General features: G+C 45.6%; 2 protein-coding genes across 2 annotated transcripts in view; both read right to left on the bottom strand.

Annotated features, from left to right (window-relative positions):
- LOC135557946 (signal-induced proliferation-associated 1-like protein 1) overlaps positions 1 to 5,268 on the bottom strand; it is a 195,742-nt gene extending 190,474 nt beyond the window's left edge. The window contains exon 1 of the mRNA XM_064991677.1: positions 3,086 to 5,268. The gene's annotated coding sequence lies outside the window, so the exon portion shown is untranslated. The remainder of the gene's footprint in view (positions 1 to 3,085) is intronic.
- Positions 5,269 to 36,469: 31,201 nt separating this feature from the next.
- Positions 36,470 to 69,675, bottom strand: rab15 (RAB15, member RAS oncogene family). Its single transcript, XM_064991676.1, has 6 exons — positions 69,324 to 69,675; positions 48,963 to 49,023; positions 48,596 to 48,656; positions 45,019 to 45,096; positions 44,008 to 44,163; positions 36,470 to 38,152 (listed from the first exon to the last, which is right to left on the bottom strand). Exons 1-6 carry the CDS (start codon positions 69,445 to 69,447, stop codon positions 37,994 to 37,996), a joined length of 639 nt encoding a protein of 212 aa, XP_064847748.1. The 5' UTR covers positions 69,448 to 69,675; the 3' UTR covers positions 36,470 to 37,993.
- Positions 69,676 to 72,089: the final 2,414 nt, after the last annotated feature.

The raw sequence follows: 72,089 nt of genomic DNA, 5'->3' as shown, positions 1-72,089 counted from the left end.
ATTCGGAAAGTATTCAGACCCCTTGACTTTTTCCATTTTGTTACATTACTGCCTTATTCTAAAATGTATTAAATAAAATGTGTTTTCCTCATCAATCTACACAATACCCTATAATAGTAACAACATGTAGAAAAAAAAATCAAAATGTTTGCATATTTATTAAAATTAAGAAACAGAAAGACCTTATTTACATAAGTATTCAGACCCGTTGCTATGAGACTCGAAATTGAGCTCAGGTGCATCCGGTTTCCATTGATCATCCTCAAGACGTTTCTACAACTTGATTGGAGTCCACCTGGAAAAGCACACACACTGTCTATATAAGGTCCTACAGTTGACAGTTCATGTCAGAGCAAAAAATGTCAGAGCAAAAACCAAGCCATGAGGTCGAAGGAATTGTCCATAGAGCTCCGAGGCAGGATTGTATCGTGGCACAGATCTGGGGAAGGGTACAAAAAAAATTATCCAGCATTGAAGGTCCCCAAAAACACAGTGGCCTCCATCATACTTAAATGGGAGAAGTTTGGAACCACCAAGACTCTTCCTTGAGCTGGCCGCCCGGCCAAACTGAGCAATTGAGGGAGAAGGGCCATGGTCAGGAAGGCGACCAAAAACCCAATGGTCACCCAGAGTTCCTCTGTGGAGATGGGAGAACCTTCAAGAAGAACAACCATCTCTGCAGCACTCCACCAATCAGGCCTTTATGGTAGAGTGGCTAGACGGAAGCCACTCATCAGTACAAGGCACGACAACCTGTTGGAGTTTGAGAATGAGAAAACAAGATTTCTGGTCTGATGAAGCCAAGATTGTGAATTCCTTGGCCTGAATGAGAAGTGTCACATCAGGAGGAAACCAGGCACCATCCCTACAGTGAAGCATGGTGGTGGTGGCAGCATCATGCTGTGGGGATGTTTTTTAGCAGCGGGGACTGGGAGACTAGTCAGGATGGAGGGAAAGATGAACGGAGCAAAGTACAGAGAGATCATTGATGAAAACCTTCAGACTGGGGGAAAAGGGTCACCCTCCAACAGGGCAATGACCCTAAGCACACAACTAAGACAGCGCAGGAGTGGTTTCAGGACAAGTCTCTGAATGTCCTTGAGTAGCCCTGCCAGAGCCCGGAATTGAATCCGATCTAACATCTCTGGAGAGACCTGAAAATAGCTGTGCAGTGACGCTCCCCCTAAAACCTGACAGAGCTTGAGAGGATCTGTTGAGAAGAATGGGGGAAACTCCCCAAATACAGAAGATGTTTCATTTGTCTTCCTGATTTGTATACTCTTATTATTGCTTGTTGAGCTCCAGACATCAATTACCTTATAAAACCCATTCTCTGAAGGTGGTAATTCCTCAGGAACGATAGTGAGGAGAGACGCATTGTTCCACACACACGTTATTTCAATGAGTTAAATAGTCTTCCTTTCTTTTGCAGGCCATCTGTGGAGCAGCGGTCTAAGGCACTGCATCTCAATGCTGGAGATGTCACTACAGACCCTGGTTCAACCGGCCGTGATCGGGAGTCACATAGGGCGCCTCGCCATTGGCCCAGTGTCGTCCGGGTTAAGGGAGGGTTTGGCCGGGGTAAGGGTGGGTTTGGCCGGGTTAAGGGAGGGTTTAGCCGGGGGTAGGCTGTCATTGTAAAATAAGAATTTGTTCATAACTGACTTGCCTAGTTAAAAAGGTTAAATATTATTATTTAAGGTCTGGAAAAAATGTATTTGAACTCACATTTCACAATCTGAGATAATAGTAGGCAACGTTTAAAGCTTTAAATCTGTTACTTTTTTATGGTTTTAGTTCCATTTCTAAGCATTACTGAACAAAGAGCTGTTTGGGAGCCAAATGATCCAGCTCACAGAAAAGACTAGAAATGCCGATCACTAGCAGTTGATGTGATAACCGTCTTGTGGGATGATAGAAATACCTTCCCCCTAAAACCTTGTCAATTAAATGTCAACTGCAAAGTAGACTTACCTGGCAGAAGTATATCATGAGGAAGTATATCATTTGTATCCATTATTTGTTAATTGCCATTAAATGAGCAGCAGAATTACAGAACCATGCAAGACCAGTACATTAGATGGCACACTAGATGTGTAATTAAAGGGCCAGATGCTCAATTAAAGTGGAATTACGCTCAAATCTAAATTTGTTAGTTTTCTTCCAGACCTAAAAATGTTGTCTTCTGATGTGATGCAATCATTGACAGACTCAGAACATCCTATTTTCTCTATTAATAATTGTAATTTTGAGTGGAAAAAACAATATATATATATATATATAAAAATATTTTTATTTTATGTTTGGGGGGAGGGGATCACAGATTGTATTTACCATTAGCAGGTATATTGACATTAGTGCACTACTTTCTCTTGTACACTAAGGACCTGGGGAAGAGCTGCAGAGGGGAGGAGTAGAGACGTGCCCTCTTTGAAAGCTTGAAAAGATAATGTGAAGCTCGCGAAATGTTTAACTGTCGTGCTAGAAAAGGTTGGAGACCCCTGAGCTAAACAATATCAAATTGCCCCCACATGCCATGGTTCCCAAACCAAGGGGACAACTGGTTCAATATAGCCAGCAGTAGCGTGTGCTCATCTTGTTGTGAAGAGAAGGAGAGGGAGCGAGAGATGTCAAGGGTAACCCGTTGTCAAGAAAATCAGATTATTCTACCCGATTCAAAATGTGCAACGTTGTGCTTCAAGAGCGAGGTGAAAATGGTAGCCGCATCAGTATGTCTTCGATAGAGATTGTGGCATTGATGAAGCAACGGAACGCATATAAAAAAAACATTTACTAACATTACTCCCGCTCGTACACCTTGCACCATCACCTTTCATCGTATCTAAACTCACCACTTCCAATTTTCAGCCTCTCATCACAAGCTAACCTGTATTGTATCTACCTTTTAACTGGTTTTATCTACCTTTACAAAGTCATTTGATGTACATTTAGCTTAGTTAGTTGAATAGCCCAAACAGCACGTTTACATCCGTCAGTTTTCTGAATATCTCCTGTTCGCCACAGCACAGTGCATCGTGGCATGCTATATACTCTTATATGAATCAAAGCGTAGCAGAAAACTCACCTTTCTTCTCCCCACCTCCGCGGTTGTAAGACACAGATTCCAGGGAAAACTGCTATCACAATGTTTGGCCACGAAAAATATTTTAAAAAGTGCGAGTCGACTTTTTAGATTTACATCACGAAAGCGTCAACAAAATAGTATTATTATCTTTTCTTATGCGATGTTCCCGCTTACTCCAAGTGTCTGCTTCCTTTTGCGATTGTTCAACTTCGAAGTTCATACAAAAAGTTGCAGGAAAAGAGGTCCTCGTCGCAGCAGCTGCTGGAGGGATGAGGTCACTGCAACTCTTCAATCAAACACAGTACAAAGCTCTCGCGATGAGCAGGAAGGAAACGAACGCTGATTGGCAAAGGATGGGGACCCGTCCCGTTGCTCTGGCAACAACAGCAGCCAGCTACATTGGCCATGTATGCTGGAGAGCCATGAATACCTCCAAATGCATTTTAGTTTTTCGGTAGTTTTAGCGTTTCTTTTCAGTTCAAATCAAAGGAAAGTTATTGGAAACATTATGGTGCCAGAATTACAAACGGATGATATGCCATCAACAACAACAACATCACCCCGTTGCTTTCACTTTGCACTGATGGTGCTTTGACATCTCAGCTGTTCACTGGTAGGTCTAATTTAGCTAATGGTACCGAAATTACTTGTAATAGGTCAATATTGCTTTCTGTTTTACTACTTTAATCGAGGGCCTAGGGGTTTACGTTCGTGAATTGGACCTCCACTTAAGATGGCGTTCAAACTGTATCCGGGAATTCCACCAAGGGAAATTGGCTGAGAGGGTAAAAAAATAACGTGTTTGGACTGCAGACAGAAAGGTGTCTTTGAAAACAATGGCAAGTAGACGGACCAAACATGTGCAAAGTGGACTTTGTCTCTCTGATCATCACTCCCTTGTTTGGGAAAGGGATATTTGGCTGTTACGATGTAAAAAGTAATTCAAGGGATGAGGGTTTATACCTGGGGAGGGTTTATATCCACCCCAGGTATAAATGGAACAGTATCAAACAAATGGAAACCACATGTTTCACCAACTACTTCTCCGATAGATTTCAGTGTGTCAAATCGGAGGGCCTGTTGTCCGGACCTCTGGCAGTCTCTATGGGGGTGCCACAGGGTTCAATTCTTGGGCCGACTCTCTTCTCTGTATACATCAATAATGTCGCTCTTGCTGCTGGTGAGTCTCTGATCTACCTCTACGCAGACGACACCGTTCTGTATACTTCTGGCCCTTCTTTATGTAACAGTATAACTTTAGTCCGTCCCCCTCGCTTGAACCAGGGACCCTCTGCACACATCAACAACAGTCACCCACGAAGCATCATTACTCATCGCTCCACAAAAGCCGCGGCCCTTGCAGAGCAAGGGGAACTACTACTTTAAGGTCTCAGAGCAAGTGACGTCACCGATTGAAATGCTATTCGCGCGCACCACCGCTAACTAGCTAGCCATTTCACATCCAGCCCCTTTTGACCTCCTCCTTTTCCGCAGCAACCAGTGATTCGGGTCAAGAGCATCAATGTAACAGTATAGCTTTAGTCCGTCCCCTCGCCCATACCTGGGCGTGAACCAGGGACCCTCTGCACACATCAACAACTGACACCCACGAAGCATCGTTACCCATCGCTCCACAAAAGCCATGGCCCTTGCAGAGCAAGGGGAACTACTACTTCAAGGTCTCAGAGCAAGTGACATAACTGATTGAAAAGCTATTAGCGCGTACCACCGCTAACTAGCTAGCCATTTCACATCCGTTACATTTAGACACTGTGTTAACTACCCTTTTGACGAGCTTCAATGCCATACAACTCTCCTTCCGTGGCCTCAAACTGCTCTTAATAAATACAAGTAAAACTAAATGCATGCTCTTCAACCGATCGCTGCCCGCACCTGCCCGCCCGTCCAGCATCACTACTCTGGACGGTTCTGACTTAGAATATGTAGACAACTACAAATACCTAGGTGTCTGGTTAGACTGTAAACTCTCCTTCCAGACTCACATTAAGCATCTAGAATCCATAATGAAATATAGAATTGGCTTCCTATTTTGCAACAAAGCATCCTTCACTCATGCTGCCAAACATACCCTCATCAAACTGAACATGCAACCGATCCTCGACTTCGGAGATGTCATTTACAAAATAGCCTCCAAAACTCTCCTCTTCGAATTGGATGCAGTCTATCACAGTGCCATCCGTTTTGCCACCAAAGCCCCATATACTACCCACCACTGCGACCTGTACGCTCTCGTTGGCTGACACTCGCTTCATACTCGTCGCCAAACTCACTGGCTCCAGGTCATCTACAAGACCCTGCTAGGTAAAGCCCCGCCTTATCTCAGTTCGCTGGTCACCATAGCAGCACCCACTCGAAGCACGCGCTCCAGCAAGTATATCTCACTGGTCACCCCCAAAGCCAATTCCACCTTTGGCCGCCTTTCCTTCCAGTTCTCTGCTGCCAATGACTGGAATGAACTAAAAAAATCACTGAAACTGGAAACACTTATCTCCCTCACTAGCTTTAAGCATCAGCTTTCTGAGCAGCTCACAGATCACTGCACCTGTACATCTGTAAATAGCCCAAACAATTACCTCATCCCCTACTGTATTTATTTATTTATCTTGCTCCTTTGCACCCCAAGTATTTCTACTTTGCACATTCATCTACTGCACATCTACCATTCCAGTGTTTAATTGCTATATTGTATTTACTTTGCCACCATGGCCTATTTATTGCCTTTACCTCCCTTATCGCACCTCATTTGCACACATTGTATATAGACTTGTTTTTCTACTATATTATTGACTGTATGTTTGTTTACTCCATGTGTAACTCTGTGTTGTTGTATGTGTCGAACTGCTTTGCTTTATCTTGGCCAGGTCGCGGTTGTAAATGAGAACTTGTTCTCAACTGGCCTACCTGGTTAAATAAAGGTGAGATAAATAAAAAATGTTTGTCTCCTTATCATTAATTCCATTCCATTCCATTCATTAAAATAAACCCACCTTCCTATAGCTTCTCCCACCAGCCTCATCTGCAGTCAACATAGATTAGAATATAGCACTGGCTTCCAGTGACAACAGTGTTTTGATAAGACATAGGCTAGACCTACAAAACAAGATTACTGTGATGGACTTGTTTTGTAAATGCGATAGCGTATGCCTTGAATCAATGGCTTGTTTCTACCAGTGTTTCCGCCAAAGTCACTGTACTGTAGTGCTGGGTTTTCTTCTTTCTACCAATGATATATATACATCCTGGATTGCTGATGCTATTTAATAATGGCCAATGAGAGGTTTTGAAGCCACCGTTTAGACATTAGAGCGTCTTTGACAGCATGGGCAGTGCTATTGAGGCTATGTCCTTATAAAAGTAGTCAATGTTTTTCTTCATTGGCTGATTGCTCCCAACTGAATCCCCACCCAGTTGACTACTTTAAAATGGTGGAAGCCCTCAATCGCAAAGTCCATGCTAAAACAGATTATATCCATGATTAGTCCTCTATCTGTCTCTATGAAAACAGACACAACTAAGATAGTATTTTTAAATTTACGAAATACCACGTGCGTCCACTTATATCAGTACATTCATAACAACCTAATTGTTCAAAAATGTATATTCGATTAAAAAAGCCTCACGTAGCAAATTAGCAATTCAATCCAAATTCAACACTCTCTCTTTGACCTCCAAAGAGACTGAATGTGGCAAAAACAAATGTAGACAATAATAAATGCATTTCTAGAGGGCCCCACAGTGGACATGTCATAATGCCCATAAAACCAAGTGGTTAAATAGGGAAATGGTTCCAGTCATTTTTCCACCATTCATTTTTCCTATAGGGGATTTTCAAAACATTTAAAATAAGGGCTGTGTTTTGTGTAGTTTTGCCGTGGCATGAGGTTTTGATGACCGTGTAAATCTGTCTCGAACAAGGTGACTCATCAATATATTTGGTTCTATATTTACTCACCGATTCGAAAATGCTAATTAGCATCAAAGTATACATCACGCAAAACTACAAATCCCTGCAAGCTCCTGCATGTCATACAGGCATATATATTGATATAAGTCACCTTGTTAGAGAGAGATTTACACTGTTATCAAAACATCTCGCCAAGGTAAACCTACACAAAACACAGCCCTTATTTTACATGTTTCTAAAAAAATCCCCTTTAGGAAAAATGAATGAATAGTAGAAAAACAATTGGAACCATTTCTCTGTTTAACCGCTAAGTTGTAGGGGTATTTTGACTCATACTGTGGTACCACCAGTGTACAATGGTGTTTTGGGCGTGCCAAGATAGAGGTGCTGTGGCTTCAAAATAGTGCCCCTTGTCAGTCATCAAGTGTATATATAAATCATTAGTTTATACACTGTACACAATTCAGATGTGACACAAGCAAGGCAACATGCAAGGCAAGGTCAGGGCTAGGCTACACAAAGGGCTAGTTTGTGTAAAAATGGCTTTTGGGGGGCTACAGTATATCTACGATAGATGATGTCACAGCCAAGTCAGATCTCTCTCTCTCTCTCTCTCTCTCTCTCTCTCTCTCTCTCTCTCACTAGTTTATCATTGCTGTCTCCATATATGAAGCAGATAGTGTGTGGGCTGTTCTATCTCTTCTTCACTGAGCTGTAGAACAGTCGGTCATTATTCCAAAGTGTCACCCAGGATTAGAAAATAATCAAATAAAAACAAAGGGAGACAGATTATGTTAATTAAAACCACACTATTTCAGTATTATTACTATGGACACTGAAAACGCCTACTTCAATCTGTCACGGGTTGATAATCTGTGTGTGTGTTGAGTGGTGTGCTGCTATTGTCCTCTAAGGAAAACAAAGCTAACTTCATGGGATTAGTGTGAAGAATAATTGTTTTAATTTAACCACATGCTGCTGGATATTTCCATGGATTAGGGATTAAAGTATAAAACGGCCGTCTCATAGATCTGCTAAAGAGTGGGTTTGTTTAGGTCAGAGGCGTAAATGTTGCATTTTCTCTCTTTTGAATGGTAATCTAGAGGTAAGAGGGGTCATGGGGCTCAGCAGGGCCGATACTTCAGGTCTTGTAAAATGAACTCATCTTTCTGTGGGATGAAGGGATTTTGAAGCGTAAAATGGTGACCACACCGCCAGTGTTTACATTTCAATGTACCATTACCCCATAATGACATCACAATACCCCATAATGACATCACAATACCCCATAATGACATCACAATAACCCATAATGACATCACAATACAAAAATTATGTTACAGCCTTATTCTAAAATGTATCAATCTACACACAATACCCATAATGACAAAGCAAAACTTTTTTTTTTTTTATGTTTGCAAATGTATTAAAAAATATATTTAAAAAAAATGGAAATATCACATTTAGATAAGTATTCAGACCCTTTACTCAGTACTTTGTTGAAGCAGCTTTGGCAGTGATTACAGCCTCTAGTCTTCTTGGGTATGACGCTACGAGCCTGGCACATGTACAGTGCATTCGTAAAGTATTCAGACCCCTTGACTTTTTCCACATTTTGTTACATTACAGCCTTATTCTAACTAACATTGGTGATTGAAAACAATTTAGTTAATAAATCAACACATTACCCCATAATGACAAAGAAAAAAAAATATTTTGACATTTTTGGAAATAAAAAAATGATTTCACATTTACATAGACATCAGACCCTTTACTATGAGTGACCTCTCATTGACAAATTCCTGTTCCGTGGTCTCCTGGATATAGTGAATGGGAAGAAAGGGTCCCATTCACTAGGTTCCTCTCGACCCGGGTCCCTACACTTATAGAAGTTAACATGAAAAAAAAGACAAAAAGTTGTTTTCACATACACGAGGCCTTTGTCTCTCTCACCACAGGGCGTAATGCAATCAAAAGGACTTAAAATAGACGTCATTTGATGCACTTGGTTTTGTTAAGTGTTAAACATAGTATTTCATGTACGTACGTGCCTATTAGTGGATGTCTGCTCATTGGAGAAAGTTGTTGGGGAATCTATCGATGGAATGTTGTTAGGGAATGTATCAATGGAATGTTGTTAGGGAATGTATCGATGGAATGTTGTTAGGGAATGTATCGATGGAATGTTGTTAGGGAATGTATCGATGGAATGTTGTTAGGGAATGTATCGATGGAATGTTGTTAGGGAATGTATCGATGGAATGTTGTTAGAGAATGTATCGATGGAATGTTGTTAGGGAATGTATTGATGGAATGTTGATTAGTGGCTCTTCCAAGGAGACATGTGGGAAACAAACTAATAAACACTGGAAAATAACTTATTCTTTGTATGTATTTTGTATTCATTGAAGTAACAATGGGAAAGTGTAGAGTGGGTAGTAGCATGTAGAGGTACTGTATAAGTAGTCCAGAGTCAGGACAAGTATAGTGTTTTAGTCATATGGTATTACAACATTATAGCAAACCAGCTTCTGGATGGACATCAGAACAGCGATTGCTGATCTCATTTTGAATGAAAATGTGAATTTCAACATGTCCCTAATCCCCAGGACTCGAAAGAGGAAGCAGCGGTAAAGAGAGGCAGGCGAGGCGCTATCCTGATGAGACGACGTCGGCGAGCAAATAGACCACCATCATTGTCCTCTGTTCTATTAGCCAATGTGCAGTCACTGGAGAATAAACTGGAGAAGCTCTGTTCAAGACTATCCTATCAATGGGAACTGAAACACTGTGATATCCTATGTTTTTCAGAGTAGTGGCTGAACGAGGACATGGATAATATACCCTGTGTGGACAAACGTTAGTGACACCTTCTTAATATTGAGTTGCACTCAGAACAGCCTCAGTTCGTTGGGGACTCTATAAGGTCTCTAAAGCGTTCCACAGGGATACTGGTCCATGTTGATTCCAATATTTCCCACAGTTGGGTCAAATTGGCTGGATGTCCTTTGTGTGGCGGATCATTCTTGATCCACACGAGAAACTGTTGAGTGTGAAAAACCCGGCAGCATTGCAGTTCTTGACACACTCAAACCGGTGCGCCTGGCATCGACAACAAAACCCCGTTCAAAGGCACTTAAATATTTTGTCTTGTCCATTCACCCTCTGAATGGCACACATACACAACCCCTGTCTCAATTGTCTCAAGGCTTTAAAATCCTCCTTTAACCTGTCTCCTCCCCTTCATCTACATGGATTGAAATGGATTTAACAGGTGACATCAATAAGTATTCATATGCTCTATATTAGGCGGTGTCAGAGGAACGGCCCAAAAATTGTCAAAGACTCCAGTCACCCAAGTTATAGACTGTTTTCTCGGCTTCTGCACGGCAAGCGGTACCAGAGCGCCAAGTCTAGGACCAAAAGGTTCCTTAATTAACAGACCCCAAGCCATTAGACTGCTAAACAATGAATCAAATGTCTCCAGGACTATTTAAATTGACCCCCCCCCCCCCCCCTTTAGTTTTACACTGCTGCAACTCGCTGTCTTGTCTATGCATAGTCCATTTAAAATTGATCACTGATGTGAGTAAGACCTTTGAGCAGGTTAACATTTGCAAGGCTGCGGGGCCAGATGGAAAACCAGGATGTGTAGTCAGAGCATGCGCTGACCAGCTGGCAAGTGTCTTCACTGACATTCTTAACCCCTCCCTGACCCGATTTTGATGATTTGTTTCAAGCAGACCACCAGAGTCCCCGTGCCCAAAAACTCCCAAGATAACCTGCCTAAATGAATATGGCCCCATAGCACTCTCATTAAAAGCCATGGAATTATTTGAAAGGCTGTTCATGGCTCTCATCAACACCATCATCCCAGACACCCTAGACCCACTCCAGTTCACATACCGCCCCAACAGATCCACAGATGATGCAATCTCAATTGCACTCCACACTGCCCTTTCCCACCTGGACAAAAGGAATACCTATGTAAGAATTCTGTTTATAGACTACAGCTCAGTGTTCAACACCATAGTCCTCTCTGAGCTCATCACCAAGCTCAAGACCCTGGGACTGAACACCTCCCTCTAAAACTGGATCCTGGACTTCCTGACGGGCCACTGACGGGCCAATAGGGAGGAGGTCAGACCTGGCCGCGTGGTGCCAGGTCAACAACCTGGCCCTCCAGAAAGAGCGGGTCAAGACAACCTCTCCTGTAGTGGAGAAGGGTCGAAAGCTTCAAGTTTCTCGGTGTACACAACACTTAGGAATTAACATGGTCCACACACAACAACACAGCTTTAAAGACGACATGACGGCGCCTCTTGGTGAGTTTGGCCCAGTACACTGCCATCCAGGACTAAACCAACCTGTGTCAGAGGAAGGCCCAACAAATTGTCATGTACTCCAGCCACCAAAGCCATAGACTGTTCTCTTTGCTACCGCACAGCAAGCGGTACCAATGCACCAAGTCTGGAACCAATAGGACCCTGAACAGCTTTTACTCCCAAGCCATTAGACTGCTAAACAAGACTGCAAGATAGCTCATCAAATGGCTGCCTGGACCACCTGCATTGACCATTTTTTTGCACTGACTCTATGCACACACTGGACTCTACCCACACACTGGACTCTACTCACACACTGGACTCTATGCACACACTGGACTCTACTCACACACTGGACTCTACCCACATAGTGGACTCTACTCACACACTGGACTCTACCCACACACTGGACTCTACCCACATAGTGGACTCTACCCACATAGTGGACTCTACCCACACACTGGACTCTACCCACACACTGGACTCTACCCACATAGTGGACTCTACCCACACAGTGGACTCTACTCACACACTGGACTCTATGCACACACTGGACTCTACTCACACACTGGACTCTACCCACATAGTGGACTCTACCCACATAGTGGACTCTACTCACACACTGGCCTCTACCCACACACTGGACTCTACTCACATAGTGGACTCTACCCACATAGTGGACTCTACCCACACACTGGACTCTACCCACACACTGGACTCTACCCACACACTGGACTCTACTCACACACTGGACTCTACCCACACACTGGACTCTACCCACATAGTGGACTCTACCCCACACACTGGACTCTACCCACATAGTGGACTCTACCCAACACCCTGGACTCTACCCACACACTCACACATACTTCCACTGACACCCCAACACACACACAGGGCATTCGGAAAGTATTCAGACCCCCACATGTTGTTACGTTACAGCCTTAGTCTAAAATTGATGACATTTTTTCCCCCCTTCTGTTTTGGTTCCCTTCCCCAGATCTCTGCCTCGCCAGAGTCCTGTCTCAGTTTCTCTACTGACAATTCCTTCAACCACTCTGACATGAGTGCTCTGACATCAGTGCATCACCACTCTGACATCAGTGCATCACCACTCTGACATCAGTGCTCTGACATCAGTGCATCACCACTCTGACATCAGTGCTCTGACATCAGTGCATCACCACTCTGACATCAGTGCTCTGACATCAGTGCATCACCACTCTGACATCAGTGCTCTGACATCAGTGCATCACCACTCTGACATGAGTGCTCTGACATCAGTGCATCACCACTCTGACATCAGTGCTCTGACATGCACTGTCAACAGCGGGACCTTATACAGACTGTTTTTTTATGTTTAATAAATGTGCAACATTTTCTAAAAACCTGTTTTCCCTTTGTCATTATGGGGTATTGTGATGTCATTATGGGGGTATTATGTGTAGATTAATGAGGACATGTTTTTATTGAATCCATTTTCGAGTAAGGCTGTAACGTAACAAAATGTGGAAAAAGTCAAGGGGTCTGAACACTTTCCGAATTCACTGTATACACAAACACTACATAATACGCTCACACACACATAACACATGCATACTGATGACACACACACACACACACACACACACACACTTTCACTTTTTATTCCTTGTGTAACTGTTTCCATTTCTATATTATTATTATTTATTTTTAATCTTTATCTTCAACTGAATTGTTGGTAAATAAAAACAAGTAAGTATTTCCCCGTGAGACTGCACCTGTTGTTGACGAAGTATATGACAAATCAAATTTGATTCAATTTTTATTTAAATCTAAAGTATTTGAATAATTTACTACATCTATGGCTTGTTGCAATACCCCAGCACATTTAAATCAATTACCTGAGGCATTTCTTATCACATGGGATCCCAAGTGGTACAGCGGTCTAAGGCGCTGCATCTCAGTGCGAGCGGCATCACAACAGACACCCTGGTTCAAATCCAGGCTGTATCACAACCGGCCGGAATAGGCCGTTATTGTGGCTTCTTTGTGTGATGTATTGTCGTCTCTACCTTTTTGCCCTTTGTGCTGTTGTATGTGCCCAATAATGTTTCTACCTTATGTTGTGTTGCTACCATGTTGTTGTTATGTTGTGTTGCTACCATGCTGTGTTATCATGTGTTACTGCCTTGCTATGTGGTTGTCTTAGGTCTCTCTTGATGTAGTATTGTGTTGTCTCTCTTGTTGTGATGTGTGTTTTGTCCTATATTTATATTGTATTTTTCATGTTTAATCCCAGGCCCCCTGTCCCTGCAGGAGAGGCCTTTCACCTTTTGGTATTTGTTCTGAACTGACTTGTCTCGTTAAATAAAGGTTGCTTGGGCCCATTGGAGCCTAACCAATACACCTGAGTCAAAGAGAAGGCCCTATACAATCAGTTCTATTTGAACACGCCTTCAACTGTTACCCCATGAAAATGTACTTGAATTGCCAAAACAAATGTTGGAAAAGCAAAGGGAGAATGGAGGGTAAATCATCAATTATTTACAGTGTTCATTTTAGGGGTGTGGCTTTGCATACCGTGCCAATTGTATCGCGGATCTGTTGCAATGCAAGTTATAGATGAGAAACTGGTGGAAAAAGTAACCAATTGTCATGGTTGAGTAAAAGTACAGATAACATAATAGAAAATGACTCAAGTAAAAGTGAAAGGCACCCAGTAAAATACTACTTAAGTAAAAGTTTTTTTTAAAAGTAGTTTTTAAATATATTTAAGTATTATAAGTAAATGTAATTGATCAAATATAAGTATGTTTCAAAAGTAAACGTGTAAATAATAAATTCCTTCTATTAAGCAAACCAAACGTCACCATTGTCTTTTTTAAATGTATGGAACCAACACTCATTTACCAATGAAGAATTTGTGGTGAGTGAGTCCTCCAGATCAGAGGCAGTAGGGATGGTCTCTGTTTAGTGAGTCCTCCAGATCAGAGACAGTAGGGATGTTCTCTATTTAGTGAGTCCTCCAGATCAGAGACAGTAGGGATGACCAGGGATGTTCTCTGTTTAGTGAGTCCTCCAGATCAGAGACAGTAGGGATGACCAGGGATGTTCTCTGTTTAGTGAGTCCTCCAGATCAGAGGCAGTAGGGATGACCAGGGATGTTCTCTGTTTAGTGAGTCCTCCAGATCAGAGACAGTAGGGATGACCAGGGATGTTCTCTGTTTAGTGAGTCCTCCAGATCAGAGACAGTAGAGATGACCAGGGATGTTCTCTGTTTAGTGAGTCCTCCAGATCAGAGACAGTAGAGATGACCAGGGATGTTCTCTGTTTAGTGAGTCCTCCAGATCAGAGGCAGTAGGGATGACCAGGGATGTTCTCTGTTTAGTGAGTCCTCCAGATCAGAGACAGTAGGGATGACCAGGGATGTTCTCTGTTTATTGAGTCCTCCAGATCAGAGGCAGTAGGGATGACCAGGGATGTTCTCTTGATAAGTGGTCCTGTCCTGTTAAGTATTCAAAATGTAATGAGTACTTTAGGCTGTAGTGAAGTAAAAGTAGTCAACAAATATAAATAGTAAAGTAAATCACAGATACCCCTATAAACTACCCTATAAACTGAGAGTCATACTGTATAGAAAATATATGGCAGTGGAGAAATGGCAGTGGAATTGCCTTTATGCACAAATATTGAAATAATAACCATCATATGGAAATACAACTGGAGTCACGGTGTGCCGTCCTCCCGCTACGACTCAGGCAACTATTCTGTTTATTAGGCAACAGATGAAATAAGTTAAGAATTTAGAGGCAGAGTTGCAAAGAAAAAGCCATATCTCAGACTGGCCAATAAAAAGAAAAGATTAAGATGGCCAAAAGAACACTGGACAGAGGAACTCTGCCTTGAAGGCCAGCATCCCGGAGTCGCCTCTTCACTGTTGACTATCAAAGCAAGACCCAGATGCAGAATCAGGAGGCAGATGGTGGGAATCTTACAATGTTTATTGATCCAAAGGGGTGGACAAGAGAATGGCCATGGACGGTCAAAGAGGTCAAAACCAGTTCAGAGTCCAGGAGGTACAGAGCGGCAGACAGGCTCGTGGTCAAGGCAGGCAGAATGGTCAGGCAGGCAGAATGGTCAGGCAGGTGAGTACAAAGTCCAGAAACAGGGTCAAAACCGAGAGGACTAGAAAAAAGAGAATATCAAAAACCAGGAGAACGGGAAAAACGCTGGTTGACTTGGAAACATACAGGACAAACTGGCACAGAGTGACAGGAAACACAGGGATATATACACTGGCACAGAGAGACAGGAAACACAGGGATAAATACACTGGTACAGAGAGACAGGAAACACAGGGATAAATACACTGGGAAAAACAAGCGACACCTGGAGGGGGTGGAGACAATAACGAGGACAGATGAAACTGATCAGGGTGTGACAGTTGAAGTTGAGACTGGTGTTTTACTGGTACTATTTAATGAAGCTGCCAGTTGAGGACTTGTGAGGCATCTGTTTCTCAAACTAGACATTCTCATGTAATTGTCCTCTTGCTCAGTTGTGCACCGGGTCTCCCACTCCTCGTTCTATTTTGGTTAGAGCCAGTTTGCGCCGTTCTGTGAAGGGAGTAGTACACAGCGTTGTACGAGATCTTCAGTTTCTTGGCAATTTCTCACATGGAATAGCCTTCATTTCTCAGAACAGGAATAAACTGACGAGTTTCAGAAGAAAGGTCTTTGTTTCTAGCCCACAAACCCACAAATGCTGATGCTCCAGATACTCAATTTCTCTAAATAAGGCCAGTTTTATTGCTTCTTTAATCAGCACAACAGTTTTCAGCTGTGCTAACATAATCGCAAAAGGGTTTTCTAATGATCAATTAGCCTTTTAAAATGATAAACTTGGATTAGCTAACACAACGTGCCATTGGAACACAGGAGTGATGATTGCTGATAATGGGACTGTACGCCTTTGTAGATATTCCATAAAAAAAGAAACATCTACCGTTTCCAGCTACAATAGTGTCATTTACAACATTAACAATGTCTACACCGTATTTCTGATCTATTTTATGTTATTTCAATAGACGAAAATTTGCTTTTCTTTCAAAAACAAAGACATTTTTAAGTGACCCCAAACTTTTAAACGGTAGTGTAATTTAAATAACTCTTCACTAGGTGTAGTCAGACCATAAGAAAATAGGGCAACTTGGATATGACTAAAGAGTTAATCAGGGTTTTGCACAAATATACAGGTATTGTCCTTTCCGTGGTAGCAAGATCTTATCTATTTTTGCTAACTTTCTACAAAAATGTATTGGAGTGAGATAATTTCTTTCTTTTGGGATATGTATACTGATCAGATGTATACTGTATGTATACTGTATACTGATCAGATGTATACTGTATGTATACTGATCAGATGTATACTGTATGTATACTGATCAGATGTATACTGTATGTATACTGTATACTGATCAGATGTATACTGTATGTATACTGTATACTGATAAGATGTATACTGTATGTATACTGTATACTGATCAGATGTATACTGTATGTATAATGTATGCTGATAAGATGTATACTGTATGTATACTGTATACTGATAAGATGTATACTGTATGTATACTGTATACTGATCAGATGTATACTGTATGTATACTGATCAGATGTATACTGTATGTATACTCTATACTGATCAGATGTATACTGTATGTATACTGATCAGATGTATACTGTATGTATACTGATCAGATGTATACTGTATGTATAATGTATGCTGATAAGATGTATACTGTATACTGATCAGATGTATACTGTATGTATACTGTATACTGATCAGATGTATACTGTATGTATACTCTATACTGATAAGATGTATACTGTATGTATACTGTATACTGATCAGATGTATACTGTATGTATAATGTATGCTGATAAGATGTATACTGTATGTATACTGTATACTGATAAGATGTATACTGTATGTATACTGTATGCTGATAAGATGTATACTGTATGTATACTGTATACTGATCAGATGTATACTGTATGTATACTGTATACTGATATGTCCACGTCACCATCAGACCATTGTATTGGTAAACTACACGGTAATATAAAAGTAGTATTTTTAGTGATCCAATACATAATATAGTACACTGATCATAATTTGGTTGTAATCCAGAGTGGTTAGAAAAATTATCTAGATCCTCTATTGAGGCTGTGGAGGGATTCTAATTCTAAAATAATCCAGATCCTCTATTGAGGCTGTGGAGGGATTCTAATTCTAAAATGATCCAGATCCTCTATGAGGCTATGGAGGGATTCTACTTCTAAAATAATTCAGATCCTCTATGAGGCTATGGAGGGATTCTAATTCTAAAATGATATAGATCCTCTATGAGGCTGTGGAGGGATTCTAATTCTAAAATGATCTAGATCCTCTATGAGGCTATGGAGGGATTCTAATTCTAAAATAATCCAGATCCTCTATGAGGCTATGGAGGGATTCTAATTCTAAAATAATCCAGATCCTCTATGAGGCTATGGAGGGATTCTAATTCTAAAATAATCCAGATCCTCTATGAGGCTATGGAGGGATTCTAATTCTAAAATAATCCAGATCCTCTATGAGGCTATGGAGGGATTCTAATTCTAAAATAATCCAGATCCTCTATGAGGCTGTGGAGGGATTCAAATTGTGGATTTAAAAGAAAACATGAATCATCAGCGTACAATGACACCTTCGTTTTTACATCTTGGATTTCTAGCCCCTTGATAGTATTGTTGGATCTGATTTTAACAGCTAACATTTTATTGGCCATAGTAAATAGATATGCCGATAGTGGACAACCTTGTTTTACTCCTCTTGACAGTTTAAAACTTTCTGAGAAGTAGCCATTATTTACTATTTCACACCTAGGGTTACTATACTTGACTTTAACCCATTTTATAAGAGATTCTCCAAAATTGAAATGTTCCAGGTATTTATATATAAACACCAGTCGTACTTTATCAAAAAGTATTTTCAAAGTCAGCTATGACCTGCTGACTCTTTTCAAAGTCAGCAGGCCTGTTTTCCCAGATTTTTCATAGTGTTCTATTGTTTCCAATACTTATCTCCAATGTATCGTCCATGTAAAAAACCTGTCTGATTAGAATGAATAATATCCTACAATACTTATTTAATTATATGTGCTATACATTTTGCTTGAATTTTTGCATCACACATTGAAGTGTAAGAGGTCTCCAATTTTTTAAATGGACTGGATCTTTATATTTACCACTTGGATCCTGTTTCAGTAATGATTAAATCAGACCTTCTTGTTGAGTGTCCAATAATCTATCATTTACATAGGAGTGGTTAAAACATGCTAATTAACGGTCCTCTGAGTATATCAAAACAAGTTTGCTATGCCATCCAGCCCTGGAGATTCCCCAGACTTAAATGTTTTAATTGCATCAGGAAGTTCCTCCTCTGTAATTTGGCCTTCACATGAGTCTTTCTGTACAGCTGTTCATTTTACATTATTAATAAGAAAACAAATCCATAGAATTAGTTTCTGCTAAAGGAGATGGTGGAGACTGAAATGTAAACACAAGCTTAAAGTACCTTGGGTGACTGTCATTTGTAACGAGTTTCAGTAAATTCTTATTGGATTTCTATGTTGAAGATAAAAAAAATATTTTGGTGCATTTTTCCCTGTATTCCATCCAGTTTGCTTTATTTTATATATTTGAACTTCCTTGAATAAGCTCCTCCATTGGTTTTCCTCTAATTTGTTCTGAGGCTCTATGGTTCAGATTTTATATCTATGAGTCTGTTCTGTTAGACCTATAAGTTCCTTTGGTACTATGGACTCTTTGACCTAAAGTTGCTTCCGGAGCCGACAGAGATGGCCGCCTCTCTTCGTGTTCCTAGGAAACTATGCAGTATTTTTTTTTTTTACGTGTTATTTCTTACTTTGGTACCCCAGGTCATCTTAGGTTTCATTACATACAGTCGGGAGGAACTATTGGATATAAGAGCAAAGTCAACTCACCAACATTACGACCAGGAATACGACTTTCCCGAAGCGGATCCTCTGTTTTGCCCACCACCCAGGACAATGGATCGGATCCCAGCCGACGAACCAAATCAACGACGCCGTAAAAGGGGCGGTCTTCTGGTCAGGCTCCTGAAATGGGCACATTGCGCACTGCTCCCGAGCATACTACTCGCCAATGTCCAGTCTCTTGACAACAAGGTAGATGAAATCCGAGCAAGGGTAGCATTCCAGAGGGAAATCAGAGACTGTAACGTTCTTTGCTTCATGGAAACTTGGCTCACTCGAGACACGCTATCGGAGTCGATACAGCCAGCTGGTTTCTTCACGCATCGCGTCAACAGAAACAAGCATCTTTCTGGTAAGAAAAGGGGCGGGGGCGTATGCCTTATGATTAATGAGATGTGGTGTAGTCACAACAACATACAGGAACTCAAGTCCTTCTGTTCACCTGACTTAGAATTCCTCACAATCAAATGTCGACCGCATTATCTACCAAAAGAATTCTCTTCGATTATAATCACAGCCGCATATATCCCCCCCCCCCCCAAGCAGACACATCGACGGCCCTGAACGAACTTTATTTGACTCTGTGTAAACTGGAAACCACATATCCTGAGGTTGCATTCATTGTCGCTGGGGATTTTAACAAGGCTAATCTGAAAACAAGACTCCATAAATTCTATCAGCATATCGATTGTGCAACCAGGGCTGGTAAAACCCTGGATCATTGTTATTCTAACTTCCGCGACGCATATAAGGCCCTCGCCCGCCGTCCTTTCAGGAAAAGCTGACCACGCCTCCATTTTGTTGCTCCCTGCCTATAGACAGGAACTTAAACAGAAAGCTCCCGTGCTCAGGTCTGTTCAACGCTGGTCCGACCAATCTGATTCCACGCTTCAAGAATGCTTCGATCGCGTGGACTGGGATATGTTCCGAATTGCATAAAACAACAACATTGATGAATACGCTGATTCGGTGAGCGAGTTCATTAGCAAGTGCATCGGCGATGTCGTACCCACAGCAACTATTAAAACATTCCCAAACCAGTAACCGTGGATTGATGGCAGCATTCGCTAGAAACTGAAAGTGCAAACCACTGCTTTTAACCAGGGCAAGGAGACCGGAACATGACCGAATACAAACAGTGTAGCTATTCCCTCCGCAAGGCAATCAAACAAGCTAAGCTTCAGGGACTGGTACACTTCACAAAATAGATGGCATCATGAGGTAGGAAAATTATGTGGATATATTGAAGTAATATCTCAAGACATCAGTCAGGAAGTTAAAGCTTGGTCGCAAATGGGTCTTCCAAATGGACAATGACCCCAAGCATACTTCCAAAGTTGTGGCAAAATGCCTTAAGGACAACAAAGTCAAGGTATTGGAGTGGCCATCACAAAGCCTTGACCTCAATCTCATAGAAAATTTGTGCGCAGAATTGAAAAAGCGTGTGTGAGCAAGGAGGCCTACAAACCTGACTCAGTTACACCAGGTCTGTCAGGAGGAATGGGCCAAAATTCACCCAACTTATTGTGGGAAGCTTGTGGAAGGCTACCAAAACGTTTGACCCAAGTTAAACATTTTAAAGGCAATGCTACCAAATACAAATTGTGTGTATGTAAACTTCTGACCCACTGGGAATGTGATTAAAGAAATAGAAGCTGAAATAAATAATTCTCTCTACTATTATTCTGACATTTCACATTCTTCAAATAAAGTGGTGATCCTATCTGACCTAAGACAGCATTTTTTTTACTAGGATTTAATGTCAGGAATTGTGAAAAACTGAGTTTAAATGTATTTGGCTAAGGTGGCTATGGAAACTTATGTCGGAAAAATTCAAATTCCTCTGTCCTAGTTAAAAACAAGTGAATTATTGCAACTGTCTTTCCCATACATTTCTTATTAGCAGCTCTTAGCCATTAATAGTTATCCAAACACCAAATACTCAAGATTTAGACTAAATATTGACCACATTTGTTTCACCCATTGACTGGTAGTCTCGCTTACAGTTCTGTCTGGCTCACTTTTAATTATGCACACACCTTGGTGTGTGTGTGTGTGTGTGTGTGTGTGTGTGTGTGTGTGTGTGTGTGTGTGTGTGTGTGTGTGTGTGTGTGTGTGTGTGTGTGTGTGTGTGTGTGTGTGTGTGTGTGTGTGTTTTAGTCTGCATAAGTGTGTATGGAGTGTCTTTTGAAGCTGAGCAGTATAAAAAAATAAAAATGTATTTTAAAAGAGATCAGAGCAGAGGACGAATTCAGCACCAGAAAATTCCTGTTTATCATTCAGCAGTGCTGACTTCTACTCTCCCGTTAGGGAGCTCTGGAGGGGAAGGAGGAGAGTGACTCACACTGGAGCGAACGCACAACCACGGAGAAGAGAAGAGGTGGGAGGATGACATCACTAGAGGGTCCAGTAGCACACTGAAGAGCTGCTACTGGACCCTGATACACACATACACCACACACACACACACATGCATACATACACTGAAACACACACACACACAGAAACAGACACACGCTCACACAGAAACAGACACATGCACATACACACACAGAAACAGACACACACAAACACACACAACTCTTCGTCCCAATCTCCACCTACCACCCACGCCAAACTCCCCCGCCTGCATCATATATCCCATATCCTCACATCTCCCTCCGCCACATGCACACTCAGCCCCCCTCCTTCCTCCACTCAGCCCCCCTCCTTCCTCCACTCAGCCCCCCTCCTTCCTCCACTCAGCCCCCCTCCTTCCTCCACTCAGCCCCCCTCCTTCCTCCACTCAGCCACCCTCCCTCCTCTCCTCCCTCCTTCTTCCACTCAGCCCCCCTCCTTCCTCCCTCCTTCCTCCACTCAGCCCCCTCCCTCCTCTCCTCCCTACTTCCTCCACTCAGCCCCCCTCCTTCCTCCCTCCTTCCTCCACTCAGCCCCCCCTCCTTCCTCCCTCCTTCCTCCACTCAGCCCCCTCCTTCCTCCCTCCTTCCTCCACTCAGCCCCCTCCCTCCTCTCCTCCCTCCTTCTTCCACTCAGCCCCCTCCTTCCTCCCTACTTCCTCCACTCAGCCCCCTCCTTCCTCCACTCAGCCCCCTCCCTCCTCCACTCAGCCCCCTCCTTCCTCCACTCAGCCCCCTCCTTCCTCCCTCCTTCCTCCACTCAGCCCCCTCCCTCCTCTCCTCCCTCCTTCTTCCACTCAGCCCCCTCCTTCCTCCCTACTTCCTCCACTCAGCCCCCTACTTCCTCCACTCAGCCCCCTCCTTCCTCCCTCCTTCCTCCACTCAGCCCCCTCCCTCCTCTCCTCCCTCCTTCTTCCACTCAGCCCCCTCCTTCCTCCCTACTTCCTCCACTCAGCCCCCCTCCCTCCTCTCCTCCCTCCTTCCTCCACTCAGCCCCCTCCTTCCTCTCCACCCTCCTTCCTCCACTCAGCCCCCTCCCTCCTCTCCTCCCTCCTTCCTCCACTCAGCCCCCCCCTCCCTCCTCTCCTCCCTCCTTCCTCCACTCAGCCCCCCCCTCCCTCCTCTCCTCCCTCCTTCCTCCACTCAGCCCCCTCCCTCCTCTCCTCCCTCCTTCCTCCACTCAGCCCCCCTCCCTCCTCTCCTCCCTCCTTCCTCCACTCAGCCCCCCTCCCTCCTCTCCCTCCCTCCTTCCTCCACTCAGCCCCCTCCCTCCTCTCCTCCCTCCTTCCTCCACTCAGCCCCCTCCCTCCTCTCCTCCCTCCTTCTTCCACTCAGCCCCCTCCTTCCTCCCTCCTTCCTCCACTCAGCCCCCTCCCTCCTCTCCTCCCTCCTTCCTCCACTCAGCCCCCCTCCCTCCTCTCCTCCCTCCTTCACTCAGCCCCCCCTCCCTCCTCTCCTCCCCTCCTTCCTTCCTCCACTCAGCCCCCTCCCTCCCTCCTTCCTCCACTCAGCCCCCTCCCTCCTCTCCTCCCTCCTTCTTCCACTCAGCCCCCCTCCTTCCTCCCTCCTTCCTCCACTCAGCCCCCTCCCTCCTCTCCTCCCTCCTTCCTCCACTCAGCCCCCTCCTTCCTCCCTCCTTCCTCCACTCAGCCCCCCTCCTTCCTCCCTCCTTCCTCCACTCAGCCCCCTCCCTCCCTCTCCTCCCTCCTTCTTCCACTCAGCCCCCCTCCTTCCTCCCTACTTCCTCCACTCAGCCCCCTCCTTCCTCCACTCAGCCCCCTCCCTCCTCCACTCAGCCCCCTCCTTCCTCCACTCAGCCCCCTCCTTCCTCCCTCCTTCCTCCACTCAGCCCCCTCCCTCCTCTCCTCCCTCCTTCTTCCACTCAGCCCCCCTCCTTCCTCCCTACTTCCTCCACTCAGCCCCCCTACTTCCTCCACTCAGCCCCCCTCCTTCCTCCCTCCTTCCTCCACTCAGCCCCCCTCCCTCCTCTCCTCCCTCCTTCCTCCACTCAGCCCCCCTCCTTCCTCTCCACCCTCCTTCCTCCACTCAGCCCCCTCCCTCCTCTCCTCCCTCCTTCCTCCACTCAGCCCCCTCCCTCCTCTCCTCCCTCCTTCCTCCACTCAGCCCCCCTCCCTCCTCTCCTCCCTCCTTCCTCCACTCAGCCCCCTCCCTCCTCTCCTCCCTCCTTCCTCCACTCAGCCCCCCTCCCTCCTCTCCTCCCTCCTTCCTCCACTCAGCCCCCCTCCCTCCTCTCCTCCCTCCTTCCTCCACTCAGCCCCCCTCCCTCCTCTCCTCCCTCCTTCCTCCACTCAGCCCCCTCCCTCCTCTCCTCCCTCCTTCTTCCACTCAGCCCCCCTCCTTCCTCCCTCCTTCCTCCACTCAGCCCACCCTCCCTCCTCTCCTCCCTCCTTCCTCCACTCAGCCCCCCTCCCTCCTCTCCCCTCCCTCCTTCCTCCACTCAGCCCCCCTCCCTCCTCTCCTCCCTCCTTCCTCCACTCAGCCCCCCTCCCTCCTCTCCTCCCTCCTTCCTCCACTCAGCCCCCTCCTCTCCTCCCTCCTTCCTCCACTCAGCCCCCTCCTTCCTCCACTCAGCCCCCTCCCTCCTCCACTCAGCCCCCTCCTTCCTCCACTCAGCCCCCTCCTTCCTCCCTCCTTCCTCCACTCAGCCCCCTCCCTCCTCTCCTCCCTCCTTCTTCCACTCAGCCCCCTCCTTCCTCCCTACTTCCTCCACTCAGCCCCCCTACTTCCTCCACTCAGCCCCCCTCCTTCCTCCCTCCTTCCTCCACTCAGCCCCCTCCCTCCTCTCCTCCCTCCTTCTTCCACTCAGCCCCCTCCTTCCTCCCTACTTCCTCCACTCAGCCCCCTCCCTCCTCTCCTCCCTCCTTCCTCCACTCAGCCCCCCTCCTTCCTCTCCACCCTCCTTCCTCCACTCAGCCCCCTCCCTCCTCTCCTCCCTCCTTCCTCCACTCAGCCCCCTCCCTCCTCTCCTCCCTCCTTCCTCCACTCAGCCCCCCTCCCTCCTCTCCTCCCTCCTTCCTCCACTCAGCCCCCCCTCCCTCCTCTCCTCCCTCCTTCCTCCCCTCAGCCCCCCCTCCCTCCTCTCCTCCCTCCTTCCTCCACTCAGCCCCCCCTCCCTCCTCTCCTCCCTCCTTCCTCCACTCAGCCCCCCTCCCTCCTCCCTCCCCCTCCTTCCTCCACTCAGCCCCCTCCCCCTCCTCTCCTCCCTCCTTCTTCCACTCAGCCCCCTCCTTCCTCCCTACTTCCTCCACTCAGCCCCCTCCCTCCTCTCCTCACTCCTTCCTCCACTCAGCCCCCTCCTTCCTCTCCACCCTCCTTCCTCCACTCAGCCCCCTCCCTCCTCTCCTCCCTCCTTCCTCCACTCAGCCCCCCTCCCTCCTCCTCCTCCCTCCTTCCTCCACTCAGCCCCCCCTCCTTCCTCCCTCCTTCCTCCACTCAGCCCCCTCCTTCCTCCACTCAGCCCCCTCCTTCCTCCCTCCTTCCTCCACTCAGCCCCCTCCCTCCTCTCCTCCCTCCTTCTTCCACTCAGCCCCCTCCTTCCTCCCTACTTCCTCCACTCAGCCCCCCTACTTCCTCCACTCAGCCCCCTCCTCCTTCCTCCCTCCTTCCTCCACTCAGCCCCCCCCCTCCTCTCCTCCCTCCTTCTTCCACTCAGCCCCCCTCCTTCCTCTCTACTTCCTCCACTCAGCCCCCTCCCTCCTCTCCTCCCTCCTTCCTCCACTCAGCCCCCTCCTTCCTCTCCACCCTCCTTCCTCCACTCAGCCCCCCTCCCTCCTCTCCTCCCTCCTTCCTCCACTCAGCCCCCCTCCCTCCTCTCCTCCCTCCTTCCTCCACTCAGCCCCCCTCCCTCCTCTCCTCCCTCCTTCCTCCACTCAGCCCCCCTCCCTCCTCTCCTCCCTCCTTCCTCCACTCAGCCCCCCTCCCTCCTCTCCTCCCTCCTTCCTCCACTCAGCCCCCCTCCCTCCTCTCCACCCTCCTTCCTCCACTCAGCCCCCCTCCCTCCTCTCCTCCCTCCTTCCTCCACTCAGCCCCCTCCCTCCTCTCCTCCCTCCTTCTTCCACTCAGCCCCCTCCTTCCTCCCTACTTCCTCCACTCAGCCCCCTCCCTCCTCTCCTCCCTCCTTCCTCCACTCAGCCCCCTCCCTCCTTCCTCCCTCCTTCCTCCACTCAGCCCCCCTCCCTCCTCTCCACCCTCCTTCCTCCACTCAGCCCCCCCCTCCCTCCTCTCCTCCCTCCTTCCTCCACTCAGCCCCCTCCCTCCTCTCCTCCCTCCTTCTTCCACTCAGCCCCCTCCTTCCTCCCTACTTCCTCCACTCAGCCCCCCTACTTCCTCCACTCAGCCCCCCTCCCTCCTCTCCTCCCTCCTTCTTCCACTCAGCCCCCTCCTTCCTCCCTACTTCCTCCACTCAGCCCCCTCCCTCCTCTCCTCACTCCTTCCTCCACTCAGCCCCCCTCCTTCCTCTCCACCCTCCTTCCTCCACTCAGCCCCCTCCCTCCTCTCCTCCCTCCTTCCTCCACTCAGCCCCCCTCCCTCCTCTCCTCCCTCCTTCCTCCACTCAGCCCCCCCTCCCTCCTCTCCTCCCTCCTTCCTCCACTCAGCCCCCTCCCTCCTCTCCTCCCTCCTTCCTCCACTCAGCCCCCCTCCCTCCTCTCCTCCCTCCTTCCTCCACTCAGCCCCCCTCCCTCCTCTCCCTCCCTCCTTCCTCCACTCAGCCCCCTCCCTCCTCTCCTCCCTCCTTCCTCCACTCAGCCCCCCTCCCTCCTCTCCTCCCTCCTTCTTCCACTCAGCCCCCCTCCTTCCTCCCTCCTTCCTCCACTCAGCCCCCTCCCTCCTCTCCTCCCTCCTTCCTCCACTCAGCCCCCCCTCCCTCCTCTCCTCCCTCCTTCCTTCCTCCACTCAGCCCCCCTCCCTCCTCTCCTCCCTCCTTCCTCCACTCAGCCCCCCCTCCCTCCTCTCCTCCCTCCTTCCTCCACTCAGCCCCCTCCCTCCTCTCCTCCCTACTTCCTCCACTCAGCCCCCCCTCCCTCCTCTCCTCCCTCCTTCTTCCACTCAGCCCCCTCCTTCCTCCACTCAGCCCCCCTCCTCTCCTCCCTCCTTCCTCCACTCAGCCCCCCCTCCCTCCTCTCCTCCCTCCTTCTTCCACTCAGCCCCCTCCTTCCTCCCTACTTCCTCCACTCAGCCCCCCTCCTTCCTCTCCTCCCTCCTTCCTCCACTCAGCCCCCATCCTTCCTCTCCTCCCTCCTTCCTCCACTCAGCCCCCCTCCTTCCTCTCCTCCCTCCTTCCTCCACTCAGCCCCCTCCTTCCTCTCCACCCTCCTTCCTCCACTCAGCCCCCTCCCTCCTCTCCTCCCTCCTTCCTCCACTCAGCCCCCCCCTCCTCCTCTCCTCCCTCCTTCCTCCACTCAGCCCCCCTCCCTCCTTCCTCCCTACTTCCTCCACTCAGCCCCCTCCCTCCTCTCCTCCCTACTTCCTCCACTCAGCCCCCCTCCCTCCTTCCTCCCTACTTCCCTACTTCCTCCACTCAGCCCCCTCCCTCCTCTCCTCCCTCCTTCCTCCACTCAGCCCCCTCCCTCCTCTCCCTCCCTACTTCCTCCACTCAGCCCCCTCCCTCCTTCCTCCACTCAGCCCCCTCCCTCCTCTCCTCCCTACTTCCTCCACTCAGCCCCCTCCCTCCTCTCCTCCCTACTTCCTCCACTCAGCCCCCTCCCTCCTCTCCTCCCCCTACTTCTTCCACTCAGCCCCCTCCTTCCTCCCTACTTCCTCCACTCAGCCCCCTCCCTCCTTCCTCCACTCAGCCCCCCCCTCCCTCCTCTCCTCCCTCCTTCCTCCACTCAGCCCCCCTCCCTCCTTCCTCCCTACTTCCTCCACTCAGCCCCCTCCCTCCTCTCCTCCCTACTTCCTCCACTCAGCCCCCCCTCCCTCCTTCCTCCCTACTTCCCTACTTCCTCCACTCAGCCCCCCTCCCTCCTCTCCTCCCTACTTCTTCCACTCAGCCCCCCTCCTTCCTCCCTACTTCCTCCACTCAGCCCCCTCCCTCCTTCCTCCACTCAGCCCCCTCCCTCCTCTCCTCCCTCCTTCCTCCACTCAGCCCCCCTCCCTCCTCTCCTCCCTCCTTCCTCCACTCAGCCCCCCCTCCCTCCTTCCTCCCTACTTCCTCCACTCAGCCCCCTCCCTCCTCTCCTCCCCCTACTTCCTCCACTCAGCCCCCTCCCTCCTCTCCCTCCCTACTTCCTCCACTCAGCCCCCCTCCCTCCTTCCTCCCTACTTCCCTACTTCCTCCACTCAGCCCCCCCTCCCTCCTCTCCTCCCTCCTTCCTCCACTCAGCCCCCTCCCTCCTCTCCTCCCTACTTCCTCCACTCAGCCCCCCTCCCTCCTCTCCTCCCTCCTTCCTCCACTCAGCCCCCTCCCTCCTTCCTCCCTACTTCCTCCACTCAGCCCCCTCCCTCCTCTCCTCCCTACTTCCTCCACTCAGCCCCCTCCCTCCTCTCCTCCCTACTTCCTCCACTCAGCCCCCTCCCTCCTCTCCTCCCTACTTCTTCCACTCAGCCCCCCTCCTTCCTCCCTACTTCCTCCACTCAGCCCCCTCCCTCCTTCCTCCACTCAGCCCCCCTCCCTCCTCTCCTCCCTCCTTCCTCCACTCAGCCCCCCCTCCCTCCTTCCTCCCTACTTCCTCCACTCAGCCCCCTCCCTCCTCTCCTCCCTACTTCCTCCACTCAGCCCCCTCCCTCCTTCCTCCCTACTTCCCTACTTCCTCCACTCAGCCCCCTCCCTCCTCTCCTCCCTACTTCTTCCACTCAGCCCCCTCCTTCCTCCCTACTTCCTCCACTCAGCCCCCTCCCTCCTTCCTCCACTCAGCCCCCCTCCCTCCTCTCCTCCCTCCTTCCTCCACTCAGCCCCCCTCCCTCCTCTCCTCCCTCCTTCCTCCACTCAGCCCCCCTCCCTCCTTCCTCCCTACTTCCTCCACTCAGCCCCCTCCCTCCTCTCCTCCCTACTTCCTCCACTCAGCCCCCCTCCCTCCTCTCCTCCCTACTTCCTCCACTCAGCCCCCCCTCCCTCCTTCCTCCCTACTTCCCTACTTCCTCCACTCAGCCCCCCTCCCTCCTCTCCTCCCTCCTTCCTCCACTCAGCCCCCCTCCCTCCTCTCCTCCCTACTTCCTCCACTCAGCCCCCCTCCCTCCTTCCTCCACTCAGCCCCCTCCCTCCTCTCCTCCCTACTTCCTCCACTCAGCCCCCCTCCCTCCTCTCCTCCCTACTTCCTCCACTCAGCCCCCTCCCTCCTCTCCTCCCTACTTCTTCCACTCAGCCCCCCTCCTTCCTCCCTACTTCCTCCACTCAGCCCCCCTCCCTCCTTCCTCCACTCAGCCCCCCTCCTCTCCACCCTACTCTCCTCACTCTCCTCTCCTTTTGCCCAAATAACATAGAGCATATTTGTCTGGCTATCCTGAGGAAACGTGTTCTGTGTCATCGTTCAGCCATGACTCGGTGAAAGATATTAAGATATTACAGTTTTTGTATGTCCCGTTGGTAGAAAAGTCTCGAACGGAGCTCATCCAGTTTATTCTCAAGTGATTTCACATTGGCCAATAGAACGAATGGTAGAGGCGGGTTGCCCATTTACTTACGAATTCTCAACAGGGCACAGTGATTTGCGGCCGACTGTATTTCCTTATTTCGGGCCTTCACGTCAGACTCATTAAATAAAAAATATTTGTCCAGTTCGAGGTGAGTAATCGCTGTTCTGATATCCAGAAGCTATTTTTTGGTCATAAGAGACAGTAGCATCAACATTATGTACACAAAAAAATATATATACAGTATATATATATATATAATAAATGGTTAGGAGCCCGTAAAACGGCAGCCATCCCCTCCGGCGCCATTCTTTTTTCACACCCGATATCAACTAAACGCAGGCCAGAGTGTGCAAGGCTGTCTGCAGCTGTATTGTAAACTTTCATACATAGGCTAGGTTGTAGCAACCTCATGATGGGTTTAGGGAGAATTAGAGTATCATGTAGTAGGCTAAACCTATCGCTGTTACATTGAACTGGGTGAATGGAATATGAATGACAGTAACCTAAACCTATCGCTGTTACATTGAGCTGGGTGAATGGAATATGAAGAACAGTAACCTAAACCTATCGCTGTTACATTGAGCTGGGTGAATGGAATATGAATGACAGTCATTCCAATATGCTGTAATGGAAATAAGGCCATGCTCATGAAGAAAATGTAAAAAAATCGGCCTCCCTCGCCAATGGGGAATAGGGTGCCAGAGTCTTCTTCCTCTGGTTTCTATAGATAACCCTTTGGAGGATCTCTCTCTCTCTCTCTCTCTCTCTCTCTCTCTCTCTCTCTCTCATCTACGCTTTCCCTCTGTCTTACCACCAAGCAGAATTGGACCTACTTGAAACGTATGTGTGTGTGTGAGCGAGAGAAGCATGGGAGAGGGTTTTTCAGGTCAGGCAGGCAGAAGGGTGTTTTTAATTAGTTACTGGACAGAGAATGTTGGTGGGGTATGAGGACTGAACAGGGGGAAGGAATCTCCCCCCCCCACACACACACACACACACAGAGCGTGCGTGCGTGCGTGTGTGTGTGCGTCCCAGAGAGAGAGAGGGTGTGTCTCAACAATATCTCCTTTCTCCTGAGGTGTGCACTCATTCACTACTTCCCACAAATCTAAAAGCAACATATTTCTTTATACATTTACATTACATTTAAGTCATTTAGCAGACGCTCTTATCCAGAGCGACTTACAAATTGGTGAATTCACCTTCTGACATCCAGTGGAACAGCCACTTTACAATAACCACTCATTTCAAATCAGTGGAGGGGAGTGAACAAGTGCACACATTGGGAGGAAGGAGAGATGTATCTAACCATAATTGGTTGCGTGGGGCTCTGTTGGTAGAGCATGGCGTTCGCAACTCCAGGATTGTTGGTTCAATTCACACAGGGGACCAATACGAAGAAAAGAAAAGTGTATGCGCTCACTACTGTAAGTCTCTCTGGATAAGAGAGTCTATTAAATGACTCACTACTGTAAGTCTCTCTGGATAAGAGAGTCTATTAAATGACTCACTACTGTAAGTCTCTCTGGATAAGAGAGTCTATTAAATGACTCACTACTGTAAGTCTCTCTGGATAAGAGAGTCTATTAAATGACTCACTACTGTAAGTCTCTCTGGATAAGAGAGTCTATTAAACGACTCACTACTGTAAGTCTCTGGATAAGAGAGTCTATTAAATGACTCACTACTGTAAGTCTCTCTGGATAAGAGAGTCTATTAAATGACTCACTACTGTAAGTCTCTCTAGATAAGAGAGTCTATTAAATGACTCACTACTGTAAGTCTCTCTGGATAAGAGAGTCTATTAAACGACTCACTACTGTAAGTCTCTCTGGATAAGAGAGTCTATTAAATGACTCACTACTGTAAGTCTCTCTGGATAAGAGAGTCTATTAAATGACTCACTACTGTAAGTCTCTCTGGATAAGAGAGTCTATTAAACGACTCACTACTGTAAGTCTCTCTAGATAAGAGAGTCTATTAAATGACTCACTACTGTAAGTCTCTCTGGATAAGAGAGTCTATTAAATGACTCACTACTGTAAGTCTCTCTGGATAAGAGAGTCTATTAAATGACTCACTACTGTAAGTCTCTCTAGATAAGAGAGTCTATTAAATGACTCACTACTGTAAGTCTCTCTGGATAAGAGAGTCTATTAAATGACTCACTACTGTAAGTCTCTCTGGATAAGAGAGTCTATTAAATGACTCACTACTGTAAGTCTCTCTGGATAAGAGAGTCTATTAAATGACTCACTACTGTAAGTCTCTCTGGATAAGAGAGTCTATTAAATGACTCACTACTGTAAGTCTCTCTGGATAAGAGAGTCTATTAAACGACTCACTACTGTAAGTCTCTCTGGATAAGAGAGTCTATTAAATGACTCACTACTGTAAGTCTCTCTGGATAAGAGAGTCTATTAAATGACTCACTACTGTAAGTCTCTCTGGATAAGAGAGTCTATTAGACGACTCACTACTATAAGTCTCTCTAGATAAGAGAGTCTATTAAATGACTCACTACTGTAAGTCTCTCTGGATAAGAGAGTCTATTAAATGACTCACTACTGTAGTGTCTCTGGATAAGAGAGTCTGCTAAATGACTCACTACTGTAAGTCTCTCTGGATAAGAGAGTCTATTAAATGACTCACTACTGTAAGTCTCTCTGGATAAGAGAGTCTATTAAATGACTCACTACTGTAAGTCTCTCTGGATAAGAGAGTCTATTAAATGACTCACTACTGTAAGTATCTCTGGATAAGAGAGTCTGCTAAATGACTCACTACTGTAGTGTCTCTGGATAAGAGAGTCTGCTAAATGACTCACTACTGTAAGTCTCTCTGGATAAGAGAGTCTATTAAATGACTCACTACTGTAAGTCTCTCTGGATAAGAGAGTCTATTAAATGACTCACTACTGTAAGTCTCTCTGGATAAGAGAGTCTATTAAATGACTCACTACTGTAAGTCTCTCTGGATAAGAGAGTCTATTAAATGACTCACTACTGTAAGTCTCTCTGGATAAGAGAGTGTGCTAAATGACTCACTACAGTAGTCTCTCTGGATAAGAGTGTCTGATATATTATTAAAATGTCAATGTAATTGGGATTTAACCAGAGAGAGTGTGGGTGCGTCATGGGATAATCAACGAGGGGCTGTGCGTTCTATAGAGAACAATGAACGACGTGTAAGGTGTCTTCCACGACACTCTACCAGAGTGGAACCGACCTTCCACCACAGGAGGCTGGTGGCGCCTTAATTGGGGAGGAAGGGGCTCGTGGTAATGGCCGGAGCGGAATGGATGGAATGGTATCAGACACATGGTGTTTGACGCCATTCCATTGGTTCTGTTCCGGATGTTATCATGAGCCATCCTCAACCCAGCAGCCTCCTGTGCCTTCCACAAGAGTGGCAGTGTTTTCAAGAGAACGCAAAGACCCCCGTGTTGATTATTCCTGTTATACCATGGCTATAATTTAACACATTTGCCGGTGGAAATTGATAGCAAGTATACGAGATAGCTACAGTAGTTGCTGTTGTAACCAAGCAAACACACTTGCTAGTTTATCTAACCAAACCATCATCCTAGCTTGCTATTATTAAAATCGAATCCAATAATACCAATACTGTTTTCAATTCGACTTTTGCTTTAAAAAGCAGCTCAAACAAAACATGTAAAAATGAACGAGAGCCATTGAATTCTACCGTGCAAATATAAAGTGCGTTATAGGGAAATAATGCACACTCTAGAATGTCGTTCAAGCCAATCAGAAAGGATTATTCAACAATGCCATGGTATGAACAGATATAGATCCAGAGCCATAGAATGACTAGAAAGACTGTTGTCTGACTGCCTATGAATCTGGCGTTTTGGATGCTGATTCGCTGCTTCTCTCCCACAACTCAACCCGATAGTTACTGTTGCTATGACTCAGAGACAATTTATGCTAGATCAGAAACTCTGTGACACGTAGGCCAAATTGACCTCTGTACCACATCGCTGTGCGCCTCCCAAATGTTGTAACCGGGTGGTGGGCTCCATATAGCTGGCAAGCAAGGTGCTGAAACAAAAGGCTAGCAATAGGATGGCTAATATGTAGCTCGCTAGCAATCTTAGATCGCTGTCTATAGTGAAAGGCAACAGAGTGTTCGGCTAACTGGCTAGCAACTTGTTTTACTGTATAAATTAGCTTGATTCGTTGTATTTATTTAACTTTTCCATTTCGAATAAAGAACATGTCAAGGTAATTACACCACTAGCTACAACATTTGCATTTGATTCTGTTGCCTAGTCTGCCAGTACATCTTTCTGTCTCCCTGACAACCTCGGATGTCCATTACCAGGCTGGAGAGTGGTGGCGGCCACTGGAGGGAAATCAACTTCACTGAGCACATTTGGAAGCTCATCGCCATGAATTTAGGTCCCAAGATAACAATTCACTTTAACCCAAGAGAACATTTCAGACTAAGATTTTGCAAAATGTAAGATCATGATGAACAATATTATAAGGACAGAGGGGATCTGATTCAAGATCAGCCCTGGTCAACTTCATTCTCTTACCCTGGTTCTGGAGAGCTACATTGGTATGCATTTGTTTGTGTGTGTCCTAGGAATTCCAGGTGGGGATGAACCCACTGGAGGTCAACATCGATGAGCACATACATGTAGGAGTCCATCCCCTTGTGACGTCCATCTACACCAGCGAGGTTTCCTATATTATAACGTACATTACAGAAACAACGTTGAAACCCCCCCCCCCTTGGGGGTCTCTACCTCTCAACCTTCGACAGATTCATACCCACAATCCACCTCTCACCTTCTATAGTCATACCCGCAATCCACCACTCACCTTCTACTTAGTCATACACACAATCCACCTCTCCCCTTCTACAGAGTCATACCCACAATCCACCTCTCACCTTCTATAGAGTCATACCCACAACCCATCTCTCACCATCTACAGAGTCATACCCACAATTTTGTCACCAAAAGCACTCACAAACTTCTACAGATGCACAATCGAGAGCATCCTGTCGGGCTATATCACCGCCTGGTACGGCAACTGCTCCGCCCACAACCGTAAGGCTCTCCAGAGGGTAGTGAGGTCTGCACAACGCATCACCGGAAAGTAAACCATCTCCCCAGTCTGAGGACCTGAGCGCTCTGGAGCAGGTTTTCATCAAGGATCTCTCTGTACTTTGTTCTGTTCATCTTTGCCTCGATCCTGACTAGTCTCCCAGTCCCTGCCGCTGAAAAACATCCCCACAGCATAATGCTGCCACCACCATGCTTCACTGTAGGGACAGTGCCTGGTTTCCTCCAGATATGACACTTGGCATTAAGACCAAAGATTTTAATCTTGGTTTTATCAAACCAGAAAATCTTGTTTCTCATGGTCTGATAGTCTTTATGTGGCTTTTGGCAAACTCCAAGTGGGCTGTCATGTGCCTTTAAATAAGTGGCTTCTGTCTGGCCACTCTACCATAAAGGCCTGATTGGTGGAGTGCTGCAGAGATGGTTGTCATTCTGGAAGATTCTCCCATCTCCACAGAGGAACTCTAGAGCTCAGTCAGAGTGACCATCCGGTTGTTGGTCACCTCTCTGACCAAGGCCCTTCTCCCCCGATTGCTCAGTTTGGCCGGACGGCCAGCTCTAGGAAGAGTCTTGGTGGTTCCAAATTGCTCTACGGACAATTCCTTCGACCTCATGGCTTGGTTTTTGCTCTGACATGCACTGTCAACTGTGGGACCTTATATAGACAGTTTTGTGTGCTTCCCATGACTGTGTTTTTGTATTTTAATGTATATATATATATATATATATATATATATATATATATATATATATATATATATATATGCATACATACATACATGTGAAAAATAGTAAATGTGAAAAATAGTAAAAATAAAGAAAAACCCTTGAATATGGTCTACAGTACCAGTCAAAAGTTAGGACACATCTCATCATTCAAGGGTTTTTCTTTATTTTTTTTCTGCGTTGGAGAATAATAGACATCAAAACTATTAAACAACACATATTGAAACATGTAGTAACCCAAAAAATGTTAAACAAATCTAAATGTATGTTATATTTCAGATTCGTCAAAATAGCCACCCTTTGCCTTGACGACAGCTTTGTACACTCTCGGCATCATCCACGTGGGCTCGTCCATCTGTGGAGAAACTGAGTGGCGTAAAACTGTGTGAGGGAGATGGAGACCAGTTGTTCGCAACCAGACTTTAGTGGCTTAGTTATTTACTCAACTCCTCTTTAAATTTGACCAAGACACAGCAGTTATTGATCAAGCTAAATTATACAGTAAAACAGGTTGCTAGCAGGTTAGCAGAAACCAACTGTTGCCTCTCACCATAGCCAACTATATGAAATTGAAACGATTGCATCCCAATACTAGGCAGCCAATGCGAGTGTAGCCATGAGTCTACTAGTCAAATTGTCATGGTTAGAGGTTCCAAGTCCGTTCTGTTCGCTCCAGTTCTATGTCCAGAGCTGCCAGTTTCAGTAAACCAGATGTCACAGCAACACATCCACATAATCCATTTTCAACATTATGCAGATTCATCCTCACTGTCACCTCGGGCTGAGCAATGATAGATCGCTTGTAATCATCACGATCAGTAGATTTGTCATGATAAAAGACAACAGTTTAAAACGTTTTTTTAGGAAAAGTCCTCATAGAACTACGTGTACTTGTGACACAAACAGTCAACAGTCATACAGTTATTTTGACTTTCAGATTATTTCAGGTATTCGACAGTGACACGGATGTAAAGAGATCATGTGCTGTGAAACACGAGTGATCCAACTCTACAACCTCGTGGTAGAAATCAATACTACAACTGTGACGCACATTCTATTCCTGACTCCTCTCCAACACAGCGGGGGACCGCAGTCCTGCTGGCTTTTCATTTTCACCCAGGTTTAAATTAGTCCCTGAACCCGGGACAGATATAAAAACATCCGTAATGAAAAGCAGCAGGCGCTGTGGCCTGGAATTCAATTCATTTCAAACTTTATTGTTCCGTCGTGTGTCGTTACAATTGAACCCTTGCTATTTCATAAAGTCACTGCAGCACGATGAGTCATTCATATTCAAGCATTTATTCAATAAACATGTGAAATAATTACAATGTTGCACGTTATATATATCCACCAAATGCAATTCAAAACGTACCCCCTCGCACCCCCATCATCAAACAAAACAGACATACATTTCATCTGTATCTAGAAATCATAGTCCAGCATTTCATTCAATACTACATACCATATTATCACTTGCACACATAAACACGAGTTTTTGTTGATGGTAGCACTATTAACATTGTGTCAGTCGTAGAGAGAATAGCCCAGGTGAAAAATAATCATGTCAGACCACTCTGGTCAAATGCTTAATTAAGTGTTTAATAAATGACCAGTTGAATAATTAACTTCATTGAAGTTGCAAGAAAATCAAAATATGCGGCTTGAAGTGCGGACACATGCAGATCTCTCGCTGGTCCGTTGCTCGTCTGGACAACATGACAGAAGAAAACAAAATACGTCATCGTAGATAGAACCATAGAGGGAATATTTTAAGACCATTCAAAAATGTCAACACTTTATACAGGCCTGTAATGGTAATACGTTAAATTAAACTCGGGAGTATTATGTACATTGTCATTGAAAGTTGCCTCGAGAAACAAAATGACGAGGCTGAAACTAAATGGAACATTGTCTGCGCCACAAACAGTGTATTCCCTGTGGCGCAGTAGGTCTGAGCTTAGCCGAGCAGTGTCCTATAAAGGGAACGAACGGTGGTTCATTGGAGATGCATTACAGCAGAACAGTGTAATGGGTCGTGACCACTTTATCAACAGCCCTGCGGTGTACTCTAAATACTGAAAGCTTTGTATATAACGCAGCATGTATCAGCAGCACACTCTTGTGGCAAAATCTAACAACTACAATGAAAAATACACTTTAAAAAAACTATCAAATGCCAGTAGACCACCTATGATGGTGGAAAGGCAATCGGCTACGTTCATCAGGTTCTAACATGAAGAAGAGAAGTGTCACCCTCCACCCTGTTCCCTACAAAGTGCACTACTTTAAACCAGATCTCGCATAGGGAATTAGGGTGTGTTTTGAGACGCAACCCAGACCCAGTCCTTACATAAGAAGTGGCACCCTATTCCCTACATAGGGCACTACTTTTCTCACCCTATTCCCTACATAGGACACTACTTTTCTCACCCTATTCCCTACATAGGACACTACTTTTTTCACCCTATTCCCTACATAGGGCACTACTTTTCTCACCCTATTCCCTACATAGGGCACTACTTTTTTCACCCTAATCCCTACATAGGGCACTACTTTTCTCACCGTATTCCCTACATAGGGCATTACTTTTCTCACCGTATTCGCTACATAGGGCACTACTTTTCTCACCCTATTCCCTACATAGGACACTACTTTTTTCACCCTATTCCCTACATAGGGCACTACTTTTCTCACCCTATTCCCTACATAGGGCACTACTTTTCTCACCCTATTCCCTACATAGGGCACTACTTTCTTTCACCCTATTCCCTACATAGTGCACTACTTTTGACCAGGCCCAGCCCTTAACACCAGCAGCCCTTCTGTGAGGCGGCGGCCCCGTCTGTGATGCCCTCCTCCTCCTCCAGGGCGGCGAGGTTGAGCTCGTCTGTGACCGACGCCCTCAGGAGGTCCAGGTCCTTCTTATTGGCTGCCAGGACCTGCTCAGCCAATCGCGTGAAGGACTGGGGTGGAGGGGTGGCAACATGACACAAGGAAAACAGAGAAGTGAAATGCTGAAGACTAATTTAACTGTTAGTGCAAATCTGTTTTATGTATATATATCACTGTATATATATATATATATATCACTGTATATATATTTTAAATGTAACCTTTATTTAACTAAGCGAGTCAGTTAAGAACAAATTATTATTTACAATGATGGCCGACACCGGCCAAACCCGGACTCACTGGGCCAATTGTGCGCCGCCCTCTGGGACTCCCGATCACGGCCGGATGTGATACAGCCTGGATATATAACTGTATACAGTGCCTTCAGAAAGTATTCAGACCCCTTGACTATTCTAAAATGGATTAAATTGTTTTTCCCCCCCTCATCAATCTACACACAATACCCCATAATGACAAAGCAAAAACAGGTTTTTAGAAATGTTTGCAAAATTTATAAAAAATGAAAAACATATATTACATTTACATAAGTATTCAGCCCCTTTACTCAGTACTTTGTTGAAGCACCTTTAGCAGCGATTACAGCCTTGAGTTTCATTGGGTATGAAGCTTCAAGCTTGGCGCACCTGTATTTGGGGAGTTTCTCCCATTCTTCTCTGCAGATCCTCTCAAGCTCTGTCAGGTTGGATGGGGAGTGTCACTGCACAGCTATTTTCAGGTGTCTTCAGAGATGTTCGATCATATTCAAGTCCGGGCTCTGGCTGGGCCACTCAAGGACATTCAGAGACTTGTCTCGAAGCCACTCCTGTGTTGTCTTGTCTGTGTGCCGAGGGTCATTGTCCTGTTGGAAGGTGAACCTTTGCCCCAGTCTGAGGTCCTGAGCGCTCTGGAGCAGGTTTTCATCAAGGATCTCTCTGTACTTTGCGCCGTTCATCTTTGCCTCGATCCTGACTAGTCTCCCAGTCCCTGCCGCTGAAAAACATCCCTACAGCATGATGCTGCTACCACCATAGGGATGGTCCCAGGTTTCCTCCAGACGTGACGCTTGGCATTCAGGCCAAGCCTGAATCAGATCAGAGAATCTGGTTTCTCATGGTCTGAGAGTCTTTAGGTGACTTTTGGCAAACTCCAAGTGGGCTTTCGTGCATTTTACTGAGGAGTGGCTTCCGTCTGGCCACTCAAATCAAATCAAATTGTATTGGTCACATGCACGTGTTAGCAGATGTTATTGCAGTGTAGCGAAATATTTGTGTTTCTAGCTCCAACAGTAATATCTAACAAGTAATATCTAACAATTTCACAACAATACACACAAATCTAAAGTAAAAGAATGGAATTAAGAATATATAAATATTTGGACGAGCCGATGTCAGAGTGGCATAGACTAAGATACAGTAGAATAGAATACAAATTGTAATTATTCGCCTACGTCCTCATGCCTTTTGCGCATAATGTATATAGACTCTTTTTTCCTTTTTTTCCTACTGTGTTATTGACTTGTTTATTGTTTACTCCATATGTAACTCTGTGTTGTTGTCTGTTCACACTGCTATGCTTTATCTTGGCCAGGTCGCAGTTGTAAATGAGAACGTGTTCTCAACTAGCCTACCTGGTTAAATAAAGGTGAAATAAAATAAAATAAATAAATAAAAGTGGCCAGTGATTTTAAGTCTATGTACAGTGCCTTGCGAAAGTATTCGGCCCCCTTGAACTTAGCGACCTTTTGCCACATTTCAGATTTCAAACGTAAAGATATAAAACTGTATTTTTTTGTGAAGAATCAACAACAAGTGGGACACAATCATGAAGTGGAACGACATTTATTGGATATTTCAAACTTTTTTAACAAATCAAAAACTGAAAAATTGTTCAGCCCCTTTAAGTTAATACTTTGTAGCGCCACCTTTTGCTGCGATTACAGCTATAAGTCGCTTGGGGTATGTCTCTATCAGTTTTGCACATCGAGAGACTGAAATTTTTCGCAAAGTCGCAAAGTTCAAGGGGGCCGAATACTTTCGCAAGGCACTGTATATAGGGCAGCAGCCTCTATGTGCTAGTGATGGTTATTTAACAATCTGATGGCCTTGAGATAGAAGCTGTTTTCATCCTCTCAGTGCCAGCTTTGATGCACCTGTAATGACCTCGCCTTCTACCATAAAGGCCTGATTGGTGGAATGCTGCAGAGATGGTTTTCCTTCTGGAAGGTTCTCCCATCTCCACAGAGGAACTCTGGAGAGTGACCATCGGGTTCTTAGTCACCTCCCTGATCAAGGCCCTTCTCCCCCAATTGCTCAGTTTGGCTGGGCGTCCAGCTCTAGGAAGAGTCTTGGTGGTTCCAAACTTCTTCCATTTAAGAATTATGGAGGCCATTGTGTTCTTGGGGACCTTCAATGCTGCAGAAATGTTTTGGTACCCTTCTCCAGATCTGTGCCTCGACACAATCCCGTCTCAGAGCTCTAAGGATAATTTCTTCGACCTCATGGCCTGGTTTTTGCTTATATAGACAGGTGTGTGCCTTTTCAAATCATGTCTAATCAATTGAATTTACCACAGGTGGGCTCCAATCAAGTTGTAGAAACATCTCAAGGATGATCAATGGAAACAGGATGCACCTGAGCTCTATTTTGAGTCTCATAGCAAAGGGTCTGAATACTTATGTAAATAAGGTATTGCTGTTTTTTTATTTATACATTTGCAAACATTTCTATAAACCTGTTTTTTCTTTGTCATTCTGGGATACCCATCTCATAGATTGATGAGGATTTTTATTTAATTGAATCCATTTTAGAATAAGGCTGTAACGTAACAATATAATGAATAAGTGAAGGGGTCTGAAATTCTTTCCAAATGCCCTGTACACTACCGGTCAAAAGTTTGGGGTCACTTAGAAATGTCCTTGTTTTTTCAAGAAAAACACATTTTTGTCTATTAAAATAACATAAAATTGATCAGAAATACAGTGTATGTAACAGTCTTCTTCCTCCTCTGAGTATGAAGGATTGGAGGACCAAAGCGCAGCGTGGTACACGTTCATGATTCTTTTAATTGAACACAGAAAAATACTAAATAACAACGTGGAATAACAAAAAACGAAACAGTTCCGTGTGGAACACACAGACACAGAAAATAATCACCCACCACACTGGTGGGAAAAGGCTACCTAAGTATGATTCTCAATCAGAGAAAACTAACGACACCTGCCTCTGACTGAGAACCATACCAGGCCAAACGCAAAAACACCACATAGAAAAAGGAACATAGACTACCCACCCAACTCACGCCCTGACCATACTAAAACAAAGACATAACAAAAGAACTAAGGTCAGAACGTGACAGTGTAGACATTGTTAATGTTGTAAATGACTATTGTAGCTGGAAACGGCAGATCTTTTATGGAATATCTACATAGGCGTACAGAGGCCCATTATCTGCAACCATCACTCCTGTGTTCCAATGGCACGTTGTGTTAGCTAATCCAAGTTTATAATTTTAAAAGGCGAATTGATCATTAGAAAACCCTTTTGCAATTATATTAGTACAGCTTAAAACTGTTGTGCTGATTAAAGAAGCAATAAAACTGTCCTTCTTTAGACTAGTTGAGTTTATGGCGCATTAGCATTTGTGGGTTCAATTACAGGCTCAAAATGGCCAGAAACAAAGACCTTTCTTCTGAAACTCGTCAGTCTATTATTGTTCTGAGAAATGAAAGCTATTCCATGAGCGAAATTGCCAAGAAACTGAAGATCTCGTACAACTCTGTGTACTACTCCCTTCACAGAACAGCGCAAACTGGCTCTAACCAAAATAGAACGAGGAGTGGAAAAACAGCAGTCTCAACGTCAACAGTGAAGAGGCGACTCCGGGATGCTGGCCTTCCAGGAAGAGTTGCAAAGGAAAAGCCATATCTCAGACTGGCCAATACAAAGAAAAGATTAAGATGGGCAAAAGAATACAGACACTGGAACAAGGAGTGGTCAGCACAGTCACCAGATCTCAAACCTATGGAGCTGTTGTGGGAGCAGCTTGACCGTAGGATACGTAAGAAGTGCCCATTAAACCAATCCAACTTGTGGGAGGTGCTTCAGGAAGCATGGGGTGAAATCTCTTCAGATTACCTCAACACATTGACAACTAGAATACCAAAGGTCTGCAAGGCTGTAATCGCTGCAAATGGAGGATTCTTTGACAAAAGCAAAGTTTGAAGGACACAATTATTATTTCAATAAAAAAATCATTATTTATAACCAACATCTTGACTATATTTCCTATTCATTTTGAAACTCATTTCATGTATGTTTTCATGGAAAACAAGGACATTTCTATGTGACCCCAAACTTTTGAACAGTCGTGTGTATATATGTACAGTAGCAGTCAAAAGTTTGGACACACCTACTCATTAAAGGGTTTTTCTTAATTTTTTACTATTTTCTACATTGTAGAATAATAGTGAAGACATCAAAACTATGAAATAACACATATGGAATCATGTAGTAACCAAAACAATTGTTAAACAAGAATGTGCAAAGCTGTCATCAAGGAAAAGGTGGGCTACTTTGAAGAATCTCACATATGTAGAAAATCGTCAAAATAAACCCTCAGATAAGTAGGTGTATCCAAACTTTTGACTGATACTCTCTCTCTCTATATATATATATATATATATCACTGTATATATCACTGTGTATATCACTGTATATATCACTGTGTATATCACTGTGTATATCACTGTATATATCACTGTATATATCACTGAGTATATCACTGTGTATATCACTGTGTATATCACTGTATATATCACTGTATATATCACTGTGTATATCACTGTATATAGAGCTGTGTATATCACTGTGTATATCACTGTGTATATCACTGTATATATCACTGTATATAGAACTGTGTATGTCACTGTATATATCACTGTATATATCACTGTGTATATCACTGTATATAGAACTGTGTATATCACTGTATATATCACTGTATATAGAACTGTGTATATCACTGTATATAGAACTGTGTATATCACTGTATATATCACTGTATATAGAACTGTGTATATCACTGTATATAGAACTGTGTATATCACTGTATATAGAACTGTGTATATCACTGTATATATCACTGTATATAGAACTGTGTATATCACTGTATATAGAACTGTGTATATCACTGTATATATCACTGTGTATATCACTGTATATATCACTGTGTATATCACTGTGTATATCACTGTATATATCACTGTGTATATCACTGTATATAGAACTGTATATATCACTGTGTATATCACTGTATATATCACTGTGTATATCACTGTGTATATCACTGTATATATCACTGTGTATATCACTGTATATATCACTGTGTATATCACTGTGTATATCACTGTGTATATCACTGTGTATATCACTGTATATATCACTGTGTATATCACTGTGTATATCACTGTGTATATCACTGTGTATATCACTGTGTATATCACTGTATATATCACTGTGTATATCACTGTATATATCACTGTATATATCACTGTGTATATCACTGTATATATCACTGTATATATCACTGTGTATATCACTGTATATATCACTGTGTATATCACTGTGTATATCACTGTGTATATCACTGTGCATATCACTGTATATATATATCACTGTGTATATCACTGTATATATCACTGTATATATCACTGTGTATATCACTGTGTATATCACTGTATATATCACTGTGTATATCACTTGGACTCTGGGAGATACAGCCTAAGACAAAGTGACTCAGGATGAAATGTTGTTCCATTAACCCTCATTAATAGTTTGCGTACCAGTCGTCCGGCCGTGGTGCTTGGCGTTGGCCTGTGACAGACAGGCGACCATACACAGTGTTTGTTCAGGAGCTGTCAGCCACTCACCTCTGTGATGTTATGGTTGGCGGAGGCACTTGTCTCAAAGAAGTCCATCCCATAATCCCTGGCCAGCTTGTTGCCCTGTTCTGTAGCAACCTGCCTCTTCTCCTCCTCGTCTGACTTGTTCCCTATGAGGATCCTCTGGATGTTATCAGGAGCATACTGAGGGGGAGGGAGGGAGGGAGGGAGGGAGGGAGGGGGGAGATGGGGAGGGAGGGAGGGCGGGAGGGAGGGAGGGAGGGAGAGGGAGGGAGAGGGAGATGGGGAGGGAGGGAGGGAGGGAGGGAGAGAGAGGGAGGGAGGGAGATGGGGAGGGAGGGAGGGAGGGAGGGAGGGGGGGGGAGGGAGGGAGGGAGGGAGATGGGGAGGGAGGGAGGGAGGGAGGGAGGGAGGGAGGGAGGGAGGGAGGGAGGGAGGGAGGGAGGGAGGGAGGGAGGGAGGGAGGGAGGGAGGGAGGGAGAGAGAGAGAGAGGGAGGGAGGGAGAGAGAGGGGAGGGAGGGAGATGGGGAGGGAGGGAGGGAGGGAGGGGGGGGGGAGGGAGGGAGGGAGGGAGGGGGAGATGGGGAGGGAGGGAGGGAGGGAGGGGGAGGGGGAGAGAGAGAGAGAGAGGGAGGGAGGGAGGGAGAGAGAGAGAGGGAGGGAGATGGGGAGGGAGAGAGAGAGAGAGAGAGAGGGAGGGAGGGTGGGAGAGAGAGAGAGAGAGGGAGGGAGGGAGATGGGGAGGGAGGGAGGGAGAGAGAGAGAGAGAGAGGGGGGAGGGAGGGAGGAATTAAGAGGGGGAGGGATAGAGCGGGGGGGAGAGGGGTGAGGGAGGGGGAGAGAGGGTGAGGGAGGGAGGGAGATAGGGAGGGATAGAGCGGGGGAGAGGGAGATGGATGGAGATGGGGAGGGAGGGAGGGAGACCGAGAGGGAAGAGAAAGCGAGACAGAGTCATTCCGTATGATTTGACAAAAGCACCTGTGCCGTTATAAAACATTTTAGCCTGAACCTCTAACCCCCAACTCCCTTGATCTCACCTCGTCCACATCGCTGGCCCACTTCATGATGTGCTGGAAGGATCGCTCACTTGTGATGTCGTAAACCAGGAAGATTCCCTGAAGAGAGGAGAAACGGAAAGGAGAGGGGAGGGGAGAGGAAGGAAGGAGATGAGGGATGGGAAGGGGAGGGAAAGAAGGGAAGGGAAAGAAGGGAAGGGAAAGAAGGGAAGGGGAAAGAAGGGAAAGGAAAAGAGTGGTTAGAGTGTAGGGACGGCAGGTAGCCTAGTGGTTAGAGTGTAGGGACGGCAGGTAGCCTAGTGGTTAGAGTGTAGGGACGGCAGGTAGCCTAGTGGTTGGAGTGTAGGGACGGCAGGTAGCCTAGTGGTTGGAGTGTAGGGACGGCAGGTAGCCTAGTGGTTAGAGTGTAGGGACGGCAGGTAGCCTAGTGGTTAGAGTGTAGGGACGGCAGGTAGCCTAGTGGTTGGAGTGTAGGGACGGCAGGTAGCCTAGTGGTTAGAGTGTAGGGACGGCAGGTAGCCTAGTGGTTAGAGTGTAGGGACGGCAGGTAGCCTAGTGGTTGGAGTGTAGGGACGGCAGGTAGCCTAGTGGTTGGAGTGTAGGGACGGCAGGTAGCCTAGTGGTTGGAGTGTAGGGACGGCAGGTAGCCTAGTGGTTGGAGTGTAGGGACGGCAGGTAGCCTAGTGGTTAGAGTGTAGGGACGGCAGGTAGCCTAGTGGTTAGAGTGTAGGGACGGCAGGTAGCCTAGTGGTTAGAGTGTAGGGACGGCAGGTAGCCTAGTGGTTAGAGTGTAGGGACGGCAGGTAGCCTAGTGGTTAGAGTGTAGGGACGGCAGGTAGCCTAGTGGTTAGAGTGTAGGGACGGCAGGTAGCCTAGTGGTTGGAGTGTAGGGACGGCAGGTAGCCTAGTGGTTGGAGTGTTGGCCAGTAACCGAAAGGTTGCTGGATCGAAGGTAAAACAATTAAATAAAACTATCACCAGGAAACTGTTACTATGACACTAACTAGCACCAGGAGACTGTTACTATGACACTAACTAGCACCAGGAAACTGTTACTATGACACTAACTAGCACCAGGAGACTGTTACTATGACACTAACTAGCACCAGGAAACTGTTACTATGACACTAACTAGCACCAGGAAACTGTTACTATGACACTAACTAGCACCAGGAAACTGTTACTATGACACTAACTAGCACCAGGAAACTGTTACTATGACACTAACTAGCACCAGGAAACTGTTACTATGACACTAACTAGCACCAGGAAACTGTTACTATGACACTAACTAGCACCAGGAAACTGTTACTATGACACTAACTAGCACCAGGAAACTGTTACTATGACACTAACTAGCACCAGGAGACTGTTACTATGACACTAACTAGCACCAGGAAACTGTTACTATGACACTAACTAGCACCAGGAAACTGTTACTATGACACTAACTAGCACCAGGAAACTGTTACTATGACACTAACTAGCACCAGGAGACTGTTACTATGACACTAACTAGCACCAGGAGACTGTTACTATGACACTAACTAGCACCAGGAAACTGTTACTATGACACTAACTAGCACCAGGAGACTGTTACTATGACACTAACTAGCACCAGGAAACTGTTACTATGACACTAACTAGCACCAGGAAACTGTTACTATGACACTAACTAGCACCAGGAAACTGTTACTATGACACTAACTAGCACCAGGAAACTGTTACTATGACACTAACTAGCACCAGGAGACTGTTACTATGACACTAACTAGCACCAGGAAACTGTTACTATGACACTAACTAGCACCAGGAAACTGTTACTATGACACTAACTAGCACCAGGAAACTGTTACTATGACACTAACTAGCACCAGGAGACTGTTACTATGACACTAACTAGCACCAGGAGACTGTTACTATGACACTAACTAGCACCAGGAAACTGTTACTATGACACTAACTAGCACCAGGAGACTGTTACTATGACACTAACTAGCACCAGGAAACTGTTACTATGACACTAACTAGCACCAGGAAACTGTTACTATGACACTAACTAGCACCAGGAAACTGTTACTATGACACTAACTAGCACCAGGAAACTGTTACTATGACACTAACTAGCACCAGGAAACTGTTACTATGACACTAACTAGCACCAGGAAACTGTTACTATGACACTAACTAGCACCAGGAAACTGTTACTATGACACTAACTAGCAGAGAGAGTAGTTATCTTACCTGATCTGACCTCGTACCTTCAATATCATGAGGAATAGTTCTTACCTGATCTGACCTCGTACCTGATGAGGAATAGTAGTTATCCTACCTGATCTGACCTCGTACCTTCAATATCATGAGGAATAGTTCTTACCTGATCTGACCTCGTACCTGATGAGGAATAGTAGTTATCTTACCTGATCTGACCTCGTACCTGATGAGGAATAGTAGTTATCTTACCTGCTCTGACCTCGTACCTGATGAGGAATAGTAGTTATCTTACCTGATCTGACCTCGTACCTTCAATATCATGAGGAATAGTTCTTACCTGATCTGACCTCGTACCTGATGAGGAATAGTAGTTATCTTACCTGATCTGACCTCGTACCTGATGAGGGATAGTAGTTATCTTACCTGCTCTGATCTCGTACCTGATGAGGGATAGTAGTTATCTTACCTGATCTGACCTCGTACCTGATGAGGAATAGTAGTTATCTTACCTGATCTGACCTCGTACCTGATGAGGGATAGTAGTTATCTTACCTGATCTGACCTCGTACCTTCAATATCATGAGGAATAGTAGTTATCTTACCTGCTCTGACCTCGTACCTGATGAGGGATAGTAGTTATCTTACCTGCTCTGACCTCGTACCTGATGAGGGATAGTAGTTATCTTACCTGCTCTGACCTCGTACCTGATGAGGGATAGTAGTTATCTTACCTGCTCTGACCTCGTACCTGATGAGGAATAGTAGTTATCTTACCTGATCTGACCTCGTACCTGATGAGGAATAGTAGTTATCTTACCTGCTCTGACCTCGTACCTGATGAGGAATAGTAGTTATCTTACCTGCTCTGACCTCGTACCTGATGAGGAATAGTAGTTATCTTACCTGATCTGACCTCGTACCTGATGAGGAATAGTAGTTATCTTACCTGATCTGACCTCGTACCTGATGAGGAATAGTAGTTATCTTACCTGCTCTGACCTCGTACCTGATGAGGAATAGTAGTTATCTTACCTGCTCTGACCTCGTACCTGATGAGGAATAGTAGTTATCTTACCTGATCTGACCTCGTACCTGATGAGGAATAGTAGTTATCTTACCTGCTCTGACCTCGTACCTGATGAGGAATAGTAGTTATCTTACCTGCTCTGACCTCGTACCTGCAATATTATGAGGAATAGTAGTTATCCTACCTGCTCTGACCTCGTACCTGCAATATTATGAGGAATAGTAGTCTTACCTGATCTGACCTCGTACCTGATGAGGAATAGTAGTCTTACCTGATCTGATCTCGTACCTGATGAGGAATAGTAGTTATCTTACCTGATCTGACCTCGTACCTGATGAGGAATAGTAGTTATCTTACCTGTGCTCGTCTGTAGTACTGCTTTGTGATGGTCTGATATCTCTCCTGTCCTGCTGTGTCCCTGGAAGAAATCAAAGGTCAATCACCCTCTCTTAGAAAACAACCATACAGGCAGTGAACAGTGATAATATCAGGCTGTTTCCATCCACGGTGGATCTTTGTGAGTTCAAAAAAAGTTGTTTTTTTATCTTGAGGTACGAGTCATTGCAAAGGGTTTTTTGTGCACTACAGAGAGGGGATGTCCTGTGTCTCAACTTGTTTAGTGTCCCGTCTGTAAGCAGCCGTTTGTCAGCCTGAACACGAGTGTCCTCCTAAATGACTAGCATGATGTCTATGTAGAATATGAATGCAGCTGCTTTTGCTTTACCAAATCTGTATCCGCACTTTGATGCCGTCTATCTGTAGCGTCTTCATTTTGAAATCGACTCCTGAGAACAGACAAAGAACAGACAAGTCAATATTGTGACTATGGAAACCAAAGATTAATTCATCCTATTTAATGTGTGGAGAGGTGAGACGAGGTTAGGGTGAGGCGAGGTTTACGGTGAGGCAAGGTAAGGGGGGGGGGTGAGGCGGGGTAAGGGGGGTGAGATGAGGTTAAGGTGAGGTGAGGTTAAGGTGAGGCGTGGTAAGGGGGGGCGAGGTTAAGGTGAGGCGTGGTAAGGGGGGGTGAGGTGAGGTTAAGGTGAGGTTAAGGTGGGGTGTGGTAAGGGGGGAGTGAGGTGAGGTGAGGCGAGGTTAAGGTGAGGCGTGGTAATGGGGGGCTGAGGTGAGGTGAGGCGAGGTTAAGGTGAGGCGTGGTAAGGGGGGTGAGGAGGTTAAGGTGAGGCGTGGTAAGGGGGGTGGGTGAGGTGAGGTTAAGGGGGGGGGGGGGGGGTGAGATTTTCTCTTCTGTTTTCTATCCTAAACTATTAGACTAATATGTTTTTGGCCGATCTGAAATACTCTCTCAGACTAATACGTAGGTAAACATACATGGCATTTAACCGCCCCAATAGTCAACAAACAGCTCGAACCAATGAACCCCAACTAAAAAAGCTAAAAGACTCACAAACCATTACTCATTATGTATTGCTCCACTCCAGTGAAGGGTTAACTGTGGCAAATCAATACTCAGTCCCTCAGATACTCAGATACTCTGATACTCAGATACTCTGATACTCTGATACTCTGCCCGTGGTGTGTTTTTCATCAGTTACATTCCTCCTCTACTCCTCTACTTAGATGACAGAAATAGTGCTTTTAAACTGCAGTGTGTTCACTTGATAAGGGCCTTGGCACTGAAACTCATCTGTCGACCCTGTAGCCACACCCTCGGACCCTCAGACTTAACCCGCAAGATGCCCATTGTGGGTGATACACACCTCCTCTGTTGACATCCCATGAGAAAGATACATCTGATAGATGTGACATATTGCTTTTGTACTTCTAGTGTGTTCATTCGAAACGAGTCTCATCTCGGCACGCATATCTAAAACACGATAGACAACTTGTGACACTCTCACAGGCCTACTTTTCATACTGCCGTGTGATGGCTTGATACAGTCTCTGCACTCAGACACTCATCTCATCTAAAACACGATAGACACTCTCTCACAGGCCTCGACTGGAATTCACTCCACTTCAGGGAGAGACAGAGAGGCCTGTTGTGGGACTACTACACTTTGTTTTTTTAAAGAAAAGGTTTCTACCTAGAACCTAAAATGGTTCTTCGGCTGTCCTCACAGGAGAACCCTTTGAGGAACCATTTTTGGTTCCAGGTCGAAACCTTTAGTTTCCACGTACGACCCTTTTGGGATCCATATACAGTGCCTTGCGAAAGTATTCGGCCCCATTGAACTTTGCGACCTTTTGCCACATTTCAGGCTTCAAACATAAAGATATAAAACTGTATTTTTTTGAGAAGAATCAACAACAAGTGGGACACAATCATGAAGTGGAACGACATTTATTGGATATTTCAAACTTTTTTAACAAATCAAAAACTGAGAAATTGGGCGTGCAAAATTATTCAGCCCCCTTAAGTTAATACTTTGTAGAGCCACCTTTTGCTGCGATTACAGCTGTAAGTCGCTTGGGGTATGTCTCTATCAGTTTTGCACATCGAGAGACTGACATTTTTTCCCATTCCTCCTTGCAAAACAGCTCGAGCTCAGTGAGGTTGGATGGAGAGCATTTGTGAACAGCAGTTTTCAGTTCTTTCCACAGATTCTCGATTGGATTCAGGTCTGGACTTTGACTTGGCCATTCTAACCTGGATATGTTTATTTTTGAACCATTCCAATGTAGATTTTGCTTTATGTTTTGGATCATTGTCTTGTTGGAAGACAAATCTCCGTCCCAGTCTCAGGTCTTTTGCAGACTCCATCAGGTTTTCTTCCAGAATGGTCCTGTATTTGGCTCCATCCATCTTCCCATCAATTTTAACCATCTTCCCTGTCCCTGCTGAAGAAAAGCAGGCCCAAACCATGATGCTGCCACCACCATGTTTGACAGTGGGGATGGTGTGTTCATTGTGATGAGCTGTGTTGCTTTTACGCCAAACATAACGTTTTGCATTGTTGCCAAAAAGTTCCATTTTGGTTTCATCTGACCAGAGCACCTTCTTCCACATGTTTGGTGTGTCTCCCAGGTGGCCTGTGGCAAACTTTAAACGACACTTTTTATGGATATCTTTAAGAAATGGCTTTCTTCTTGCCACTTCCATAAAGGCCAGATTTGTGCAATATACGACTGATTGTTGTCCTATGGACAGAGTCTCCCACCTCAGCTGTAGATCTCTGCAGTTCATCCAGAGTGATCATGGGCCTCTTGGCTGCATCTCTGATCAGTCTTCTCCTTGTATGAGCTGAAAGTTTAGAGGGACGGCCAGGTCTTGGTAGATTTGCAGTGGTCTGATACTCCTTCCATTTCAATATTATCGCTTGCACAGTGCTCCTTGGGATGTTTAAAGCTTGGGAAATCTTTTTGTATCCAAATCCGGCTTTAAACTTCTTCAGTATCTCGGACCTGCCTGGTGTGTTCCTTGTTCTTCATGATGCTCTCTGCGCTTTTAACGGACCTCTGAGACTATCACAGTGCAGGTGCATTTATACGGAGACTTGATTACACACAGGTGGATTGTATTTATCATCATTAGGACTGTCTGACTACTAGGACTGTGTGACAACTAGGACTGTGTGACTACTAGGACTGTGTGACAACTAGGACTGTGTGACAACTAGGACTGTGTGACTACTAGGACTGTGTGACTACTAGGACTGTGTGACAACTAGGACTGTGTGACAACTAGGACTGTGTGACTACTAGGACTGTGTGACTACTAGGACTGTGTGACTACTAGGACTGTGTGACAACTAGGACTGTGTGACTACTAGGACTGTGTGACTACTAGGACTGTGTGACTACTAGGACTGTGTGACTACTAGGACCGTGTGACTACTAGGACCGTGTGACTACTAGGACCGTGTGACTACTAGGACTGTGTGACTACTAGGACTGTCTGACTACTAGGACTGTGTGACTACTAGGACTGTCTGACTACTAGGACCGTGTGACAACTAGGACTGTGTGACTACTAGGACTGTGTGACAACTAGGACTGTCTGACTACTAGGACTGAGTGACAACTAGGACTGTCTGACTACTAGGACTGAGTGACAACTAGGACCGTGTGACTACTAGGACTGAGTGACAACTAGGACTGTGTGACTACTAGGACTGTGTGACAACTAGGACTGTGTGACAACTAGGACTGTGTGACTACTAGGACTGTGTGACTACTAGGACTGTGCCACTACTAGGACTGAGTGACTACTAGGACTGTGTGACTACTAGGACTGTGCGCCTAGGGAAGGAGTATGCAGACCGTGGCACAGTGAAAGGTCACTGGCTTGTCTTGCCTGGAGCTGGGAGGAGTGAAAGCAGGAAAAAACACAGACATGAAGGCTCTCGCTCTCTCCCTCTTTCTCTCTCTGTGTCTTGCTTCTCTCCAAGCATCTCTCTCTCTCTTCCCCTCACTCTTTCTATGCTTCTCGCTCTCCCCATCTCTCCCTCTACATCTTTCCTTTTGCTTCTCTCCTGGAGTCATCCCTGCATTCAGTGATCTGGGAGTGAGTGACGTGCAGCTTCAAAGTAAATGCTTCTAAGATGTCATCTAGAATAGACAAATGGGAAGTGTTGACTCAGCTATCTAAGATGTCCTCTAGAATAGATGAATGAGAAGTGTTGGCTCAGCTATCTAAGATGTCCTCTAGAATAGATGAATGGGAAGTGTTGGCTCAGCTATCTAAGACGTCCTCTAGAATAGATGAATGGGAAGTGTTGGCTCAGCTATCTAAGATGTCCTCTAGAATAGATGAATGGGAAGTGTTGGCTCAGCTGTTTAAGATGTCCTCTAGAATAGATTAATGGGAAGTGTTGGCTCAGCTGTTTAAGATGTCCTCTAGAATAGATGAATGGGAAGTGTTGGCTCAGCTATCTAAGACGTCCTCTAGAATAGATGAATGAGAAGTGTTGGCTCAGCTATCTAAGATGTCCTCTAGAATAGATGAATGGGAAGTGTTGGCTCAGCTATCTAAGACGTCCTCTAGAATAGATGAATGGGAAGTGTTGGCTCAGCTATCTAAGATGTCCTCTAGAATAGATGAATGGGAAGTGTTGGCTCAGCTGTTTAAGATGTCCTCTAGAATAGATTAATGGGAAGTGTTGGCTCAGCTGTTTAAGATGTCCTCTAGAATAGATTAATGGGAAGTGTTGGCTCAGCTATCTAAGACGTCCTCTAGAATAGATGAATGAGAAGCGTTGGCTCAGCTATCTAAGATGTCCTCTAGAATAGATGAATGGGAAGTGTTGGCTCAGCTATCTAAGACGTCCTCTAGAATAGATGAATGGGAAGTGTTGGCTATGCTATCTAAGATGTCCTCTAGAATAGATGATTGGGAAGTGTTGGCTCAGCTATCTAAGACGTCCTCTAGAATAGATGAATGGGAAGTGTTGGCTCAGCTATTTAAGCATATGTGAGATCTGATAGAATATATCACAGTAGTGTTCAAACATCCGGTGTAGGATTTGAAGAGGAAAAATATTCTTGTATAAGGTGAGAGGGGTTTTCATATTGTAGCGAGTTCCGGGGGGTGGCCCCGGCAGAGACACGACCCCGACAGGGACACGACCCCGGCAGGGACACGACCCCGACAGCGACACGACCCCGACAGGGACACGACCCCGACAGAGACACGACCCCGACAGGGACACGACCCCGACAGGGACACGACCCCGACAGAGACACAACCCCGACAGGGACACGACACCGACAGGGACACGACAGGGACACGACCCCGACAGGGACACGACACCGACAGGGACACGACAGGGACACGACCCCGACAGGGACACGACCCCGACAGGGACACGACCCCGACAGGGACACGACAGGGACACGACCCTGGCAGGGACACGACCACGACAGGGACACGACCCCGACAGAGACACGACCCCGGCAGGGACACGACCCCGACAGGGACACGACAGGGACACGACCCCGACAGGGACACGACAGGGACACGACCCCGACAGGGACACGACAGGGACACGACCCCGACAGGGACACGACAGGGACACGACCCGGACAGGGACACGACCCCGACAGGGACACGACCCCGACAGAGACACGACCCCGACAGGGACACGACAGGGACACGACCCCGACAGGGACACGACAGGGACACGACCCCGACAGGGACACGACCCCGGCAGGGACACGACCACGACAGGGACACGACCCCGGCAGGGACACGACCCCGACAGGGCACGACCCAGACAGGGACACGACAGGGACACGACCCCGACAGGGACACAACCCCGACAGAGACACGACCCCGGCAGAGACACGACCCCGACAGGGACACGACCCCGACAGGGACACGACAGGGACACGACAGGGACACGACCCCGACAGGGACACGACCCCGGCAGAGACACGACAGGGACACGACCCCGACAGGGACACGACCCCGGCAGAGACACGACCCCGACAGGGACACGACCCCGACAGGGACACGACCCCAGGTCCAGCGACTGTCCACTGTCAACACATTAGCCACTATGCCAGGATATCCAAACCCCTTTTTATTTAACTAAGGCAAGTCCGTTAAGAACAAATTCTTATTTACAATGACGGCCTAACCCGGCCAAACCCTAACGACAATGGGCCAATTGTGCGCCGCCCTATGGGACTCCCAATCACAGCCGGATGTGCTTACAGCCCAGGGTCGAACCAGGGTCTGTAGTGACACCTCCAGCACTGAGATGCAGTGCCTTAAACTGCTGCGCCGCTCGCCACCCTTGATGAGGTCGCTACAATAGGACACGGGGTCGTGTCCCTGCCGGGGTCGTGTCTCTGCCGGGGCCACCCCCCGGAACTCGCTACAATATGAAAACCCCTCTCACAAGAATATTTTTCCTCTTCAAATCCTACACCGGATGTTTAACAGTCAACTTGCAGTCCCAAAGTGTTTTGTCACAGTGTCTGTGCTCTGTGAATGAAACGGACACCGTCTATGTCTCTACAGCCCATCACATCACACCCAGCCGTGACAATGAAGCTCAAATACAGCTCCCCTCTTGAGAAAGCGGTGGCTAATTTGTCACGGTAAGTGTTTCATCACAGTCTGCAAGGCGGAGAAGCTGCGTTAATAGGTACAAGGAAGTGACTGGTCTAATTTTATTTTTTATTTACCTTTATTTAACCAGGCAAGTCAGTTAAGAACAAATTCTTATTTTCAACGACAGCCTGGGAACAGTGGGTTAACTGCCTGTTCAGGGGCAGAACGACAGATTTGTACCTTGCCAGCTCGGGGGTTTGAACTCGCAACCTTCCGGTTACTAGTCCAACGCTCTAACCACTAGGCTACCCTGCCGCTAATTACCGTGAACACAGCTCACTTCTACCTTCATTAGGTGATGACACGTCAGGAGTGTCCTGTAGGCGGTGAGCCAAATACTGACAGACAGGCTTTCATGTTGGACACATAGAAGCTGGGACAACTGGCGAGAGCGGGGCCTGTCTTCCCCTAGAACATGGCTGTGACTGTGCTATGTGGTTGTCTTACCTGCCTTAGTTGAATGCACTGACTGCAAAATCGGTTAGGATTCGGAGAGAGAGTCTGCTAAAAGACTATATAAATGGCTGTAGACAGTGACACCATAGGAGTCGACAGTTGTCATGCATAGGTGTAATAGGTGGCAGGGAAGTCAGGCGCAGGAGAGTCAAACTGAGTGTAAAATGGAGTCTTTTAATAAAGTTCCACGAGTATGCTCCATAACAATAAATGTACAAACAAACCAAACATGGGTACGAGGACCCGACGCGCACCTAATACAACAATCACACTATACTGACAATAAAACAATCTCTGACAAAGACATGAGGGGAAACAGAGGGTTAAATGCACAACAGGTAATGAATGGGATTGAAAACAGGTGTGTGGGAAGACAAGACAAAACCAATGGAAAATGAAAAAAAGTATCAATGATGGCTAGAAGACCGGTGACGTCGAACGCCGAGCACCGCCCGAACAAGAAGAGGCAACGACTTCGGCAGAAGTCATGACAACAGTCACATCTCTGGATCTGACACACAGTGTTAGAGACATTGCAACAATCCAGTAACTTTTCCCCACCCCCCCCAAAAAAAATCCCAGCTTTTCCAGAAATCCTGGTATCAAAATTCCTAGATTCAGGTGGGAATTAACTAGGAAATCCCAGAATCCACCAACCAGGATGTCTGGAAAACCTGGAGAATTTTGGGGAAAGTTAACAGAATTTTGCAAACCCTATAAGAGTGAATCAGAGTGATTCTCCTCACTAAGGCCACGCCAAGCCATTCACAGTACTGTAGTCTTCAGGGGACTCTATGCTCAGGACACAAACAGCAAGCTTGGCCATAAACTGTAAACTACATTGACAGCACTGAAACATACAAAAGGACAGGGGAAGGGAGGGAGAATAAACTAAAGTGTCCACCTTGGGGCAAGTCAGGCAAAGAAAACAAACAGCTTTCAACTAGACCTATTAAGTGTGTTTTACCCAGAGTTGTATCACACGGTCATATGGTATGTAGTGTGTACAGTGTGTTTTACCCAGAGTTGATATAGAATTTAGTGTGTACAGTGTGTTTTACCCAGAGTTTATATAGTATTTAGTGTGTACAGTGTGTTTTACCCAGAGTTTATATAGTATTTAGTGTGTACAGTGTGTTTTACCCAGAGTTGATATAGTATTTAGTGTGTACAGTGTGTTTTACCCAGAGTTGATATAGTATTTACTGTGTACAGTGTGTTTTACCCAGAGTTGATATAGTATTTAGTGTGTACAGTGTGTTTTACCCAGAGTTGTATCACACGGTCATATGGTATGTAGTGTGTACAGTGTGTTTTACCCAGAGTTGATATAGTATTTAGTGTGTACAGTGTGTTTTACCCAGGGTTGATATAGTATTTTGTGATTGCAGTGTGTTTAACCCAGAGTTGTATCACACAGTCATATAGTATTCAGTAGATCTACATTCATCACACCCAACAGTTTAATTCAACATACTGACAACAGTGTTTCTACTTAGCGTAGCTATGAGCCAACCACTTCTATGAATGGATAAATATACGCGCGTGCCAAATGACACCCAGAACACTATGGGCCCTGGTCAAAAGTAGTGCAATATACAGGGAATAGGGTGTCATTTTGAACGTATCCTATCTCTGTCAGTCTTGTCCAGGGCATCCCCTTTATTGTAGCTATCCCATAATAAGCAGCACTTAACAGTGGTGGGGGGGGGGGGGGCTGATGGTGGTTGACGGGCCAGGCACGTAGTAGATGTGGGTTCGAGGAGCTGCTCATTGTTTCATGATATAGGGCACACACACACACACACACACACACACACACACACACACACACACACACACACACACACACACACACACACACACACACACACACACACACACACACACACACACACACACACACACACACACACACACACACACACACACACACACACACACACACACACACACACATCAACCTCCTACTATCCCTCACAGCCAATATGACAGCTAGAGGCTCCAAGGAGTTCACAGGTCATTGACAGGCCGACTGCTCAGGCGAGGGAGATTAAATGCATGAATCATGTGATTAATCATGTCTCCTAAATCATGGCTGCCTGGCGGTAGCTGCTTACTGCGGTGACCAGTGGAGGTAGTGGAGGTAGTGGAGGTTGTGGAGGTAGTGGAGGTTGTGGAGGTAGTGGAGGTAGTGGAGGTAGTGGAGGTTGTGGAGGTAGTGGAGGTTGTGGAGGTAGTGGAGGTAGTGGAGGTTGTGGAGGTAGTGGAGGTTGTGGAGGTAGTGGAGGTAGTGGAGGTTGTGGAGGTAGTGGAGGTTGTGGAGGTTGTGGAGGTAGTGGAGGTAGTGAAGGTAGTGGAGGTTGTGGAGGTAGTGGAGGTTGTGGAGGTAGTGGAGGTAGTGGAGGTTGTGGAGGTTGTGGAGGTAGTGGAGGTAGTGGAGGTTGTGAAGGTAGTGGAGGTTGTGGAGGTTGTGGAGGTAGTGGAGGTAGTGGAGGTTGTGGAGGTAGTGGAGGTTGTGGAGGTAGTGGAGGTAGTGGAGGTTGTGGAGGTAGTGGAGGTAGTGGAGGTTGTGGAGGTTGTGGAGGTAGTGGAGGTAGTGAAGGTAGTGGAGGTTGTGGAGGTAGTGGAGGTTGTGGAGGTAGTTGAGGTAGTGGAGGTAGTGGAGGTTGTGGAGGTAGTGGAGGTAGTGGAGGTTGTGAAGGTAGTGGAGGTTGTGGAGGTAGTGGAGGTTGTGGAGGTAGTGGAGGTTGTGGAGGTTGTGGAGGTAGTGGAGGTAGTGGAGGTAGTGGAGGTAGTGGAGGTTGTGGAGGTAGTGGAGGTTGTGGAGGTTGTGGAGGTAGTGGAGGTAGTGGAGGTTGTGAAGGTAGTGGAGGTTGTGGAGGTAGTGGAGGTTGTGGAGGTAGTGGAGGTAGTGGAGGTTGTGGAGGTAGTGGAGGTTGTGGAGGTTGTGGAGGTAGTGGAGGTTGTGGAGGTAGTGGAGGTTGTGGAGGTTGTGGAGGTAGTGGAGGTTGTGGAGGTAGTGGAGGTTGTGGAGGTAGTGAAGGTAGTGGAGGTTGTGGAGGTTGTGGAGGTAGTGGAGGTTGTGGAGGTAGTGGAGGTAGTGGAGGTTGTGGAGGTAGTGAAGGTAGTGGAGGTTGTGGAGGTTGTGGAGGTAGTGGAGGTTGTGGAGGTAGTGGAGGTAGTGGAGGTTGCACATAAAGTGGCAATAATATATATACCATTTAGCAGATGATTTTATCCAAAGCGATTTATAGTCATGAGTGCCGAAATATTTCACATACGGGTAGTTCTGGGAATCAAGCCCACTGTCCTGGTGATTCATGCCTCATGCTCTACCAACTGAGCTACAGAGGACCACCAGATGAACACATGGTAATAGTATGTTACCCTGAACCTTATTCATTAATAACATGAATGCATTCAGGTCTAGAGTTCTAAACTAACAGAGGGGGACAGGAGTTTCTCCGGATCACATGACCTGACAGGTAAACTCTGAGCCCTACCTAGCGTATGGTACAGCATCACTGGATCACATGACCTGACAGGTAAACTCTGAGCCCTACCTAGCGTAAGGTACAGCATCACCGGATCACATGACCTGACAGGTAAACTCTGAGCCCTACCTAGCGTATGGTACAGCATCACCGGATCACATGACCTGACAGGTAAACTCTGAGCCCTACCTAGCGTATGGTACAACATCCCCGGATCACATGACCTGACAGGTAAACTCTGAGCCCTACCTAGCGTAAGGTACAACATCCCCGGATCACATGACCTGACAGGTAAACTCTGAGCCCTACCTAGCGTAAGGTACAACATCCCCGGATCACATGACCTGACAGGTAAACTCTGAGCCCTACCTAGCGTAAGGTACAGCATCACCGGATCACATGACCTGACAGGTAAACTCTGAGCCCTACCTAGCGTATGGTACAGCATCACCGGATCACATGACCTGACAGGTAAACTCTGAGCCCTACCTAGCGTAAGGTACAACATCCCCGGATCACATGACCTGACAGGTAAACTCTGAGCCCTACCTAGCGTAAGGTACAGCACCACCGGATCACATGACCTTACAGGTAAACTCTGAGCCCTACCTAGAGTAAGGTACAACATCACCGGATCACATGACCTGACAGGTAAACTCTGAGCCCTACCTAGCGTAAGGTACAACATCACCGGATCACATGACCTGACAGGTAAACTCTGAGCCCTACCTAGCGTAAGGTACAACATCACCGGATCACATGACCTGACAGGTAAACTCTGAGCCCTACCTAGCGTAAGGTACAACATCCCCGGATCACATGACCTGACAGGTAAACTCTGAGCCCTACCTAGCGTATGGTACAACATCCCCGGATCACATGACCTGACAGGTAAACTCTGAGCCCTACCTAGCGTAAGGTACAACATCACCGGATCACATGACCTGACAGGTAAACTCTGAGCCCTACCTAGCGTAAGGTACAGCATCACCGGATCACATGACCTTACAGGTAAACTCTGAGCCCTACCTATCGTAAGGTACAGCATCCCCGGATCACATGACCTGACAGGTAAACTCTGAGCCCTACCTAGCGTAAGGTACAACATCCCCGGATCACATGACCTGACAGGTAAACTCTGAGCCCTACCTAGCGTAAGGTACAACATCCCCGGATCACATGACCTGACAGGTAAACTCTGAGTCCTACCTAGCGTAAGGTACAACATCACCGGATCACATGACCTGACAGGTAAACTCTGAGCCCTACCTAGCGTAAGGTACAACATCCCCGGATCACATGACCTGACAGGTAAACTCTGAGCCCTACCTAGCGTAAGGTACAGCATCACCGGATCACATGACCTGACAGGTAAACTCTGAGCCCTACCTAGCGTAAGGTACAACATCCCCGGATCACATGACCTGACAGGTAAACTCTGAGCCCTACCTAGCGTAAGGTACAACATCATTTTAGCTATAGCCATCCACAGCTAGAACACCTGGTATCTGTCAGGCTGTGGGAACACAGGGAAGAGCGTTATTGTTATATTAAATCACTGTCTCTAACCTTTAGTGAGTCTGCCAATAGTGGTAATGGCCTTTGGGTCTTCCTCTGCTTGGAAACACTCTATCCTAAATGCTGAGTCTCAGAAACAATATATATATAAATAACAATATAATATACTCCCATCTATAGATACTTGGCTGTGTGTTTCAGAGACACTGTCAAAAACACAGTCACAGCTCTTAGTTGAGAGTCTAAACTTGAAATGAACACAAATATTCAGAAGAAGATATTAATAGAAACACTATTTAGGACATGTGGGCCTACTTGAGTATTTGAAGAACGTGTGGGCCTACTTGAGTATTTGAAGAACATGTGGGCCTACTTGAGTATTTGAAGAACGTGTGGGCCTACTTGAGTATTTGAAGAACATGTGGGCCTACTTGAGTATTTGACAAAGACGTGGGCCTACTTGAGTATTTGAAGAACATGTGGGCCTACTTGAGTATTTGAAGAACATGTGGGCCTACTTGAGTATTTGAAGAACATGTGGGCCTACTTGAGTATTTGACAAAGACGTGGGCCTACTTGAGTATTTGAAGAACATTTGGGCCTACTTGAGTATTTGAAGAACATGTGGGCCTACTTGAGTATTTGAAGAACATGTGGGCCTACTTGAGTATTTGAAGAACATGTGGCCTACTTGAGTATTTTAAGAACATGTGGGCCTACTTGAGTATTTGACAAAGACGTGGGCCTACTTGAGTATTTGAAGAACATGTGGGCCTACTTGAGTATTTGAAGAACATGTGGGCCTACTTGAGTATTTGAAGAACATGTGGCCTACTTGAGTATTTTAAGAACATGTGGGCCTACTTGAGTATTTGACAAAGACGTGGGCCTACTTGAGTATTTGAAGAACATGTGGGCCTACTTGAGTATTTGAAGAACATGTGGGCCTACTTGAATATTTGAAGAACATGTGGCCTACTTGAGTATTTTAAGGCAAACTGAAATACAAATCATGGAGGCAGCTATAACAAATGATATTTTAGGCTTAGGGGTTAGGTTCAGGCTTAGGGGTTAGGTTCAGGCTAAGGGGTTAGGTTCAGGCTAAGAGGATAGGTTCAGGTTTAGGGGTTAGATTCAGGCTAAGAGGTTAGGTTGAGGTTTAGGGGTTAGGTTCAGGCTAAGAGGTTAGGTTCAGGTTTAGAGGTTAGGTTCAGGTTTAGAGGTTAGGTTCAGGTTTAGGGGTTAGGTTGAGGTTAGGGGTTAGGTTCAGGCTTAGAGGTTAGGTTCAGGCTTAGGGGTTAGGTTGAGGTTTAGGGGTTAGGTTGAGGTTTAGGGGTTAGGTTGAGGTTTAGGGGTTAGGTTCAGGCTAAGGAGTTAGGTTGAGGTTTAGGGGTTAGGTTGAGGTTTAGGGGTTAGGTTGAGGTTTAGGGGTTAGGTTCAGGCTAAGGGGTTAGGTTGAGGTTTAGGGGTTAGGTTCAGGCTTAGGGTTAGGTTGAGGTTTAGGGGTTAGCTGGAGGTTTAGGGGTTAGGTTGAGGTTTAGGGGTTAGGTTGAGGTTAGGGGTTAGGTTCAGGCTTAGAGGTTAGGTTCAGGCTTAGGGGTTATGTTGAGGTTTAGGGGTTAGGTTGAGGTTTAGGGGTTAGGTTGAGGTTAGGGGTTAGGTTCAGGCTTAGAGGTTAGGTTCAGGCTTAGGGGTTATGTTCAGGCTAAGGGGTTAGGTTGAGGTTTAGGGGTTAGGTTGAGGTTTAGGGGTTAGGTTGAGGTTAGAGGTTAGGTTCAGGCTTAGGTTGAGGTTTAGGGGTTAGGGTTAAGGGATTGGGGTTAGGGTTAAGGGATTGGGGTTAGGGGATTGGGGTTAGGTTTAGGAGTCGGGCATTGGGGTTGGGGCTAGGTTAGGAAAATAGGATTTTGAGTGTGTGTGTGTGTGTGTGTGTGTGTGTGTGTGTGTGTGTGTGTGTGTGTGTGTGTGTGTGTGTGTGTGTGTGTGTGTGTGTGTGTGTGTGTGTGTGCGCGCGCGCGCGTGTGTGTGTGTGTGTGTGTACACTATATTGATAGTCAGAGTGGTGTTAGCCAGTGTTGGTCAGTCGGTCTGGATCTATGCCTCTGTGTGGACTCAATTTGGTTTGTTTGATCTCCCATAGAGGTCCTTAGACAGACCACATCCCAAATGGCTCCCTATTCTCAACATAGTGCACAACCTTTCACCAGAGTTCTGTGGGCCCTGGTCAAGAGTAGTGCACTATTTAGTGAATAGGATGTCATTTGGTAGACAGCCAATAGCAGACAGGCACATGAGTGGCCATCTGTAACCCTGTGTACAGAAGCACTGTTGTCTTATAGCAGACAGACAGACATATTACCACTCCACTCCTGGCTGGAATACCTGGCTGCACCTGCAACCCACCCAGTTATTTGATCTGACGTAGCCGGCTGGGCAAGCTGGAGCAGTGGACACTCCAGGTTCTACAACTTTAGACAGAGAACACCACAGAGATATTACTAGGGATGTAGTTCTATGAAGAACACTCCAGGTTCTACAACTTTAGACAGAGAACACCACAGAGATATCACTAGGGATGTAGTTCTATGAAGAACACTCCAGGTTCTAGAACTTTAGACAGAGAACACCACAGAGATATTACTAGGGATGTAGTTCTATGAAGAACACTCCAGGTTCTAGAACTTTAGACAGAGAACACCACAGAGATATCACTAGGGATGTAGTTCTATGACGAACACTCCAGGTTCTACAACTTTAGACAGAGAACACCACAGAGATATCACTAGGGATGTAGTTCTATGAAGAACACTCCAGGTTCTAGAACTTTAGACAGAGAACACCACAGAGATATCACTAGGGATGTAGTTCTATGAAGAACACTCCAGGTTCTACAACTTTAGACAGAGAACACCACAGAGATATCACTAGGGATGTAGTTCTATGAAGAACACTCCAGGTTCTAGAACTTTAGACAAAGAACACCATAGAACTCTAGAAATGGGTTCTTCCAAAATTCTATCCTAGAATGTTGATAATGTGTATAATGTACTCTGGCAACAGTCGTCAAAACGCTTAGAATTATCTCATATATACATTTTCTAATGGTGTGAGGTATTAAATTGATATTCAGTGTTAAAATAAATAAAAGTACATTATTTGCATAACTAGTGTGGTGTATTTATATATTTGAGACATTAGCATAAAGGGGTGGAACTTGGCTGTAACCCCAATGAAGTTCCTCTGACGAGGCCTGCCTACATTCACCTGCGCTGTCTACACCGCCTGCTATTTATTGTTGTTGTCACGTTCTGTTGCATAATTCAACTAGTGTGTCAATAGCAGAATACACTGGGAAAAATATATATAAACGTCTGGGTCTAGATTACACCTATTTATCCATACACTATACTGAATATTAAAAAGTATGTGGACACCACTTCAAATTAGTGGATTCAGCTGTTTCAGCCACACCCTTTGCTGACAGGTGTATAAAATCGAGCACACAGCCATGCAATCTCCATAGACAAACACTGGCAGTAGAACGGCCTTACTGAAGAGCTCAGTGACTTTCAACATGGTGCCGTCATAGGATACCACCTTTCCAACAAGTCAGTTCGTCAGATTTCTACCCTGCTAGAACTACCCCGGTCAACTTTAAGTGCTCTTATTGTGAATTGGAAACATCTAGGAGCAACAACGGCTCAGCCGCTAAGTGGTAGGCCACACAAGCTCATAGAACGGGACCTGTACTCGGTTGCAACACTCACTACTGAGTGCCAAACTGCATCTGTAAGCAACGTCAGCACAAGAACTGTTTGTCGGGAGCTTCATGAAATGGGTTTCCATGGCCGAGCAGCCGCACACAAGCCTAAGATCCCCATGCGCAATGCTAAGCGTCGACTGGAGTGGTGTAAAGCTAGCCGCCATTGGACTCTGGAGCAGTGGCAACATGGTCTCTGGAGTGATGAATCACGCTTCCCCATCTGGCAACCTGATGGACGAATCTGGGTTTGGCAGATGCCAAGAGAACGCTACTTGCCGCAATGCATAGTGCCAACTGTAAAGTTTGGTGGAGGAGGCATAATGGTCTGGGACTGATTTTCATGTTTCGGGCCCCTTAGTTCCAGTGAATAGAAATCTTAACGCTACAGCATACAATGACATTCCAGACGATTCTGTGCTTCCAACTTTGTGGCAACAGTTTGGAGAAGGCCCTTTCCTGTTTCAGCATGACAATGCCCCCATGCACAAAGCGAGGTCCATACAGAAATGGTTTGTTGAGATCGGTGTGGAAGAACTTCACTAGCCTGCTCAGAGCCCTGACCTCAACCCCATCGCACACCTTTGGGATGATTTGGAACGCCGACTGTGAGCCAGGCCTAATCTCCCAACATCAGTGCTCGACCTCACTAATGCTCTTGTGGCTGAATGGAAGCAAGTCCCCACAGCAATGTTCTGACATCTAATGGAAAACCTTCCCAGAAGAGTGGAGGCTGTTATAGCAGCAAAAGGATGGACCAACTCCATATTAATTCCCATGATTATGCAATGAGATGTTAGACGAGGAGGTGTCCACATACTTTTGGTCATGTAGTGTACTTTACATTGTTTGTGAGACGAGACATAATACTACTATAATCTGAATGTTAATTTTCGTAAATTGCTTTAATTTCAGAGCATCTAATTTGTAAACATTTCTAATTATTACTTTTTTAAATTCCACCCCCAATTTTTTTTTTTTTACACCCATCAAAATAAAGTTATCTTTCTCGTTGTTGAGATATAAGTGATATAAGTATAAGATCCAGATGCAACAGAAAGACAATCTATTCCATCTATTTCAGCCACTACCAGGGTGTGTTTGACAGGTCATTACTAAAGTCGCAGGAGTAAAATGAAAGCAAGCAATCCAGTGAGATTTAAGTGACAAGTGGATTTTGAACCCCTCAAACACAGGAAATAGATGGCTGAAAAAGAGGTGGAAGGGATTGTTGCTAGTGTACGTTTGGCATTTGCCAGAGAACACCAAGTTTGGCAAATTCGCCACTGGTGCCCTGTGCTCTTCACAGATGAAAGCAGGTTCACACTGAGCACGTGACAGACGTGACAGAGTCTGGAGACGCCGTGGAGAACGTTCTGCTGCCTGCAACATCCTCCAGCATGACCGGTTTGGCGGTGGGTCAGTCATGGTGTGGGGTGGCATTTCTTTGGGGGGCCGCACAGCCCTCCATGTGCTCGCCAGAGGTAGCCTGACTGCCATTAGGTACCGAGATGAGATCCTCAGACCCCTTGTGAGACCATATGCTGGTGCGGTTGGCACTGGGTTCCTCCTAATGCAAGACAATGCTCAGACCTCATGTGGCTGGAGTATGTCAGCAGTTCCTGCAAGAGGAAGGCATTGATGCTATGGACTGGCCCGCCCGTTCCCCAGACCTGAATCCAATTGAGCACATCTGGGACATCATGTCTCGCTCCATCCACCAACACCACGTTGCACCACAGACTGTCCAGGAGTTGGCGGATGCTTTAGTCCAGGTCTGGGAGGAGATCCCTCAGGAGACCATGTGCCACCTCATCAGGAGCATGCCCAGGCGTTGTAGGGAGGTCATACAGGCACGTGGAGGCCACACACACTACTGAGCCTCATCTTGACTTGTTTTAAGGACATTACATCAAAGTTGGATCAGCCTGTAGTGTGGTTTTCCACTTTCATTTTGAGTGTGACTCCAAATCCAGACCTCCATGGGTTGAAAAATTTGATTTCCATTGATAATTTTTGTGTGATTTTGTTGTCAGCACATTCAACTATATAATGAAAAAAGTATTCAATAAGAATATTTCATTCATTCAGATCTAGGATGTGTTATTTTAGTGTTCCCTTTATTTTTTTGAGCAGCGTATTTCAAATCAAAATAAAATCATTGGTCACACGCGCTGAATACAACAGGTGTAGACACAGTGACATGCTTATTTACGAACACCAACAGTGCCAACAGTGCCCATTCCCAACCGTACCCATTCCCAACAACAGTGCCCATTCCCAACAACAGTGCCCATTCCCAATAGTGCCCATTCCCAACAGTGCCAACAGTGCCCATTCCCAACAGTGCCCATTCCCAACAGTGCCCATTCCCAACAGTGCCAACTGTTCCCATTCCCAACAGTGCCCATTCCCAACAGTGCCCATTCCCAACAGTGCCAACAGTGCCCATTCCCAACAGTGCCCATTCCCAACAGTGCCCATTCCCAACAGTGCCAACAGTGCCCATTCCCAACAGTGCCAACAGTGCCCATTCCCAACAGTGCCCATTCCCAACAGTGCCAACTGTGCCCATTGCCAACAGTGCCCATTCCCAACTGTGCCCATTCCCAACAGTGCCCATTCCCAACTGTGCCCATTCCCAACTGTGCCCATTCCCAACAGTGCCCATTCCCAACAGTGCCAACTGTGCCCATTCCCAACAGTGCCCATTCCCAACAGTGCCCATTCCCAACTGTGCCCATTCCCAACAGTGCCCATTCCCAACTGTGCCCATTCCCAACTGTGCCCATTCCCAACAGTGCCCATTCCCAACAGTGCCCATTCCCAACAGTGCCAACTGTGCCCATTCCCAACAGTGCCCATTCCCAACAGTGCCCATTTCCAACAGTGCCCATTCCCAACAGTGCCCATTCCCAACAGTGCCGAGTTAAAAGATAAGACAAATATTTGCTGAATAAAAAAGGAAAGTATCACACAACACAAAAGAAACAAGGTTATAAACAAGGAGTACCAGTACAGAGGCAATGTGCAGGGGTACAAGTAGTTGAGGTAATTGTGGGTAAAAGTGACACATTTTCCCCACAACAACAAAAAATGTCCCTTTACTTTTGTTCATGTACATTTCGTCTAGTAAAAGAAGCATCTATTCACAAAAAAAAATTATTGTGTAACAAATGTGTCCCAATTGTTTCTGACAGTTACTGATAGTCCCATAGACTACATAACCTCTTGGAAAACTCTACTTGTATTCATGCATTTTTACTTTGTTCAAAATAACATAAACATATTCAATATCCTGTTCATAGTTTGCAGATAACATCTGATGTGGTATACCATGTATCACAGATAACATCTGATGTGGTATACCATGTATCACAGATATCATCTGATGTGGTATACCATGTATCACAGATAACATCTGATGTGGTATACCATGTATCACAGATAACATCTGATGTGGTATACCATGTATCACAGATAACATCTGATGTGGTATACCATGTATCACAGATAACATCTGATGTGGTATACCATGTATCACAGATATCATCTGATGTGGTATACCATGTGTCACAGATAACATCTGATGTGGTATACCATGTATCAAAGATAACATCTGATGTGGTATACCATGTATCACAGATAACATCTGATGTGGTATACCATGTATCACAGATAACATCTGATGTGGTATACCATGTATCACAGATAACATCTGATGTGGTATACCATGTATCACAAGTAACATCTGATGTGGTATACCATGTATCAAAGATATCATCTGATGTGGTATACCATGTATCACAGATAACATCTGATGTGGTATACCATGTATCAAAGATATCATCTGATGTGGTATACCATGTATCACAGATAACATCTGATGTGGTATACCATGTATCAAAGATAACATCTGATGTGGTATACCATGTATCACAGATAACATCTGATGTGGTATACCATGTATCACAGATAACATCTGATGTGGTATACCATGTATCAAAGATATCATCTGATGTGGTATACCATGTATCACAGATAACATCTGATGTGGTATACCATGTATCAAAGATATCATCTGATGTGGTATACCATGTATCACAGATAACATCTGATGTGGTATACCATGTATCAAAGATAACATCTGATGTGGTATACCATGTATCACAGATAACATCTGATGTGGTATACCATGTATCACAGATAACATCTGATGTGGTATACCATGTATCAAAGATATCATCTGATGTGGTATACCATGTATCACAGATAACATCTGATGTGGTATACCATGTATCAAAGATAACATCTGATGTGGTATACCATGTATCACAGATAACATCTGATGTGGTATACCATGTATCAAAGATAACATCTGATGTGGTATACCATGTGTCATACCATGTGTCACTCTGTATCCAGGTAGCAACTGCAGTAAGTATAGTCTACTGGTGGCCATCATTCCTGCAGTTGGATATTTTACCAAGTGGACGCCCCCCCCCCCCAACTGGCTTTTTTTGTTTTTCTATTTTCTATTAATGAAACTAATTCGTTTTGTGATCAAAGCTCTGATATGCAAAACAATAGAATTATACAATGCTTTGAGATAGAGAGGGACACTTCATTTTAATACACAATAGGGCTAATTGTAAATGTCTAATAGCAAATTGGTACATTCCGCACAAAGAAAATGTAGAATAATGTACATGCTCTTTTCAATAGGCTAATTGATAGAGCGACAATTATATTCGATTAGACTATTTAGCATAGAGATAATCAGATCTGATCCCCCCCAAAAAATGTATTCATGCATCAAAGGAATGGTCTTACCGATTGTGGAAATGTGAGACGGGTGAAATTCGTTGTCCGTGAATCTGCATAATAAACATGTTTTTCCAACCCCCGAATCTCCGAGAAGCAGGAGTCGGAAGAGAACATCATACTGCTTAGCCATAGCGTCTTAGAAATTAGAACAGCCAGCAAGCTAACTCAGCAACGAATTTCCAAAAGCAACACAGCTACACCCCAGCCCATGTCTGCCCAAAATGCAATCAAGTCTTTTGATAGTCTTTCGAGGAACCGGTGAGCAGCTCTGTCTATCAAACCAGGAGGAGCGGTCTCTTTGGTAACAACGCCTAGGTATAAGAGAAGGGATTCCACCCAGCCCACTCCTCCTCTGGTGGGTGCGGTGGCGGGGGAAGCTCTCAGCAGCATCCGCTTTTCACTTGACATCACCGACACGCGAGATGGTTGGTTGAGAAAGCGCGGGAGTAACACGACAGTACGGAAGAAACACCTTTATTATTTTATTGTCCGTAAACTACACCAGGAAGAGTAATTGTGCAAAGAGGCTACCTAAAGTGAGCTAAATGAAATAGGGCTATTTCTTTTATTCCTACAGCCTAAAATAATTGTTATTTTATGATGTGCCAAGTGGCCTACATGTTTATCTCAAAAGGATTCTAGTAGAAGTTTTACCACATAACAAATAAAGCATGGTTGGATTGAGTTAACACATTTTTCATAAATGACCCCTACCCCTAGGCATGTATTTTAGGATTCCTCAGAATATTCATGCACTAATATGACAGCAAATTAAATAAAGGTTACACACATACACCACACTGACCAAAAAGTTATTTTGTGGGCATTTACGTATATCCCCATTACCAGTAAAACATCATCAAAACCTAGTTCTTTCATTTAGTTGCTGTGCTGTTTCGTTGTCAAGTCGTTTCATTCTCAACCAGGATTTCAATGGAACGCCATTTGGGTCTTTGCGTGTCAAAAAATATACTATTTAACACGTCAAATTACACACTTGTTGACCAATCAGGACCTGAATATGACGGCACGTCACATAATAATTTAACGGGTTCATAAATGTTTTACGAAGTTATTACACATTGATTACACCATCACTCGTACTTCATATGTCACAGAGATTCATCTGACTTGCCTTTATTTAACTAGGCAAGTCAGTTAAGAACGGTGGGTTAACTGCCTGTTCAGGGGCAGAACAGCTCGGGATTTGAACTTGCAACCTTACAGTTACTAGTCCAACGCTCTAACCACTAGGCTACCCTGCCATCCCGCTGTATGCTATGATGCTGTATGCAATGATGCTGTATGCTATGATGCTGTATAATATGATGCTGTATGCTATGATGCTGGTAAAAGTTGTCTTGCGCACCTTCAGTGCTGGTCATAACAAAAAGCTAGCTAGCTCAACGGATCCAAACAATGTTCTTCCCCAAAAACATAGCAAAACGACAATCTGTTTCTATATAGCTAGGTGTCATCATCTAAAATAACCTTAATTTATAAAGACAGTTCTTATTTGATTAATGGTGGATGAGCCACAATAGGGGACTTTTGGGTTAGCCTTCAAAATAAACATATGGCATAGTTCTACTATTTGTATTCATTTGCATCACTGTCAATGACATACTTTTATTTTGAAGGCAGACCGCAAATTCCACTTGTGCCTAATCCTTATTGTGGCTAGCTTCACAAAACAACCCAGGCCGGGTGAGCCTCACTCGCCAGATGAAGCTAGCTGGCTGCTTTGGGCAACAGGGTTAAGTAGCTGGCTAGCTATTTATTTTCATGAACATAAGTTCAATTTCAATAGGCGAACAACAAGTGTCAACCTAGCTAATACTTACTCACAAGGATTCCTAAATCATTGCGAAGAATAATGAAAATGACTGCAGTTTCTACTGATCATTGCTTTCAGGCTGGTTGTATTGGTGCTAGCTAGATACCAAGCTAAAGCTAGCGACCCCAGAAGTTGTGGTCAAACTTTGTGCTTTATTACCAAAGCGGTATTGTAAACACATCGTTCGTGGCCGCTGTAATGCTTGTTTGTAGACTTTTTTGTACAGCTTTGACATTGCTACTGTGTCTTTTTTGACACGCCAAGACCCAAACGGGGTTCCATAGTATGTAAGTCATGAAGCTAATAGCAGTGACGCTATTACTGTGTAACACCATTAGGGCAACATCTGAACAACTACGCACTTGGTGGTGTTGTCCCGGTGCTCGACCAGTCGGCGACAGAAAACGGTTGATTGTCAAGGGCAATGAATACCATTATCTTGGCGTTAATCGATTTCGCCTTGTGAGTTGTCTCTCTGAAATGTTCTTACTCTTTCAAATGACTGCTGCACTTGTTGACTGCTCGATCCACACAGCAGACATTGTGGACGAGGTTCGGAATGCTGTGTTGTGCGGCGTCATTACGTCATGTGCATACCTATATAACGTAGGTACCTCCGCCTTGACATCGGTTTTGCACATCAGCGTATATCAAATATATATATATATATATATATATATATATATATATATATATATATATATATAGAGAGAGAGAGAGAGAGGAGATGAAGACAGACCAGCTCATCTGAATACAAATTACAACTTCTAATTTGAATTCTGATTAGCCTGTAAAGTTATTATCCATCCTAGTCCAAACATTCAAGATTGAAAGGACCGTATGCTTTATCAAAGGTTGCTACAACATGTAACAGCCGTAGAGCTTGAAGACTTCTGTCGTGTGTTAACGTCTGCGTGGTTGCTGGGGTGTTGTGA

This window comes from Oncorhynchus masou, chromosome 16 (assembly GCF_036934945.1).
Source record: "Oncorhynchus masou masou isolate Uvic2021 chromosome 16, UVic_Omas_1.1, whole genome shotgun sequence".
In the NCBI taxonomy this organism is placed as follows: Eukaryota; Metazoa; Chordata; class Actinopteri; order Salmoniformes; family Salmonidae; genus Oncorhynchus; species Oncorhynchus masou.
This window is presented reverse-complemented; position numbering and strand designations above follow the sequence as displayed.

Bases quoted from the DNA above. Each gene is read 5' to 3' on its own strand.
- rab15 (XM_064991676.1), bottom strand. From the start codon at position 69,447: ATGGCTAAGCAGTATGATGTTCTCTTCCGACTCCTGCTTCTCGGAGAT. The intron at 44,164-45,018 runs GTGAGATCAAGG...CCTCCCCCTCAG, and splicing joins GGGCCAGCGATGTGGACGAG to TATGCTCCTGATAACATCCA. The intron at 38,153-44,007 runs GTGAGTGGCTGA...CCTCCACCCCAG, and splicing joins CCAACCATAACATCACAGAG to TCCTTCACGCGATTGGCTGA.